Source organism: Ctenocephalides felis, unplaced genomic scaffold (genome assembly GCF_003426905.1).
Source record: "Ctenocephalides felis isolate EL2017-DRISC unplaced genomic scaffold, ASM342690v1 CF-g0.4_SCAFFOLD_03571, whole genome shotgun sequence".
In the NCBI taxonomy this organism is placed as follows: Eukaryota; Metazoa; Arthropoda; class Insecta; order Siphonaptera; family Pulicidae; genus Ctenocephalides; species Ctenocephalides felis.
In genome coordinates, this window is record NW_020539725.1 from 18,035,562 (window position 1) to 18,107,650 (window position 72,089).

Genomic DNA, 72,089 nt, shown 5'->3' on the forward strand with positions numbered 1-72,089 from the left:
AAACAAACAATGCTACCAAAAATTTCTCATTGAATATTTTCTATTTAAAGAATTAAGAATTAGAAGAATTTTGTTTTTGAATCATGTTTTTTTAAAAATAGCCATATAGACTATTATTGAAAAAAATAATACCATGGCTTGAATTATTATTTATTGTGGGCTAATTATTCGCAACATTTGAAGAAATATAAAGTTTTTAGAATTCGCAGACAAAATAGTGTTGACTAAATGAATTTTCAGACATAATATACGCTGAATAAGTTTAATGCTCAATAACCATTAGAATATAATAGATTTAATAATTCTTCTAAATTGATTGATTATTATAAACTTATTTAATAATCGTTTACTAAAAAAAAATAATGGCCAGAATACAGCCGCCAAAAATAGTAATACATATGAAAATAAAAATCATTATTTCATATGGTAGAAAAATGTATTCATAAACTACATAAGTTATTACAAATATATTACACACATAAATTGTTAAAGATTAAAAAATATTGTGCCAGCTGTATGAACAATGCAGTCATTTCATTAAATACTTTTAGTATCATTTAGTACTAAAAATTATTTTATAAAATGATGTAATGCCTAATAAATTCGTATACGAATGATAAATGATTTCTGAGAAGCAAATAACGGTTTTTGTTTACTTGAGTATGAATAATTATTCGCATTGTTCTGTCATAACGTTTGCCAAGTAAATTCCTCTTTTTGTTTTAAAATAACTCGAGTCAAGATAGAACGTGACATACCGTCGTAAATATTCTCGTCGATAACCTAATTTAAACAAAATCATGATTTTCCCCAAATGGTAGGAAAATATATTAATAACATAACACAAATTATTATAAACTATATTTTATTTGCATTGTATCAGGCATGGTATGAAGAGTACATAATCCATTTATTATAATATAATAAATAGATTGAATTCTTTTTTTAAAGAAAAACGTATTTATGTATAAAAATAAAATTATAGGTAGTGATGACCAACCAGAAAAATAAAAACTATATATAGTTTATATATATATATATAGTTCAATCAAAGTTTGTATGGAAAGAGCATGGAAAAAATGTTGAAAATTTAAAAAAAATGTTTTAGGTATAACTTAGCGATAAATGAATGATTTTTATTCATTCATTTGTTCGCTAAATTACATCTAAACAACATTTTTAAAATTTGCGAAAATTTTTCATACAAAACTTTGATTGAATTGCGCTCTATCTAAACGTTAATATTAAGAGCTAAAACTTTCAGAGAATTCTTTTTTATCAATTTGGAACCACTTGAGCCCGTGGGAGCAAGGAAATTCGAAAATGACCATTTTAAGGACCATCCTAATATGTAATATATATATTTTGAAGTATGTGAGTTTGGTGATGATATATATTTTGATGAGTTATGTTGATTCGGGTAGTAACACCAAGTAAATAAAACTAAAGTACTTTTAAAATACATTATTTAGCCATACGTTTCGGTCTTCGTCGAGACCATCATTCAGTGGAACAACTAAAAGATTTTATATAATATAGGATGAAAATGATATAAAGTTAAAAAACTTATAGCATTTATCCTTTCTTTTATTTATGGCTGTCTCATGGTGAAATGCTGTTAGGCATCCTTCGCTTCTTTTAAATAAATTATTTTCGAAATGTAGGATCGTGGAATTGGAAAAAGCTATGTTATGTTTGAGCTGATTAATGTGATCTGTTAGCTGTGTTTTATATTGGTTTTTATTTTTGGAATTGTTTTTATGTTGTGATGTTCTTTTGTGCAAGTTTTGACTGGTTTCACCTATGCAAACGCAATTACAATTTACACAATTAAGCTTATAAACTAAATTACTTAAAATTCTTGGGTTAAACTTGGATTTTAATTTTTAAAAAGAGTTGAAAAAGTGTGAAACACACTTGCTTTCTTTTCAGTCGTCTTGTAAAGCTTGTAAATTGCCGGTCTTTACCAAGTTGATTAGAATGTTTTTTAGTAGGTACTCACAATTGGACGAAAACCATCTGAATTCCTGTGGTTCAATTCAGTATATTTGGAACATATTTGGGCGCATCTCGTAGATTAGTTATATATTGTCATATTACATTCAAACGTTATGTTATAATTATGTTGTGATGACACATATTTCTGATAATAAATGTTATTATAAACTATTTTCGTGTCTATAATATTGTTTTTTAACCACAATTTATGAGTATTTGATTTTATGACTAATCCACCGTATATATTATATACTATATAAAGACACTTTTTCCACGTAGTTTCCATTTAGTTCACTTTTCTCCCATTGATAGATCAACAACTTCAAAATTAATCAAACTAGTTGAAAATTAACATTGTTAATCATGCTAGTAGTATATGGCATCGTGCCTTAAGGCACATTGCTGGAACTTTCCATACCAAAAATTAATTTTTTAAAAAAATATTACATTTTGACAAAAATAGATTTTCGAGAAATTATACGTTTTTATTTTATTTTTTTATTATCTCATTTATTTAGAACTGTCCAGTTCTAAGTAAAATTTACAATATTTTATTCATAATTATATAATTTTGACTATTTACTCATAAAATAATTTCTTATAGATAATGATTGAATAATTTCAATTTTTTATCAAAAGAGTTCATGACTTAAATCCAGTGGTGCGTTTCTTTTCAATCTTCTTGGATAATTCTTTGTTATCAAGGAGTTTGCCAATGAATTTGGGTGACTGATGAGCTTGTTTCTATACTTATAAAGATGAAATATCGAAAATCTCCATAAAATATCTGATAATATGATGTGCATATGTCTAATGATCATTTTTGACCGCTAAATGTCATTTTTTTACCCTTTTTACTAGATCTCCGAAACTGCTAGACCTGCCTTTCAAAAATTTAATTAACTCTTCATGTTGTCAATATAAGTAAAATGTTTTTTGAATTATTAAAGTCGGACGCTCCGTTCTCTTAAAAAATGAATTACTGTTTTTGGCACTTTTTGTCCCGTATCTTCAGAATTTTTAAACCAGTCTTTGCGAACAAATCAACACGTTTCCTTATCAATACGAATCGAATGTTTTTTGAATTATTCAAATCGATTGATCGGTGTTCCCGAAATCGTCGACGAAAACTTGTGTCCGCACACACACACACATACATACCTCACACACACACACACAAACATCAATTTTTTCTAAGGCATACAAAAATGTTTAACAACATTTTAAACGTAAAGATATACAAAAATTTTCTTTTTCCATTTTTTGCGATTATTATAATTTACCCTACAGAAAGTTAAAAATAGTGGCCCAATCGTAACCAGTATTCGGTACTACTGTTCGATTTTGTTTTCAATTTCAAATGAAGTTCATTATGAACTCTAAGCATATAAAATTTGCCACTATCCTCTTTAATTTTTCATTTTGCAAACAAAGAATGCTTTACCGATAAAAATCTGCACGGCACACGTCCACATTATGCATACATTCTAAAATATCTCACATAAATATATGATATCAGCCAAATATTATGCGATTCCCATTACTTTCGCAATTTACACGCATCAGCGGTCACAAGTTTGGAGAAAGCCCTCGTTTCGATATCCCGCCGGGTTTAAATTTGAACCATGTATATGTGTTCTCTATAAATCCTAATTTTAAAACATTTGATATTCAAACGCGAGTAGGGAAGCGCACACTTCGCGGGAGCTTTGTGCTTTCGAGCTTTAAAGCACGCACGGCTACGTCGCTCCATCGTTCATTTTTAATTAAATATGCGTTATGTTTATTGCGAATGGGCCATAAATTTTAAATAATTTATTTGTTCTAGCGGTATATATCACTGGGTTACTCGGGTAGACAATAATACTAATGGATTTAGTGGAAGAGATGGGCCAACGGGGCGCTTGTGCTTAAGAGAGTGTTGAAATGGATTTATCATGAGCGTTTTCACATTGAAAATATATCTCTAATGGATTCTGTACAGTTTTCGCGGGTGATGAATATAGGTCATTCGTTAGAAAGGTTCTCTATTCTGTATGGGATTATTTTATATTTTCATAGAAATATGTTTTAAGAGTTTCTTCTCGTATTTTTAATACAAAGCTTTTATAATGAAATATTGATGTCATGTATATTTATTTATTTATTTATTTTATTACATAGCCTATAGAATAGTTTCAAGAGGACAAGTTTCAAAAATATAATTATGAGATGAAAAAAACAACATAGTATAATATATAACAAAACTATGTCATAAAATAAAGTAAAATGCTAAAATATATTTGAACAGAAATATAAAGATAAAGTTGAGCAGATGAAGGTTATTAGATTTAGTATTGTGAATATCGAAACTTTCATCAATTTAGTAAAAATTATGAAATATTAGTATAATATGCGAATTTAACAGAGCATTAGACTTAGGAATAGGATAATTGAAAAATATTTGTGTTCGTGAAGAAACGTGAAAAGATAGTATACGAGTCTCAGCCACAGCAAAGATTTCGTTCTGAAATTAAAACTTGTTCTATTTTACAGCTTTTCTAATAATGAATTTAAAGAATAATTATTCCTTTTATTACTATTACAATTTTGATATAAATAAATACCCGTGTTAAAATTTAGAATTTTTTCAAGTACATACTTTAATATCTGTTCAAATACTTACTTTAATATCTGACTGAGAACGACCTTAATGATTCTCGAAGGAATCTATGTAATTTGCAATATGATTTTGAAGCTTTTCTAGAACTTATAGAATTCAGAATTAAAAACATAATGACCTAGTAAAATTCAAGATTATAAAGGTTTGAAGAGCTGTAAACTATTAAAGAGTCTCAGCTATTATAAATTCGTCATTTCACGGAATAAAATATTTATTTAAATATTTGTCAATATAATGAAAATAGTGGAATAGTGCATCAACAACTACAGAATTAATTATGATTTGATGATTATCATCTTAGAGATTATAAATAATTAGGAAACAAGGCAATTGATTATGTCATATATCTATTTGTAAGTATAGTTTTCAAGTCACCATTATAAGAAAAATACTGTAATGTTACCTTTGTCTTTTTACTAGCATTGACGTCTTAAAACCAGGAACAAGAAAAGGCCTACAATTTTTCATAAGCATCATCAAACTATTGAAAATTTAGCTTAAGGCTAAAAATTTATATTTTTGATAAGCTACATAAAGTTCCCCATTATTATGTACCCCATAAAAACACGGTATTTCTGTATCCGTATAACTATGAAATGCTTTTAATTTTTTATAATTTTTAGAGCTTTAATTGCGCAATTAATTTTAAATTTAACTTATTGCTAAATCGAAATTGCATATTTAAGTATATGTAATGTTGACTTTTTCACAAAATTGACCACCTTTGGGGCGATACATGTAATCGCCTTAATTTTTACCATTTTTTGAGGACTTTTTAAACTGGGAAGGAATAACTGAATCTTTTTGAATTTTTTTATGGTTATTTATTATATATTAAAATACACAAAAACATTTTTTTTTTATTTTTTTTTTTTTAAATGGCTGCCGTAAAAATAGATCTGCCGAGACCCTCTCGGAAAACGCCATCAATCTGCGGGCGTTCTCACTTTTCGTACGGTGATCTGAATTCAAAAAAAATAGTTTGTACGTATTCATAAAACATATATCTTCTAGTTAAACCAAAAAAAAATTAAAAAAGTCACAAAATCGTAAATTGGCAGACCTCAGAAAAAAAAAGTTCGATTTTTCACCATTTTTTCACTGTTTTTTTTGGTAAAAAGGTTAATTTTTGAAATTTTTTTTGGAATGTTTGAGGTTTAACTAGAAGCTATTACTGTAAAGTAGATGTGTGCAAAATTTCATTGGAATCGGTTGAGAACTTTTTGAGTTATCACGCCCGCAGTATTCAAAAATGTCGTTTTGAGAAAAACGCGTTTAAAGTTTTGACACATAGAACAGATAAGAGTGTAGGCGTGGCACTTAAATGAGTTTTTAATGTATAAATAATGATAATTTTGTTTTGAATTTTTGCAGGCATATTTTTGAGATGTTATTGTAACGATTTATGAAAAAAAAAAAAAATCTTTTTTTTTTTTCTTGTTACATGTATCGCCCCCCTTAATCTTCTGAGAGTTTTCTAAATGAGGTTTCTGGAAATTTGACATGCTTTCTAAAGATATAGCCAACTGATACCACTTAAAAAAGTGCAAGTCGATAATTATTCTGACCTACATTAACTCAACCTTGTATAGATTAAACTGAAGTGAATTTAATTAATATGATTCGTTTATACCTTTAAATCTGGGCGTACATTATTGATTCATCAAATCAATCCATATGGAAAACCTCGCCAAATCAGCACTTCTTCCCATCAATAGGAATTGAATGGTTTTTGAATCATTCAAATTGGTTGATCCGTGTTTCCGAAGTCGTAGACGAATAATTGTATCCAAATATACATATAAACACACATATATACATACATTTTTTCTAAGGTATGCTAGAATGTTCAGAAACTTTTCAAGCGTAAAGATATGCAAAAAATTTCATTTTCGATTTTTTGGCGATTACTATACCCTACGGGAAGGTAGAACTTTCTTCAAAATCGAACTCATGATGCATTAAGTTTTGATTTCTGATTCTTATGCCAAACTGTTTAGAACGAACTGGATGTTTGATGAAAACACCAATTTATCATTCAGTAAGTTGAAAATATTATATACAAACATACAGCGCAGAAAACATTAAACAATACAACCAAAATAAACATTTAGCCCATTAATTATTCCAAACGATTCATTATTATGGCTATTTTTACTTGTTACCGCCAGTTGTCACCAATAACCTCCAAAAGCTCGGAGCGGCTAGCAAGGTTTCAGTTTGTCCAGTGAGTCATTTCCATTTGCGAAACATGTGCACTGTGCCATCAATTATAAAAAACGCGTGCATGTGAAGTGTTGATTAAATAATATCACAAAGCTTTGCACAATGCCATCATATATATGTGTTTGCGCATTTAGCATTTAGCGCAGCGGTTGCTGTTCACATCGTTTTTCGAACCCTTTAAGCACGTGTCGCGGATCGCGAAAAATTGCGAGTGCGAGGTGCTGATGACAAATTTATGATATTGCTTCCGGGAATTTTATAATCATATTTTACAGTTGATCAAAGATGTATTTTTAAATTTAACTGACTAGGTAGCGTTAATTATGTCAATAAACTACGTTGTTCCTATTTAATGATGCGTTTTCCATTATGTTAACTTCTAAAACCTAACCTCCAAATGGCACAAACGTCTGATCATCACCATTAGTTCGACTCGACGCATGTGGTATCATAAGAAACAACAAAAAGTTGCATTTATAATAACATTGTTGTTTAGCATTTGTGCCATTTGGAAGTTAGGTTTCAGAAATTAGATATAGGTTAAAATTTTCGATCAAACTCTCTTTTTGACAATATATTTGTATAGTACTATACACCACCTATAAATTACTTTTGAATTTGATGATTGCTTCACACCGTATATATATAATAGCGTTGTTAGTTCCGAATTTTTGGTGGCATCCGAATGGAAAGGGTTAAAATCTATATAATGATACTGCATTTTAAATTGAAAAAAAAAATATATGGACAAAATTACTATGTAAAATTTCGAATTCTCTTGAGAGGAACTGTTCAGATATAAAATTCAGGTTCTATTTATTGTATGTTCTTCATGTTAGTTTTGCACTTCTTTATTTTGTTTCATAAGACTGTTTCAGTTTTGATTGGTAGAATTAAATAATTTTTTTATATAATTATCCACTTTTATATTAATATTTAATTTTGACTTCTTTAGGATATTTGATATATTTCTTCGGCTAAATTTGAAAACTTTGTAATGGATCTAACATTAGTCTGAAGAAAAGTTTTTCCATATTAGTAAATAAAACAAAACAATTTAAATATTTGAATTGGATTATGAGTTCATACTTGAATTGCTACAATAATTTATATTTATAAAACTTTATAAATTTATTTATACTGTGATACAAAGTTTTGAATTCGCTTGATGATTTGTTATACAAAGTTTCAATACTTATCTTCTATTGAATTCAAGTTTTTGTTTTTTACAGTATTGGTACTTCATTCATTCAAAAAAATTCTATAGAGTTTGAAGCCAATATTTTTTTCATCATAATATAGTTCTAGGGTTTCAAAAACCGTTTTTTTGACGAGAAATATGGATTTCGAAAACCGGTTTTTTAGTTTAAAAGTCGGTTTTCACTGTATAAATGGAAAATGACAAATATAGCCAAATATAAAAGATAGATGAAAGCGTTTTGATTCATGAAATCATATCGTTTCAATTACATTTGATATCTTATCAGTATATAGATTTTTATACCAGTGTATATATTAATTTAAATCAGTGTGACTTTTTCTTGAAGAAGTAATTTCCTCTACTCAAATTAAAAAAAAAAGAGTTTTAAACCCTAGAAACCACAAATTAAAGAACAAAAAACTTAGAATTATTATATCAGGCTTTAAAAACAATTAAGCATAATTTGGTCGCAAGTATGAGAGTATTTTCTATTTCAGGAAATTTTGAGAGTAAACGAAGGACACATCTAAGTAACAAATCGATAGACGTTCTCAGTTTTTATAAATCATATTTTATTAAAAAACAATTAGAATGTTTAAAATTAATTAATTAAAATTGCTGGGAACAGAAATAAAAGTTTAGCTTAATCGTTTTTAAAACTAAACAATATTAACAAGTATGTGTCAACAAGCATCTAATATTTTTTTTTATTTAATGATTTTTTGTTTATTTATAAATGTATTATTTTTATTTATTCGAAAGCTTTACTTTTACTATCTTAAAAATATTTTCATTCTTATATGTAAAAATGATCGTGTGTTCAAACTCCGCTTTGAACTACTTGACATCATGCAATAGCGATGCCCATTTTTACTTTAAAACATACATCAAAAAAATATGTTTCCAATTGAAAATAGTCCATTATTCACTGCGGTGTGAAATGGCAATGGGAAATTTCTCACACTATTCTTCTCTAAATCGAGTTAAAGTTTAACGTAGTACGGATCTGTCCTAGGGCAGTACTACCCATTACTATTATTATCATCATGCAAAATCTTATTAATGACAAACCAAACTTGTGAACATCAATTATAATATCAGATTTTGCTTAAAAATATAGACTCAAATACGTTTTTAAGTTACTATAGTTTATAGGGTATTTGCTGTATATACTACTAGAAGTGTCTAATAGTTTCATCTAAAAAAACACATTCATTGGTTGGTCTTCTACTAAAGCTAGGGGATCGTTCCAGTATTACGTAAGCAGATTTAGTACAATTATTTACCCTCACCCCCCTTTGTCAGCAAAAGTAAGCAAAGCTGTCTCCAAAATGTCTTCCAAAATAAGAAATCAATAACCCCCCCGCCCCCTTATAGTAATACTTGAACGGTCCCTAAGAAGTATAAAATACATTACAAAACAGCTCGCTTAACACTGATAATAGTACATATTATTGCTGTTAAATTAACAAAAAGAAAGAAAAAATCACTGGACCTGTTATACTCCAACAGCCAGTTGCGGATGTCTGATATAATTTCATGAATCTGCAAATGCAATTTATTTATCCTGAAAAAGTAGTTAAGTTCTCGTATTACACGTGTATATACTATCAAACGACTTTGTTTTATCAGATTCCATTATTATGATTTAGTGATATCTGTTCTGCTCATCTATTATCGCGCAATGAACCAACCTGTTTCATTTTATTTTATTGCGAATGCTTCCTATTCAAGCGATTCTTTTGGCGATTATTTCCGCTGACCGGCCGCTCTTGCTGAACATGACATTTGCACCTGTCTTATTTTTGCTCAGGAGGGGAATTCACGCATCGTGCTTTCGGCTTGCAAATTATACCCGGAAGTCCAAGTATTTATTTTTTTATTTTGCCAGTTTCAAGAAAATTTCAAGTTACTCGAGGAATAAGGAGGATTGGTTTTGAATATTAATGAGCTTAGAGGCTGTGTAATGAATGTTTTGTTTATGTGGATTTATTCGAGACACATTGCACATGCTGATGGTAAATGATAAATGAAATATATCTATTATGCCCTCAATCGGTACTTGATATAGCAATTATGAATCAATATGTTTGTACTTTGTCATGCATGCTTAAATTTTTTATACTGACATTTATATAACCTGCGGTAGATATAAGAACAAACAAATGGCTATCAACGATTAGCCTTTGCGCCTTCTAACTAATATTATATAATATATCTAACATTTTCTACTAGAGGCAATGAAATGATTTGACACCTAAGTACAAAGCTAGTTTTAAAAATATCCATTCTTTAAGCATCCTTTGAACCATTTACATCTTACAAAAAAAAAAGAGTGCGCGAAGGATCACACGCGATCGAAGTAAAACATATTTGCTACTGTACAAGATGTCAAAAAGTAAGTAAAAATAAATACATCATATAACAATTTTGAATAATGTTTATTAGTAATATGGTAACACTCGTGATGCGCATATTTATTAGTGTCAACCATTATACACTCATTATTTATATATCGATAAATTATAAATTAAATATATTAAAACAATAATGTAATTAAAGTCATACTTCAAATATGACATGATCGGTTTGTCATTGTAATTAGCATTTAGAAATGAACCTTCATTAGAGAAATGAAGTAATTGCTGATTAATAAATTCAATAATATTTGTTCTCACAGTGGATTATGTTTAACAACGCCTAAACAAATATTGTTTTCACAATTTCACTCATCATGTAATAATTGTGTTTGAAGAACTTCATGTAATTAAAATTAACATACATTCATTGACTGCTTGTATCTTTTTCACTTTTTAGCTGGCGATATAATCTCATTCTTTGAACAGCTGTAATATCTGTCTCGCCTAAAAAATATTTTCCATTTTAATAACTTCAAAGATTTATAGAAACTACGAATAATATAGAAATTATTTCAATAAACTTATATTTCGTACACGGCGGAAATGTTGCATTTGCTTTATTATTTTCATTATAATTATTTACGGGCGACAGGAAAAAATATTCTTCTGATTTAGGCGTTTTTTATTAAATCAAGATTTGTACTATAATGTAACTTTAAAATATCTATTTATCTATTCCTTGTTGATATCGGCACGCATACAACGATAGATCTCTATTCACATACACGGCGACTAATCACAATCGACCCGTATAGAAATGATCTTATCGAGAGCGAATGACGAACAGTTTGGGCGTAACGGACTTCCGTTGCATTTGTACGGATTTACACCCTAGTTGCGCTTAAAGAAGTTTTACTTCATTATTATATAATATACCTAACATTTTCTACCTAAAAGCAATGAAATGATTTAACACCATTGGTACAAAGCTGGTTTTAAAAAATCTATTATGTACACATCCTTTGACCCGTTTACATCTTATAAATAAATAAATACAAATTATGTACTCAACATCATTTTTAAATCAATAATTTTAAAGATCTGAAATAAGCTATATTTAATAATAAAGTATACCTGGTTTTTTGAGATAATTAGTGTCTCTGTTTAGTGTCATTAATAACTTTTAATAAACGTTGTGTAGTGTCACTATAAAATTGATCCCATATATTTAATAATATTTTTCTACAAAATAATTCGTAATTTGAAATATACGTTTGCTAAGTACTAGACTATCTAATATTTTGAAAGATTGAACATTTTTCAGGATTGTAAAATGAAATGGAGTGTGAACGAAATGCACAACTACATTTTGTGTTATTTTACCATTTCCCAGTTTTAATTAAATGATCCAACTTTTATAGAACTTGCTAATACACCTTATTACATTTTTTGTAAAGGAGAGGCTCTCAAAGCTGTCTAGTTTGGAAGACTTTTAATTCATAGTTAAACAAAAAGACCTAATTATTGAAAACTTGAAGCAGTTATTCGTGACTATTATCATATTTGACTGTGATTATTGAATTATTATTTGCAGTTACGGTTCCAAAGTTTAAATGAACAAAATTAATAAATTTAACCACAATAACGAAAAAATGGTCACAGTTTGACCTGATCTGGGTAACACTTAAGGGCTCATAATTTTCAAACTACGAGAGATATTTTCTTAAGTTTTTTTTCAAGATACTTACATCTATCACGGCTTGGTGTTGGCATTGTATACACACATAAATTTGTGCTAAATTGAAATAATTTAATAAATTTCCCAAAAATAATTAAAAAATTGTGAACTATGCATTTTTTCACAAAACATTTATACTTGAATTTACTAACTGCGTAAAATTAAGGTTTAAGGTAAAATAAGGTTTTTTAATATCTTAGCCAAAAATTTTAAAAAATATTTTGCTAATAACCGAAATTAATTATTGATTTGATTGATTTCGAAATCAATAATTTGGAAATTTTAACTGTATGTATAATTATTTTGTAGGTAGAATTATAACATGTTATGTTGTGGTATGATTACATTGCCTAAAATGAATTCTACTGTGATATATATAATCTCTAAAAATCAAGTTAGGCAACGAATAATTAATTATATAATAAATTAAATATGCATATTCAATCAACTCAATCTACTTGTGCATATGAGAGAGTGGGTTTGCTTCTTCTTCAGGCGCTAAGAGTTGAGATAACAAGACAGTAAAAAGCTATATCAAATATTTTAGATTAACAACAACTGAATATTGTATACTGATTCGTTATAACAACAAGAAATTTACAATGAAAGCAAACTTTACATAGGTTTTACTATTTGCTGAGCATTATAATTGATTCCCCTATTAACGTATTATTTATACCTTTTGAATCAAACTCCATTTTGTGCATAATTTATCCATTGATATTTAAATTATATCAATTTCCTCTTCTATCTAATACACGATCTTTTAATATTTAAAACAATTTTTTTTTTGTTTTTTTTTTCAATAGCGATCAGAATACAGTACAATCCTATGAGCTATTTGGGTTATATCATTCACTCACACACATACACACACCCTTTCAAACACACATAAATTATTGTGATAAATTTTATTATATCAATAGTTGGAGAATCACTCCAATGAGTGATTTACCAATTCTATTCATTTCTACTAGATTTAATGTCGGTTTTGTTATGTCTGACAAATTTTCTCCGAATATCTAACTGTCATTGGTGCCTGTCCTTGTACATAATCCATGTCCATGTCCTTTTAGTAGTTTTCGTAGTATATCATTTTCACTTTTATGACATTTTATACGAACAGGCGTTGTTATAACAACTGCGCCCTGATTGTCCCTTCCAATATAGAACGGCTCGTTTATTGACGACATCAAATTCGACAATAAATTCACCACTGGCGTCTCAACTTTATTAAGCAATAACTTTACACGGTAGTCCAGAGAATATGAAAATGCTATAGATAAAATATACTGTATATAGTACGTTTTGTAGCCCAAAATTTCGAACTATATTTGTGAAAATCGAGTTATTTTCCTAACTAATAAGAATTTTCCTTCAAAACAGATAGTTTTGGAATATGGGAGAAGATTATAAGAAAAAAAAGAGTGCACGTAAGGTTCACACGCAATTGAAGTAAAACTTATTTGCTACTGTACAAGATGACATTTAAGCAAAAATAAATACATCATATAACAATTTTGAATAATGTTTATTAGTAATATGGTAACATACGTGATGCACATATTTATTAGTGTTAACCATTATACACTTATAATGGTTATATATTATATATTTATAATAGCATTAAAAATATGTATGATATTTAAAAACAATAATGTAATTAAAGTCTTACTTCAAATACGACATGATCGGTTTGTCATTGTAATTAGCATTTAGAAATGAACCTTCATTAGAGAAATGAAGTAATTACTGATTAATAATTTCTATAATATTCGTTCACACAGTGGATTATGTTAAACAACGTCTAAACAAATATTGTTTTTTTTTTTTTTTTTTTTTTATTTGGCTTTGCTTACTCTGAGCATTTAGCCACCTACAACATTTATTTACATTCTATACTAATTTTACATCATATTCAATCTATATTCTATTCTTCTTATACTATATACTTTCTTTCAACTTATCTTCTTCACATAAATCCTATTCCTTTTACGTAGTTCAACTTAACTTCATTCTTCCTTATTTTATCTTCTTACTTCTTTCTACTATTTCATTTTTTTATTTTCAATTCTAATTCAATTTTTATACATTCTAATATCTTATACATTCTAATCATTTTTAACATACATCTTACAATTGAAATTCTATACATTCTGATATTTTTTTTACAATTGGAAGCGCCAGGGATCGAACCAACGATCTTCGGCATGTGAGTCGGACATGCTACCTCTGAGCTATGTCCGCCACAAATATTGTTAAAATTGGCAACATACATTCATTGACTGATGGTATTTGTTTACTTTTTTGCTGGCAATATAATCTCATTCTTTGAACAGCTGTAATATCTGTTTTGTCTAAAACATACTTTCCATTTCAATAACTTCAAAGATTTATAGAAACTACGAATAACATAGAAATTATTTCAATAAACTTATGTTTCATGCACGGCGCAAATGCTGCATTTGTTTTATTATTTTCATTATAATTATTTACGGGGGCCAGGGTAAAATATTTATTCATTTTTCATTAAATCAAGATTTGTACTACGATGTAACTTTAAAATGTTTATTTATCAATGCCGATTTATTTGTTGATATCGGTCCGCATACAACGATGATGCCGGTACGCAAACAACGACAGATCTTTATTCACATACGCGGTGACCAATCACAATCGACCCGTATAGAAATGATATCATCGAAAGAGAATAACGAATCATTGGCACTTGACTCTTATCTTATCTCATCTGCCGTAACGCACTTCCGTTGTATTTGTACAGATTTACACCCTAAAGTTTTACTTCAAAAATGAAAATATGTATTAATAGTCTTTCTTCTATTATTATGAAAATTTACTGCTACATGACGAACAATAGTCATATAATGGGTAATAACTGCTCAAGGGCAAGTTTATTAAACTCCAACTTAGGGAAAAATATTATCCCATTGCCATTTCACATCGCAGTGTCCTACAATTGACTATTTTTAATTGGAAACATATTTTTGATCTAAAATATAGATTATGATATAATGCAATACTGATTATTGATATCACTACTGCATGATATCATTATCCAGAGCGATGGTTCGAACTCGCGGCCCTGCCGACACGAGACACTACACTTAACCATTACGCTATGAAGTACGCTAGAGTTATTTAATAGTAAATTAAATTTTAACAAAATATTTTATTTCTTAATCACTTAACTATGATTGAGGAATATATTCGTCATGAAAAATTTGTAAGATTTTGTATATTGACGAGTATTTTCGTCATGCTTTTAAAACAGTAATCATTTGCTGTTTAAATTAAAAATTTGAAAAAAAAAACAAAATATATATTCTGAAATATCAAAATGTTTAGGATGTTTTGAGGTTATGATCGTACAAGTTGTAAGTCTTTATTTACTACTACTTAATTTTACTTTAAGACAAGTTGCTTAAACTTCCTGAAATGTGGAAATAATGTACTTAGTCAATAAGAATTAAGATTTAGCTATTTAAATAACATTTCCTACTGAAAGCAATATGCTTCATAAATCAATTAATTTTCTAGTGTTTATTTTGCAAATAAATTTTTGCTTTTCGTCAAAAACTATGCTTACTTTCTTACATTTACATGTATAAATTCATTCTACTTCTTACATTTCTTTGAATTCAATTTTTTTTAGTTTAATACGCATGGATATGTATATGATTATGTTTGCAATGAAGTAAAATGTAGATAATAATATTTTCCGATTTTATAAAATAAACTCATATTTTTATACGATGACTGACTAGCGCAACTTACTCTGTGATTGACGCATATACACGTCATGAGCTCGATTTGGATGACACAAAACTGTGCGTACTATTTAATAAGTGCACCACAGCTAACTGGTTAGTATAAGTTTTGTTATGCCTGTGGAACAACATATTGAATTCGTATTTTGATAACTGAAGTAATAAAAAAAGAATATAGTATAAATTAATTTTTATCCAAAGTTTGAGAAGCTTGAGATTAGATTATAAACGTAGTTTTGTATTGGACAAAGGTGGTAGAGTATTTTTTCAGTATGTTTTATGAGCTTTCTGTACAGTACCTGCACGGTCGATTAATCTTGGATTGTCGTTTTATAAGTTTTATATCCTTTGGGCTGGGCAGGACCTACTTAAAAAGGAATTCTCTGGGCACCACGTTTATGTCAGCTTTTTCGATCTACGCTTTCTGTTTTGAATCAGCCCTTCGAATAATAAAATTTAGTAACAGTAAAGAATTTTTTCGTCTATTTGAGTAATTTCAATAAAACGTAATTGTTTGTAATGAAAAAGTCATGAATTTAAAAAAAAAAAATATTTTTGAAATTGCATTTTGTTGTTTTCAAGCTAAAACAAAGGATTTCTCAGTGCTAATAATTAGTACAGCAAAAATATGAAAAAATGCAAAAAGTTTTATTTCATTTTTTTGCAATTACAATAGATCACAAATTTTGCTTTACAAACGTTTTGCATCATGAGAGAATATACATAAAAAAATTTAAATTATTTATTATCACTCCTAATTAGCACTTCATAAAGTATTATTTCACAATTTATATAATAATATACTGCAATATTTTCAACCATAAATAACAGGCCTAACTAAATTTTTATATTTCATTTTCAAATCGTCCCAGAATTTCATGCAGACTTCTCCAGGATCAACTTCCAAGGATAATTCTTTATCGATATGTAAATAGTTTAGAGTAGTTTTTGTTACAGGTGGCCAATCCACTGGTAGCAAATCTGACATTTCGGATGTAGGATTTCTAAAATGATTATAAAACTAATTAATTTTATATATAACTATATATAACAAATGTATTCTGAGTGGATAAATAGATATTAATTTGGAAATATGAACAAACAACACTTTTTTCTGCACTAATTTATTAAATAATATATTTCACAAACATTTCGAGACTATGTATCATTGGTGGGGCAGAACGCAGAAGACAGTATATTGAACGACTTGTAACGGATAACACATAATGCTAATTTAGGTTTCCATATTTTAAATTTTAAATTATAACACCCTGAAGATGAGACAAACCTAGTCTAGAAACGTTTGTGAAAATTATTATTTATAAAATTAGTGCAAAAAGAGTGTTGTTTGTTCATATTTCCAAATTAATAACTATATATATTTTTCATTCTGCAGATAAATAATTTTTATCGAGCTATTTTAATCTTAGAATCTGTTCTTTGTATGTACATATAGTGTTTTTCTTACCCTGTTTCAATGAAGTTCTGCAAAATTTTCAACATTCTCTGACGAGTTTTTTCAGCAATCGGATTTGATTTTGGGAAATTAGGTTGATAGAATATATACTCATTATTGTTAGCATGCGCTGACTGATCCAAAAACGTGAAATTGTTTTTAATTTTAAAATCGCTGAACTCATCCAATGTGAACAAATGGTAATATATGGCGTCAGCATTATTCTTTGCCATTAATTTAACTTGGTCTTGAACACCTTTCTTTATCCAAGTGTCACCTTTAATATCTACATATTTTTGGAAGTTCTTTTGAGAATCCGTAGTATTAGCATAATAATAGTCTTTTATCTCTTGTGCGGCTTGCAAAGATAGTTCAGAACTTGTAGGCAAATTATAATCCTTTGGAACATATCTTTCAAAATTGATGTCAATCAGTCCATAAACTCGAGGTTGGGCCACAGCATCCAGCAAACCAACTAATCCTTCTCCATCCGTAATGGAGATCAAGAGTGGTAGATTTTGGAATCTTCCACTCTCGAGTCTCTCCTGAGGTGATTCTGTCAAGAATGCCTCTTGACCTGTGAAATTCTTCTCGGACACAGGTAAGAATACGATGTCACGCATTTGCATATTGAAATCCGCGACGGAAGAATACGGCGGTCTTCCTAGTGCCAAGAGGAGGTCTTGGGCAGAGGCCATTAGGAGGTATTCCAATGCTCTATCGGATGATTGAGTATTTTGACCGAGGATCGAGCATAATTTGAATGCATTCTGAAACCAAGGAGATTATTAATTAAATAGTTACGCAATTATGTTAATTAAAATTAAAGATGATACATGGAACTAATTTAATAAAAATAAAGTCAAGCATGAAACGTTTTACTGCACGAAGATATCCATTAATTTTATAGTGAAGCAATGGAACTACCTCATTTTGAAATGGTTTATTGTGGTGCAAAGAATTTCTTGCATTATTCTCATTTCTCATATAATGTTTAATATCTCATCATGAAACAAAGATAATAACTAAATTTTTCTAATTCTTGTATAGATTTTAACAAAATAATTAATGAATAGATAACATCATTATCGTATATGCATGTATACATATATACATGTATAGTATACATATAGACCATATATCTATTAACCTGATATAATTGTTTCCATATGTATGATAATAGAATTTGTAGTCATCAAGAACATTCTAAAATATTATAGGCCCACAAAATATAAATATTCCTTAAAATTTAGAAAAATAGGCTACGTGAAAGTTTTAAATTTCTATTATAATAATTTTAAAAGTTGTTAAGTCTTAATTCTCATTGACTAAGTTGATTATAAACGCATTTCGAAAAACTTGCCCAAAGACAAAATGCAACCTACACCTGGTTATCAATGTTATTTTTTGTGACATACACACATATATATATATATATATATATATATATATATTTATATTAAAAAATTAAATCTATTTAAAGCAATATTTCATATAGGGTAGAGCGGGGTTTAAGGTAAAAGATCCACCACCAACATCTCAAATATAAGTACATCGAGAAACATTTTAGCAACAACATTTAAATTTTCTTAATCGTTTTTTTGGTTGTAAGTAAAACTGTTTAGTTTACAAGACTTTAATATAATTTTTGAGTATACGTTATTTTCCTAATTTATAACATCCTTACTCTCATTTTGAGTTAGATTCAACAGTTCTTTTATATAATCCTTATAAAACCTTACCTGGGTGTGGAAAGGGCATCAACTTTACTTTTACCATGTCAAAGTTGTAAACAATAAAAAAATTAGATAAAAAATTAAATTAAGTTGAGAAAAGCAATTTTCCAGGAGATAAATATTTATTCTAACTCTGCTGATGAATATTTCTGACGAAATACCTGATGTTATCTCTGTAAAAAAATGTATCCATGAAAATTATATTTTGCGTTGGTCGAATAATGTAGCTATTATTTTACAAAATCCCTTTGAAATTAAAAATAAGATATTGGACCTATTTGCTCCTTGGTCGTCCCATTTTACTTCGTCTATGGTGTAAAAAGGGACAGATTTTGGAAAACAGCAAAAAACAGTGATGAATTTGCTGGTAGTTCTTCTGAACATAGTCAGATAGTTGTTTGTTTGATATGTGTTATTAACTTCCCGTAGAGTAAGTTATAGTAATCGCGAAAAAATCCAAAATGAAATTTTTTATATATCTTTACGTTTCAAAGGTTTCTGAGTATTTTAGCATACTTTAGAAAAAATAGATGTATGTGTGTGCGCGTGTGTGTGTGCGGATACAAATTTTCGACGACGATTTCGACAACACGGATCAACCGATTTGAATAATTTAAAAAAACATTCGATTTGTATTGATAAGGAGACGTGCTGATGCAAAGGCCTAGCCGTTCCGAAGATACGGCTATGTCAGAACGGAGTGTCCGATTTTAATAATTCAAAAAAGATTCTACTTGTATTGACAAGATGAAAAACTCATTAAATTTTTGGAAAAGCAGGTCTATCTCTAAAAACATTTAGTAAAAACTAAATCTATTTTGAGCGAATTGCGCTCTATCTAAAAGATAATATTAAGTGCTGAAACTTTTAGAGAATCGTTTTTTTATCAATTTGGAACCGTTTGAGCCCTTAGGAGCAAGAAAATTCGAAAATGCCCATATTAAGGAGCACCCTAATGTACATAGGCAAGATAGAACTTATATAGCAAAAAGTCGACTCGGAGATTTCTATAAAGCCCTACATCTTATTTTGAAGGTCCTTCCACATTATATATTTGAGATCTGTATGAGATAACAGTCTAAGATATTTAACGGTAAATATCATCTGTTATGTCAAAAATTGGATATTTAAAATCATTATAAAGTTAAAATTGAATTTGATTGTTATTAATTATTGGTTTGCATCACCTTGCCAAATATACAAAAAATAACTTTTTTGACGACACAACGGTTTAAAATAATTTACCAATTAGCAACTTTTGCATTTTTGATGACTCGTTGCCTTGCAGATCATTCCTACCTTTTTAGGGTCCTCGACATATGCCCAAGGTGCCAGTGCACTGCCACTTATTTGATAGCTCCTCTGGAACAGTCCCTTGGTGGTGTCGGTTATTTGTAAATAATTAACGCTCGCGGCGCCAGCTGACATGCCGATCAGTGTGATGTTATCGGGATCACCGCCGAATTTTGCGATGTTTTGTTTAACCCACCGGAGAGCGGCAACCTGCCGATTGAAAAGATATTATGAAAATATTTATTGGCCCAATTTATCTATATCTATAATACTTTTCCTAGCTTATTATAATACTATATTTACCGTCATTCGTAATCTACACTTGAGCAAATTACTAGTGTGACTGACATGTACAAATATAAAAAAAACTAAACTAAATAACAAATAAGAATAAGAAATTAAATCCTAGAAATAAAAGATAAAACTTGTACAACAAATATATTATATACACAGCTAAAAAATAAAACATGTAATATTACAAATAAAAATAATAAAATTTTATCCAACTTAACATCAATATTATGGGATTAATATTTTTTGTGCTAATTATAAAATGATTTGTCTAACCTCGATCTGTAACAAGAAAAATATTAGTATAGTACCATAATTGTTGAGTATTTTCATTTAGAACAATATATGGTGCTACACTATTTTTAAAATGCGATACCTTTTACGTAAAAAATAATATTCTGCAATTGTTGAGTTTATATAATTCCAAGAATAAATTTCAATCCGATTTATAGTTACAAAAATATTTATTAATTATATAAAATAATTAGTTAGAACTAAAATGAAGATTACCCAGTGATGAAGTTTTATTTTTGCTGATTTTATTTTTTAGTTCAGTTTCTATATTTTAAATATTTATGGTACAGAATATTTTGGCGCCGATCTCACTTAAAAACGCTGTTACGTTTTTACATAAGAGGAAATAAACATCACTATCTATCAGTCAGATTCTATTTATTAAGAAATGATATGAAGTCTTCTGGATAACAATAAATATTCAGTTTAATAACGAATCGAGATAATAATATTTGGACACTTGATTATACAATAGAACGATCTAAAGACACATTTGTTTTAAGGGATTATGAGATTAAAAGTTTGTATGGTTTCCAGAAACCTGAATTTGAGTATAAAATGTATGATCTAGCGCTTTTGTTTCAATACCAAAAATACTGGAGTTTTTAAGGTAAATATCGGTATTAATATCCCCGAAAATTTAGACCGTATACAATGACATATAAATGTTATTAATAGCAACTATGAAATTGCTTTTTACATCCACCAAAAACAAACGTTTATAATCTTACAATCAAATGTTATTACAGGGTGATCGGATTTTAACTATATGATAATTTGTGTAAAATAGAATGAAAATATTGAGCTTAATGGCTTAATATAACACGATATTCCTCTGAAAATTTTATTTAAAAAAATGTATGTGTAAAAAAATATTTATATTAAATTATATATCTTTGCAAATTTGTATCTGATATCTGATTTGCAAATGTTGTTTTAAATGATTTTTTTCTGCTGATGTAAATCATCAGCTTTTTATATTGGCTATTGTAATAATATAATTCTACACATTTCGTAATTTTCATCTGAAATTATGTGTTCTTAATTACTTTTTTTTCTTTATTTTGAAAAAATGATTTATGCAAATGAATAACATATTCATATTAACTTCCCGAAGGAGAAGTTTATGTTTTCATCAAAAAATCCGAATCGCTAATTTTATGTTTTCTCGACGTTTCGAGCCATTCTGAATCGAATGAGACCAAATTTGGAAAAAGTATGTGTGTGTGTGTGTGTGTGTGTATGTGTGTGTGTGTGTGTGTGTGAACAGATTTTTTGCCGTAAATCGACGTTTTCTCCAAAACGGTTGGACCGATTTCAAAAATTTAAAAGCCATTTGATGTATCTCGATGAGGACAATCGTCTCTGAGTTTTGTGCGGCGATCGGCCAAGCCGTTTCTTTGTAAATTGCAGAAAAGTGAAAAATTTTTCGTCCACGTTTTAGCCCGCAATTCTGAATCGATTCTGAAAATTCAAAAACCGTTCGATAGATATTGGTTGGGAATCGTGCTGATTAGTTTTTGGTTAAGATCGGCCGGGCCGTTTTCTTGTAATAAAGTTTTTAAAAAAAAAATTTTGACGATTTTTATGATTATTTTTTTGACGAAAGATACCATAGTTTTCTAGGTCATACTAAAATATTACGGCCCTACGACAACTGGTTCAGCTTTAAAAATTAGTCAAAGTTTGCAAAAATCAGTATGGTCTTTTTGGCATTTGTCAAAATTAGACTTTTGATCGACGTTTTCTCAAAAACGCCTGAACCGATTTTAGAAATTTAAAAGCCATTTGATGTATTTCGGTGAGGACTATCGTTTGTCAGTTTTGTGCAACGATCTGCCAAGCCGTTTCTTTGTAATTCGAAAAAACTTTTCGTCCACATTTAAGCTCATCCTACCGAACCGATTTTGAAAAATCAAAAACTGTTCGAAAGATATCATTTGGGAATGATACTGATTAATTTTAGGTGAAAATCTACCGAGCCGTTTTCTTGTAATTAACTGTTGAAAAAAAGTGTTAAATTTTCGTCCACATTTAAGCTCATCCTACCGAACCGATTTTGAAAAATCAAAAACTGTTCGAAAGATATCATTTGGGAATGATACTGATTAATTTTAGGTGAAAATCTACCGAGCCGTTTTCTTGTAATTAACTGTTGAAAAAAAGTGTTAAATTTTCGTCCACATTTAAGCTCATCCTACCGAACCGATTTTGAAAAATCAAAAACTGTTCGAAAGATATCATTTGGGAATGATACTGATTAATTTTAGGTGAAAATCTACCGAGCCGTTTTCTTGTAATTAACTGTTGAAAAAAAGTGTTAAATTTTCGTCCACATTTAAGCTCATCCTACCGAACCGATTTTAAAAAATCAAAAACTGTTCGAAAGATATTAGTTGGGAATGATGCTGATTAATTTTAGGTGAAAATCTACCGAGCCGTTTTCTTGTAATTAACTGTTGAAAAAAAGTGTTAAACTTTCGTCCACATTTAAGCTCATCCTACCGAACCGATTTTAAAAAATCAAAAACTGTTCGAAAGATATTAGTTGGGAATGATGCTGATTAATTTTATGTGAAAATCTACCGAGCCGTTTTCTTGTAATTAACTGTTGAAAAAAAGTGTTAAATTTTCGTCCACATTTAAGCTCATCCTACCGAACCGATTTTGAAAAATCAAAAACTGTTCGAAAGATATCATTTGGGAATGATACTGATTAATTTTAGGTGAAAATCTACCGAGCCGTTTTCTTGTAATTAACTGTTGAAAAAAAAAATTTAATCCTTCTTTCATGGAACTTTTTTTGGCGATATACATCATGGTGTTATAGAACTTACTGTAATATTACGGCCTTACAACAAGTAGTTTAATTTTAAAAATTCGTCAAACTTTGCTAAAATTATTATCGTTTTTTTTAAAGTAGGATTGATGAAGTATATTATTTACACATTTTTTTGATCAAGTCGATTATTTACACATATCGGGAAGTTCATGTAATTTGCCTCAAGGCTAAATACCAAACCAACTAGTTTAATTAATTAATTTTTATGAATATTTGTATGATATTTTTGATATCTCCAAATCAGTAATTGTTAGGCAATATTTAAGTTGTCAGTGAAGCTTACTCTAACGATTAAATATTTGCTATTTTTTTAATGCCTACAAAAGTGTTTTAATTATAGATACTCTTCAAGGATTAGAATAATGAGCCAAATTCAAAATTCTATCGTCATAATTTTAAAAGTTGCAAAATCTTAATTCCTATTGATAAAGTTGATTATAGACGCACATCTAGGAACTTGCCTAAATGCAAAATGCAACTTACTCTTAGTTATCAATGATATTTTATGTGTCATTTATATTTATATTAGTTCTCAAGTACCGTTAAGTTGCCTGTAACATGTACACTAACGAGTAAATGTTTGCTAATTTTCTGTGTAGTGGATAATGGATGTAACAAATTAATTTTTCCTCCGATGTCATATTATTCAGGATAATGCTTAAAAATTGGAATTTATCGATAGCAACTTGCCTGTAGTTGCTAATGGGATAAAACAAAGAATTTTAAGATCTTTCTAACGATGTATAATACTTTATATGTTGTCTTGACAGAAATATCTAAATCGTAAGATTACTAGATCACTAGGACCACTAGATGAACCATCCGTTAGAATAAAAACAAATTAAATTACTAAATTTACCTGATCTTTTAATCCAGCATTTCCCGGTGCATCGGGTATGTCGAGACACAGGAATCCGAAAGGACCTAGCCGGTAATTGAATGTCACTACAACAATATCCTTTTCGACCAACCAATCGGGCCTCATTGTGTCCTTATCGTTTCCGGAACCGGAGTAGAATCCTCCGCCGTGCACGACGAAAACGACCGGCAACTTGTTCGATTGACTTTTTGTAATCTTGGGTGTGTACACGTTCAGGTACAGACAATCTTCACTTCCTGAAATAATAAAAGTTCGAATAAGTTATTTGTGGAGAAATCGATTTTCGGAAATAAAGTAATTTAATTCTGTAAATGACTATAAGAACTGCACACAAATATGCTAAAGAGAAGTTCATGATTTTTTTTAAATTAAATTACTTATATTAATAATATCGTAACTTTTTTAATAATAATTTAAAAAACATCTAAAAGCAAACGTATGCTAATAATCCTATTATCGTCTAGATCTAACTATATCGTTATTATCATCATTATAGAGAAATTATCAGAAATACTCAAATTATAAAGATAATTAAGGGCTATGAAGTAACAAACGCATTTCTATTTTGCAATTTTGTGAACTCATATAGCCAAAGTGCATTTTCAAAGGTTTATTTGCATTTACTAGTAATAGAGATGCAATTGAAATAATAATGGTAAATTTGTAATTTCGATTAAATTTAATAATTAAATATTGTATAATTAAATAATTGATCACGGCTAGAAAATTCTTGATTTATGAATAAACATTTGAATCGGAAATATGAAAAGTATTTTTTTATACCAATAATAATATTTGAAACACAATATTTGGGTCTAATTTCTTCAAATGATTTGAGATACATATACTATATATTATATAGTATAGTGTAAATATTTTCACTGTTTACATTTTTTATATAACGACTACATTTTTTAATAAATTTGTTGATTTACAATTGTCAGCAGTAATAGGGACATTGTATATTATAATGAAATGTTGTGGTTATAAATAATATTAAGAGTTGAAATCGAAAATGCTTAATGATTTCTTAATTGGCATTAGATCTTTTTATTTTTATCATTCATTCTCTTTTGCCATGTCACTATCCTGAAATTTTGTATTTGTATTTCTAATAATTACCATTACAAACAATATTACGTGATATTTGCAAATTCTAATTTTCTACCGCGTTATTAGTCTTTCTTAAATATGTGGGACTTAATTTTTTTTTTATTGACACAAAAAATTAATTTGACCCACTAGATTACAGTGAGTTTTATGCAGTATTACCATAACGTTATTTTGTCGCAGAAGGTATTTTTGGTCAGTTCAATTCATAGTATAGGAGCCAGCATAAATCAATGGATTTTTATTTTTCACTCATAATTCACCTTCGATGATGTATTTATAAAGGCTGCATATTATGAGAAATATGAATTTTTTAACTTTCCAGATGGCAATTTGTAAGAAACGGTGATTCTAAAGAAAAATGGTATAAACACAATTTTGCAGAAAAGTTTATAACAAACACATCTGTCTAATATAGTTACTTGATTTTTCTTATAGTTTTCTGCCTAGTAAACGTATTGCGCTCTTACGAGTTTAATAGATTTTTGTTTCATTCGTGCCAATGTATTTGGCGATTGTCTCACTCTGCCTACTAGTATCATATTGCCAAACTTTTTTCGTTGCCAGACATGCTTAACAACCACAGAAACGTCTGGCAAATTAATTTTATGTTTCTTGACCCTTAATGAACATAATATTAAAATTACAGACGGACTAAAATGATTTGAAATTTAAAAAAAATTAATGAATAAATTGGCGTCTGGCACATATTTGGCAGCGCCCAAAATGTCTGGCAACAAAAATGTGAATCTGGATAACTTCTTCAAGTTATCATATCAAATATCAAGTCAAAAAATGGAAATTGGACTGACTAAAATGCTATAAACTAGTATCATATTGCCAGACATTTTTGCTTGCCAGACATGGTTAACAACCGCAGAAACGTCTGGCAAATTAATTTTACGTGTTTTTACCATTAACGAACATAATACTAAAATTTCAGACGGACTAAAATGATTTGAATTTTTAAAAAAATTAATAAATAAATTGGCGTCTGGCACATATTTAGCAGCGCCCAAAATGTCTGGCAACAAAAAATTTGAGTCTGCTGAACCTATTCGAAGTCAAAAAAACGAAAATTGGGCTGACTAAAATGCTTTCAAAATTTTGAAATCGAGCTGTACAAATTGGCTGCGCACTAATTAACGCAACCACTTCCAGCTGCCAGACGGCCCTTACCCTAACCGAGAGAGCACCAAGGACCACATACCAAAAAACCAGCCTGACTAAAATGCTTGTTTTGAAAACGTTGCTGGCTCCCGTACTATCACCTATTAATTTGTTAGTAGACTAGTAATAGTTGATCGAAATATTTTATTTAAAAAAATATTATCCTTATTCAAAAATAATAATTACCGTAAAAATTGAGAGAAGCATCCATCGTAGGACAATTATTTCCAAACTTTCTTGCATCGCGGACTCCATTCCAGCAAAAATCTAATGGCTCAGGATTCTAAAGATAAAAGTAAAAATATTAATAAAACTGAATAGAGAAATTATTACTTCTTTTAACTAAAAAAGAATTAATAAATGTTAATAAATATATTACGAAATGTTTATTAAATTATGATTTATGTTAGATAACAAAGTTAGAAATCTACCTAAATTAACAAAAACCTTTGCTAAAAATAATTAATACTCTCAATCAAACTTTGGTAACAAGAAATATGATTTTACAAAGAGGCACCTAGTACCGGACATTTCAAAATAACCAGTATTGAACACATAGGTAGCCATCTTCATACTCTGGAGTGTCTGCACATGTGTGTTTGACGAATATTCTTAGATATTGCAAAAAAAATCACTATTCATCCACCCTTTTGGTTGGGCCACACCTATGCTCTCAGCTGGAGCATTCATCATAAGATTTTTATTATTTGACTAGGAAATACAAAATATGGGGGTATGTAGTGACCGTTAGCACTCACACAGAACAAAATTAAATAATTAAAATAAATTACGTCAATTCTCACAAGAAATATCAATATGTTTACTGTCCGGTGCTAAGGGACGACTTAGTGTCCGGTGCTAATGGACAGGCATGTTCGTTCATTTGGTGCCTACTAAAATTGTTTAAAATATCTAATAACATTCTAACATTTTACGGATAACAAGCAAGTACTACTTTTATCATTGAATGCCACCCAAGTATAAATGCATAAATACAGTAGAATTACTTCAATTGATATTTAGGTGACGCCGTGATTTTGCGCCTAAAACAGCAAAGGGTTGATCCCACCGTGGCTGTGTGCGTCACAGGTGAGTCTTGGCGGGTGATTCTGCACCTGAGTGCCCCCCGCGCCCCGTTCAGTTGTATTTTGATATAAAAAGTTTTATACTCGCTTAAATAATACGTGTTAAATAGTGTGTCCGGTATTAGGTGCTGTCCGGCGTTGCGGGACTTTTCCCTACGTATATTATTATGAGGAGATAATGGGCTCTTGGTGCATAAAATTCGTATCATTCAAAATAATTTATTTTCCTAATTTTAAAATTCCATTTTTTTTATTTAATCTTATATATTACAACTTTTAAGCTATTTGCAGTTGTTCAAAGCAGTCAATTTTTTTAAACAAATATCTACAAAATTTAATAACTAACTAAATATTTCTAATTTTTTATAATCCATTTCTCTAATATGCTCATATAAAATTAATATTGTTTTAAAATTATATTAAATCAGTACCTTAAATCGTAAATTTCCAACTGGTGGTTTTGCATATGGGATACCAAGAAAACAATTATATTTTTTCCCGGTGGCTGTAGTTTTCGATTTTCCTTCGAGTTGCCCTTGTTCCACTCTTACCCTTGGACCAGCATTTGCAGACGCAAAAAGCAGTGCACATATTACTAATATAAAATAATTCAAAATCATTTTACACTAAACACTATTTTACACTAAAGACTAACGGAGCCGAATGTTGACGCTTCTTATATAAGTTACCATTAATAATATTATTTTTAATTTGTCATAACATAAACAATCAATTAGTTGTTTTAGCTCTTGCGTATATAAATATATTGTGAAATAGATGATTATTTTTAAACTTTTACTATTTACTTGGCTCGTGAATAGGAAGAAGATACAGATATCACTTACCTTAGTTTCAATTTTTTTCCGAACATACGAAAATTTTAGAACTCTCTTTCGTCAAATTAAATAAAAGCTGACAATATAATTAGGGAAATAAATTTATATAACCATATGTATTGAATTCAAATTTTATTTTGTTTGCGATGTACCATAAAGAAATTGTTATTGAATATTGGCAGGGATATTCCATATTCATTAGGTTTTTGATAAAAATTTGTGAGTGATTTATATATCTAAATTATGATTTATACTAATTTTTGTACAAATGAGTTTCTGCAAGTACTTTTTTGCAAAAAAATGACTAATTTTAGGGCATTTCTGAATTTTTCAAGAAAAAACTACTATTGTGCCAAGTGCAATTCTTTAGAACCAACATGGGAATCATTGGCTTTGTGTTCTAAATATAAGTTAAATTGCTGAAAGCAATATATTATATGAATAAGATTAATATTATTATTATGAATTTAAAAAATATTAGCCTTTCGCAAAATAAACAAATTTATGTAAAATATCATTGAAAATAAAATGGAAATAAATTGGTGTTGCGATTGATTTAATAGCTAATTCCAGAGTTTGAAAAGGAATAAAAGGGCATTAAATGCTAAAGATTTAGAAGCATGACTGAAATGAATACATATTTTAAATAATAAGTTTTTTTTTAACGAATCTATCATTATTATTGATGAAACGATACAAAAATAATTCAGTTTCTAGCAAACTATTCTAATTTACTATACTAACGGGCTGTAAATGAGCGGTCAAAACTCTTTTCTTTTCATTATTTCAATAACGTAAATTAGTTTTTTGTATACAATTGCAAGAAATGATAAATAAAATTAAAAAAAAATGTTTCCATGTATTGAAATTTTATATTGGTCCTCCATTTATTCATTAAAAAACTTCTTTTAAAATATCCATAAAATTACCAATATCAAAATGTCTATTAATCTATCGAAAAATACGAAAAATTCATTGTTTTGAATTTTTTGTAAATTTTTATAATATGCGTAACAATATAAGCTAACACAGCAAATTTTTACATTGTGGTGTTTGTTTATTGTAGCAAAATTATTTTTGCAAATAAAGCAACTATATAAAGTTATATTTCCGTGTGACACATATATAGGAAAAAAATCAATCTTCTTGGAAATGTTTTACTGAATAATTGTAATAATAATTAGCTAACATTAAATCTATTATTACAGACACTATCAATAATTAGAATGTATAGTAGTTATACATTTATTTAATAATTATTTTATTTTATATTCGCAGAATTACATTACATGCATTGATATATTGATGTATATTAAAATTAAACAACTATTTTTACTGATAAATTATTCTAAATCTAAAAAAAATATTATCTTCAAAGTTAAGTCACAACTTAACAATTAGGATCAATTTGTTATAAAATAATAATGCTTTCAATGATAGAAATATTTTCCCTTTATTTTCTATTAATTTACACCATTTTTTTTCAATTTTTTTCTCATATGGTATTAAGAAAACAGCTATTTCTGTATGAGAGATATTTCAAAAGAATCTATTCAGAAGGATAAAGAAACTGATGATGATCAGAAAATTTATAAAAATATTTACAATATGTGTAAAAATGAGAATTGTTTTAAAATGAAAACGAATTTTAAAATGAATCAAAATAAATTATTTACATATTCATTTTATATATCAAAACAAATATTCACTTTTATGAAATCGTAGTATATTTAGGGCATTTAGTTGTGAGCCATATAGTTATAATTTATTAATTACTAACAACTAGTTTAACAATTTGAATATGTTTTCTCTAAATTATTCCAAAACTGCATATGGTCATGTTCAGGATTTAATTGCAAATTTAGACTACTGCTGATATTCATATATATTAGATTTTCACTATCCGTTACTGATAACCATTTAACAGGAATTAATTCAGATGTCTGAGGAGTAGGATTCCTGAAAAAAATACAAAAATAAAATATAAATAGACAACAAATAAATTCATAGTCTCATGAAAATTTTTAAAATCCGAAACCAATTTGCAAATGATACTAAAATCAAGCAAGGTTTCAGTACTATAACTCACCCAGATTTGATAAAATTTTCAACCATACTCAAAACCCTAAGATGAACTAATTTACAATCCACATCTTCTTTAGGAAAATTTTTGCTATAGAAAATGTAGTTTTCATCATTGGCGTGCATTGCCTTTTTAAAATGAGTTGTATTAAGTATTATTTTGAAGTCACTATAACCATCAAAGGTGAAAACGTAATAGTAGACTTCAGCATCTGAATTAGTTGTAAGTAATTGCACAGCTTTATTAACTCCCCTTTTGAACCATGTATCACCTTTTATGTTAATATAATTCATAAAATTACCATCGGTTGACGGTACATTTGGATAATAAAACTGCTTTATCTTATTGGCCACTTGAAGAGATTCATTCGAATTCTTTTTTAAACACAACTCTTTTGGAACATATCTTTCAAAATCTATATTCATCAATCCAAATCCTATGGGATCATTTCTTGCATCTGGCACTCCCAATATACCTTCACCATCACAATAGCCTATATATAAAGGAATTTGTTGGAAATCTCCTGATTGGAATACTTCAAGTGGAGATTTTGTTAAAAACGACTCTTGATTTGGGAATACTTTTTCTTTTGTTGGTAGAAATATCATATTTCTGAGTTGCAAATTTTCATCGGAGGATATTGTAGATATTGGTGGTATACCAGTTGCTAATATTAGATCGGCTGCAGGAATCGTTATTAGAAAATTATAGGCGTCTTTATCATCAGCTGGTTCATGACCTAGTGCTCTACATAACTTATAAGCATTCTGTAAAAGGACAAATAAAAATATTATATTAGAATCTAGGGAATTATAAACGCAATGATCAAAGTAATCCAAAGTATATACAGAACAGAGATATTTAAATTAAAATGCCACTTTTGCATATAATATTTTAATGTATTTTTATTTATTTATAGGTCACTGGAAATGCTTGGACTGGATTGTACCAAACTTTGAGGAGAAAAATGTAATATACCGCAATGAAAAAATTACACAGAAAAGGTAAGAAAACGTCTTAATATTATATAACTCAAACTAAACATATTATTCAAAATATCACTCAAAAGTAAAAAAAATATTTTATTTGCAATTAAAATAATCACACAATTAGTTAGATTCAAGAAAACAAAAATGAACTTGAAAAATCTTGATTATTTTCATCATTGCTTTTATCAGTTTCTGATTTTCTTTAATAATATATTTGATAAACAAAATACCTCTTTTGGATCTTCATGATAAGCCCAAGGGTTCAGTGCGCTTCCACTCATTTGGATAGCTCTATGAAATAATCCTTTGGCGTTATTTGTCAAATATAAATAATTGACACTGACTGCACCAGCAGAAACTCCACTTATCGTCACATTATTTGGATCTCCTCCAAATGATGCTATATTTTCATTCACCCATCGCAAAGCAGCAACCTTAATTGAATTGAGCATTAGAATTGAAAATTAGAAACACTAGGGCCGGTCCTACCTTGAATGCAATGCATGCGAAAAATGCGGGCGCACGTCTTAGGGGGCGCCAAAACGAGATTCGGAAATAAAATTTATTATATATTTTTTTAATTTATTATGTTTGAAGCTACCGTGGAATCGAAAAAGAAATCATCTAGTGTTCAATCCCATAAGCTCAAACCTGCGAAAGATTAAATTAATTGTTGGGCATTCTACGAAAAATAGCGAGCTGATTAAGTTGAACCGGAAATTGTTAAAAAAAGTATGTACAAATTACAACAGAGCAAAATGGAAAATGGGTTGTCAGTGCTTAGAAAATGGCCTAATTATTCCGAGAAATTGAACAGTATTTATTGAATTGAATTTTGAATTTTGAAAGCAGATGTGCTTATAGATTCATGGAAGTGGAGCAAATATGAAAAATGGAAACAAAATTCACTTTGGAACAAAAATCGTTGAGCTTTTTTTATATATAGTGGGGCTCATACTCTAAAATTGATTAATAACTATGCAGAAATAATACAGATACTAATCTTTAAACAATAAAATTTATCTTCAAAACAACAATCTGATGGGAAAGTAAAGATTAATTCACTTCGGCCCTTACGATATGAATAGGGAGAAGTTTACGATGCAATTTTGGATGTTGTAAATATAAAAAATAAATTAAACTAAAATTTAAAAAATCCAACATTTTTTAAAATATAAGGCTAGTCTTTTTACTCTCTTGGCATAATTTTCTCAATAGAATAAATCGCATAGTAAATAAGTAAAATTTTTCAAAACCCCAATACTAGTATTAGACATGCGTTAGGAATACTTGAAAATATAAAAATATTTGATTATGATCAACCCGCGAATCGCCTCATTTTTCTATATAATTTTTTTTTTTTGATTTATTATTCATAGCAAGCTATACAAAGTACATTTGTTACAGTTATATATTAATTGACGGCGTGAGAAGGATCAATATATTTCAATCGCTTTTACATTATATCTAATTTTTGATGTACCTACTAAATCTAAAATGATTAAAAATAATTAAAAAATTTACGTAAATATTTTTATAATTTTAATTATGGGGGGTCTAGAAAAAAAATTGCATGGGGTTGTTGAGAACCCTGTTATTAATTATTATACACTTACGTATATATGGTTAATTCTATTAGTACAGGTTACATTTATGCTATTACGGTTTATTGTATGCAAAAATCTACCAAGATCAACTTTTTCAAGTCACAATTTACTTTGAATTTTCACGGAAAATAGATTTTGGCCTATATTATACATTCCTGTAGATATAAATATTATATTAAAATTTTGAATAAATTTAACCAAAGTATTATTGTTAAGTATTAAGTATATTATTTAATACTTATTATACTCTACTTAGCGATGGCCAGCATCACTTTTAATTTAATATAATTGATATATGACTCTTGCAAACTAAAGAAAACACATTGATAAGTCTCTACCGTCTACGCTCAATATTATTGTTTTCCAACGCTAATGGAACTTTTAATGTAGCTAGTAGAACTTGATCGTTATTTTCTCGTTATTTTCTCGGGTACCTGATCTTTAAGCCCAGCATTTCCAGGTGCTTCTTCAATATCCAAACTCAAAAATCCAAATAAACCTAATCGATAGTTTATGGTCACAACGACGATGTCTCGTTCGACGATCCAATCGGGCGCATTTCTCACAGTATCGCCTGAACCTGCGATTAAGCCGCCACCATGTATGTGAAAGAGAACTGGCAGTTTAGGCTCACAAACATCCGAGGTGCATGGCGTGTAAACATTTAAATATAAACAATCTTCATCACCTATAAAAAAAACCTTTTTTTTTATCTCCCGCAGAAGTTTGTTTTTATATAAAAATTCAATTTGCTAGTTTTATATTTTCTCGACGTTTCGAGCCATTCTGAATCGAATGAGACCAAATTTGAAAAAAAGTATGTCTAAAATCGACGTTTTCTCAAAAACGCCAGAAATCGATGAGAACTATCGTTGTTAGCCGTTTCTCTTTGTAAACAGCAGGAAAGTGAAATTATTTTGTCCACGGTTTAGCTCACAATCGTATATCGATTGTGGTCGGGTATCAATATGATTAGTTTTCGATAAAGATTTGCTGACACAATTTCTTGTAATTAACTGTTGAAAATTTTCGTCGATTTTTATGAGTGTTGGAGATTTGATTTAAAAATATTTGCTTAATTTTTTATTTATTTTCTTTCTTGCTATGCTTTAATGTAATAAAATTAATTAATTAAAGTATATAAGGTAAAATTTAACACATTACTATAGTTTACCTATAACTTTTAAATCGCTTGATTCGACAGATACACATGCGTTTCCGACTTTCGTTGCAATTCGAGTTCTATTCCAACTTTCTGGTGGCAAAGGGCCCTAGAGGAAAAAAAATATGGATTGCTCATCTGTCCAAAGTTAATCTAATTATTGTCCATAATATCTAAATTATAAGAAAAGTTACTACGTTTAATTATTATCATTCAGATACTTTTATCATAAGCAACCAATTATAAATACAATATTTTGACATTACGAACAAATATTTGACACACACTCAGAAGTAAAATTAATATCAATCGAGTCTAAGATAGAAATATATATCCAGGACAATCTCGGATATAAAAGGTGTTTTGGGTACTGGTGACTTCTGAACTCAAAATAAAGTATGATGTTAAGATGTTTTAAAAAAATATGCAGTAAAACCCGAAGAACTATTCAATAAATAAGTAAATTCGATTGACATGTTGAGGCTATTGATTTGAGTGATAAGGGCAAAAGTACATATTACTCTGAAATTTATTTTATAATTACCTGAAAACGAAAACTTCCTACTGGTGGTTTTGCGTAAGGTATACCATGGTAACTATTATACACAAATCCGTTCTCGGTAATAGACTGTTTTCCTTCTAGAAGTCCTTGATTTATTTTCACTTTAGGTCCACATATAACTTCACTCACAATTACTATTGTATATAGAAAAAAATGAACTAATTTGCTCATTTTAAATCAGAATCAACTTATTAAGGAGATCACATCGATACTATTGTGAAATATTTCAAATTAATGAGATATGGGTTTGGTCTCATATTTACTGGTTTACCTTGCTATGGATAAAGGCATATTGAATTATTCAATCACGTGAGAAGACAGAGAGGAATGTATATATATATATATATATATATATATATATATATATATATATATATATATATATATCTGATCTAAAAAATCCTCCAATATTTCCAAGAAAATATTTATTTAATTTTTTACTTATAAATACTGTTTTCATTTCGTCAATACAAGACGTATTCAGAATCTTCAGAATCTTTATTTATATTCTTTATTTATTTGAAAATTTATAGAAATTTACTCTGACCTTTGAATCATTGCAAATATTTTTTTTTTAAATTTAAACAGTATTTATTTTTTTTTTTTTGATCAAACTAATATAAAATGCCATCAAACTTCTTAATATCTTTATATATTTAAACCATATAATACTAATATTTGATTGAATTTAAAATCATTTTATATTTAATTTGAATTCTATATTTAATTATTAAATTATATTATAATAAATTTTATTATTATATTATAATACATATTGATTTTAATATATTTATTAACTGATCAAACTACATTCCTATTTTCTTGGTCAACGCTATTATCGCACAGCCAATCATTATATTTTTCCTTTAAATTATTCCAGAATTCCATATTTTTCTTATAAGGATTTTCAAGAATTTGTAAATCTGAATTGATGTCTAGATAATGCAGTCTACGATTGGTAACAGGTTTCCATGTGATAGGAAGCAATTTTGTCTTTTCTGGTATCGGATTCCTATAAAAGAATTTATAAAAAATTGAACTTCTTGAAATTAATTTATCAAAATTCTAAAATTAGTTTTTTTTTATAATAGTTAGGACTAAATATGTTAAGCTTGTAGGTGGTGGTCTGATTTAAATTCTACATAAAAGCTATTGAAAGTAATAGATGATAATAGTAAGTAGTAGGAAGTAGTTGACCAGAAAAGTAAAAAGAGTGCGTTTTCTGTACTAAACGGAAACACAGATTTTTATGAAACAAAACATCACTTCAAATGAAAAAATATTTAGTCTAAAATTTCTTTAAATATTGTTAAAATTGTGGATTGACCAGAGGCTTCATCAGTATTTAAAAATGATTTTGTGGTTTGATTCTCACCCAGTTTTTGCAAAATCTGTATAAATTTTTACCATCCGTTTCCGCATATTTTCCACACTAGTTATATTCCTAGGCAAATCGACCTCTTGATGTTTGAAAAGATAAAAAAGATCTTGACAATGTGTAGCACCTTCATATTCTGTCTGGGAATTTATTTGCTTAGGAACGCTAAATTCATCAAACGAAAACACATAATAGTAAACAGGTTCCATAGATTTTTGAGCTACTAGTTGTATTGTATCTTTTATTCCAGTATTGAACCAAGTATCACCTTTAATACTAATAAAATCTTCTGTATTATTTATGCTTACTGGACGGTTTGCATAATAAAAATCTCTAATTTCTGAGGCTACAATATCAACAGTTTTATTGTCAAGGCATAGGTCTTCAGGAATATATCTTTCAAAGTTATTATCTGTCAACCCAAATAAAAATGGATCGAGCAGACCATCTATTAAAGCAAATATTCCTTCTTTATTTGTGTAACCAGCCATATAAGGAATATTATGAAATTGACCATTCTTCAATAACGTCATTGGTGATTCATCAAGAAACGGTTCATCTGAGTCGTGAAACCTTTTTTCAATAGTTGGTAAAAATACCAAATCCCTGAAAAACTTATTGTAATCTGCCACTACTGTAGTTGCTGGTGTTTGACCAATGACTTCATAAAGTTTTTTTGGTGGGATTGTTCGCAGAAATTTCAATATTTTTACTTTATCAGTTTCTGTGGAACCAAAGGATCTACTGAGCTTAATTGCATTCTAAAAAAATTGATAAAATTTATTGTTACATAAATTTTCATCAACTTATTAAGGATGTAAATATGTTTCACAAAAATCAACAATAAAATATACAAAATCTTACTTTTTCTCCGTTTAAGATATGAGCCCAAGGATTTAGAGCTGAACCGCTCATTGAAATACCTTTATGGAACAGACCTTTAGACAATTTTGATAAAAGTAAATAATTGACACTAGCACCACCAGCTGATTGCCCGAATACTGTCACATTATCAGGATCTCCTCCAAATGATCTGATATTTTTCTGAACCCATTTTAGAGCAGCGACCTAAAAAAATAATTACAAATATCCTAATAATGTCTCAAAGAAACAAAGTTAGCAAGCATAGTGATATTAGCTAAATTAGATTTTTATATTAGGAAGCAGAAAGTGACTAACCTGATCTTTCAATCCAACATTTCCTGGAGCCTCAGGGATGTTTAAACTAAGAAAACCCATGACTCCGCAGCGGTAATTAATTGTAACCAGGACGACATCTTGTTCGATAAGCCAATCTGGTTCATAACTTACCGATGAACCAGAACCTGATTGAAAGCCTCCGCCGTGAATAAATACCATTACTGGCAATTTAGATTCATCAGCAATATTAGATAGCTTGGGTGTATAAACATTTAAGAAAAGGCAGTCCTCATCACCTGAAATAAAATTCAATTAGTTAATTTATCTGTATACCAGTTTTTTTTTTAAACGTGATCAATATTAACGAATCATCTGAAGTTTTTGCAAAGTCAAATGGTCAACCAAATAACTTTTAAAAAAAATTATAATGAAATGTAAAATTTTTTTTGTAAATAAAATTTGATTTGGGTTCGGTTAAGAGGGCTAATTTGCATTTTACTTAAGTGTTCAATTTGCACTAATATGCAATTATTAATTTTTGCATGTTATGGGCAATTATAAATTCAAGTAAAGATAGTCATTGTTTATTGTTGTGCAATTTAGGTTGATGTTTGCTTGATTTAGTTAAGCTCCACGTCAACTCATTAAATTTGCTTACAAGATTATTTGTGTTCTAAAATTATAAGTGCAAATATTGTAATACTTTGATGAGATAATAGTAATGGTTTGATCGGCCACAATTTCTTACACAAACTATTAATAATGATTAATCATAAGGGTTATAAAGGACAAATTTTCATATTTTCAAATATAGAAAGAATTAATTATATTATTTTAGTTCCTTCATTATTTTTTTATTGTCAATTTACCTGTAAGTTTTCTGCTGTGTATACCGTACTGCATACATATATTTCGTGCTACAGTTGCATTTAGTACACCTTGCCAAGGATCAGGTGGCTGAGGATTCTATGACAATTATATATATATATATATATATATATATATATATACCAGCTGACCCGGCAATCGTTGTTATGCAATAAAAATATTTCTAGTATAAAATTTTTAGTACGAAAATAACTAATGACTGATTCAAATGTGGTGCATAAGTGAAAGGAGTAGCTAACAAAAAATGTATGAATAGTTTACCCACTGCAAAGCACACCACATATGAATTCCCTTATTAGTCTATGCAAGTGCCAACCTAATTTATAATTGATTATATTTAAATTAAATTGCTACATTTAAAGTTTAAAGATTTTTATATATCAATATCGCTTTTTATTCAGTAATTTTGAATTACGAAGCAAAATTCGATCATTGACTTTTAAATAATATTGTTAAGGGGCATGGTCAGCGAATTGATCGAGATTGAAAAAAAAGAGATAGTGGAATAGATTTGTATGATACCAATAGTTTCCTATCGAAAACTCAAATTTTAATGTTTACTCTCCTTATTTTTTTGCAAAAAATTCTCTTCATGCAAACCATTTATCAACTATGTACTGTTTGTGCGCATCGGGTAATATTTGTACACTGGGAAAATGGGAAGAATGGGACAACCTTTGATAAAATTGTTACATATATATATATATATATATATATATATATATATGTATATATATATATATATTTGTATATACATATATTTGTATATATTTCTCGTGTTATCATGTTAGTTACTTCTTTAAAACGGCTTGACTGATTTTTATGTAATTTTATATTCACGTTAAAAAGGACTGAGAATCGGCTAACACTACTTTCCATACCGCTAAATGAGGGTTGGCGATTTCTAAAATTTTAAGTTTTTGTGCCAAATTATTTTATTTTATCATTATGCGTAGTTGAAAAAATACATATGACTCTAAATTTTCACCCCACCACAAATCCTATCATCTAATACTCTTTTTTTATCTTCATGATCTACATTTTTAAATATTTTCTACATATTTTAAATATTTGTATCTGCTTGTGAAATGAATATATTTATATAATATGATTAACTTGTTATTTTGTAAGATTAGTTTTTTTAAAAGCGCTAATTTCAATATTATTCATTTATAATTGTGAACAAACGTTGATAATTGTTATAAGGCCATAAAAGTGAAACAACATAATGATATAATTTTGTTTTTGAATATGTATATATATATTTTTTCAAACCAATTATGCCATATATGTACTAAGTATTAGTTAATATGCAATTAATTGCAATTAGTTACTGTTCAAAATTAAAATGTTTACCACTCGGTAACCTTATAAAATTTTCATCTGTAACTACAATTTAATTTCTGATCTAATTACTGAATCTCCCTTGGAGACTGGTTGTTATTTATATGGTTAAAAAAAACTGGTCAGAAAAATGAAAGAAATTAATAGATCTAAAATATTGAGAAGTAGTAAGAGGACTTCCTATTCAATATATTAAACATACCCGAAATCTTAAATTTCCAATCGGTGGTTTTGCATATGGTATTCCACGAAATGCATAATACGATATATCGTCATCAGTCACTGAAATTTTTCCTTCAAGTACTCCTTGGTCAATTTTAACTAGAGGAGCAGGCAATGCCGACGTTGATTTGAGAAGAATCAATACAGTAAAAATAAATTTAATAATGGTCATTTTAGATATTTATTGTTACACGTATAAATAAAATTGATTTCAAAATTTTTTGTCATTCAAATTTCCCGACAGATGTTAGAGATTTGAAATTCAGTTATAGTTTGGAAGATGTTTACTAATTTGTGCACTAATATGTTTTATGTGATAACGTTTAGAAATAAAACTTTATCTCTCATTATGTACACATTGTGTATCCTGATTTTCCAATGAGATGCAGTTTTGAACTAAAACGCATTTATTTTCATATAGAATGAGACGTTAGCTATTTTGCTAGGCAAAAACAAGGGCTTTATCGGTTAAAAGTAACCAAAGTGAAACCAATGGCTCTCAACCAATGGCATTAATCGTGAAGAAAAAAATTTAAAATTTTAACGCAAACCAATATTGAAAATTTTAATGAAGTTTTATAATTTAATCACTTTTCGTAGATCCATAATATTTTAATATGTTAATTGAGACCATCAAGTTTAGCATAAAAAGTGTCGACAAATTCGTCAAAGAACATATTTGAACTACTCTAAAATTTTGAAAAAAAAGCTTGGCTGATTGTCCCGCAAAAATAAACAACTCACAATCTTATAGAGCTTCATAAAATGGCTTTTAAGTTGTTGAAATATTAAATTTTGATTCACATACATTCACATACTTTTTTCAATTTTAGTGCCAAACAATTCAGAACGACTTTAAATTTCGATAAAATATAAAGATTGCAGATTAGATTTTCTGTCAAGAATATAAATTTCTCCTTCGATAAATTAAAAATAAAACATTTTTTATATAGTTTTAATTCAACTATAAATATATATATATATATATAATTTATATGCATTTCTAAATTTCCGTCATAAATTATTTTTGATATTTCTTTATCTTTATGATAAAGCAAATTTTCTGCATTTAATTATTCAATAAATCAATGCTGAAGGTAACTCATGTCATATTAATTTTAACTAATAGTGTAGATATTGCATTGCGACTAAAAAAATGTATATACAATTTTGTTTGAAATCAAAAAAAAGATATTAGAATCCAACATCGTATTTAATTTAAAAAGAGGTTTAGAAATATTAAACTCCATTTGACAATGATAAACACACATTATATTGAATGTTTTTCTTTAAAAATTAATTGTGTTTATTGAAATTATCAAGTTTTAATTTTTAGCATAGATAAGAAGCATTTGAATAACTATCATAAATTAAATAAAAAAATAACAAATAGATTACCAATTGTATTACTCGATATATAGCGAACTTACTAAATCGAATCGACGTTAAAAATCATCGATCAATAGATCATATTATTTTATACAATTTTTTATTTATTTTTTTTATTTTTTATATGCAAAAATAATATAATTTGCATTAAATTAATAATATAATTTACGAATATAACTAAAGACCCCCAAATTATAAAATGGATTAGTGGTATTTATATCTATTGAAGTACACATGTATAATAAATGCACCATTATAAATAAATAATTATTATATTAATTGTATACAAGTTAAAATGAGATAATATTATTATTTGTACTGGTCTATTAACTCCCTCCAAAAATGCATTGCTTCTTTCTTAGGATTTTCAAGCAGTTTTAATTCTTTGTCTATCTCAAGGTAATATAAATTTTTATCCGTTACTGGTTTCCAAATTACTGACAACGTATTATCAGGGGTAGGATTGCTGCAAAATATATCAATAAGTTATAAATTAATTAAAAAATTATAAATAATAAAATGAAAAGTAAAAAAGTGATATATACTGACCCAGTTTTAGCAAAGTTGACATATAATTTTAATAAAGATTTCCTAGTTTTCTCAATTGATTCCTCATCTCGAGGCAACTCAACTAATTTATGTTTGAATAAATATCCCAAATCCTCTCCATGAGTAGCTCCAGGGTATTCCATATCATGATTAACCAGTTTTGTAACACTGAATTCGTCAAAATTGAACTCATAATAGTACACTGGTTGTTTGGAATTTTTTGAAATTTCTCGAACCATGGTATCGACACCTCGGTTGAACCAAAGATCACTTTTGATATTGACAAAATCATCGATATTGGTCTCATCTGTTTGGCGATTGGAGTAATAAAATTGTTTAATTTTTGCAGCTACTTCAAGGTGGTTATTAAAATCAGGTTTAGAGCTCAATTCCCTAGGAACGTATCTGGTAAAATCTATATCCTTTAAACCAAACAAGACAGGCTCATCTGAAGCATCTCTGAAAACAAATAGTCCTTCTTTACTGGTATATCCAGTCATTAAAGGAACATTTTGAAATTTTCCATTAGCCATTCTGTCTAATGCAGGTTCATCTAAAAGTGATTCTTGTTGGGAAAACTTCTGTTCAACTGATGGTAGAAAAATGATATCTCTGAAAGCAAAACTGTCTTCTTGTGTGACAGTGGTGTTAGGATGTTTTCCAATGGTATTATATAATTTATCTTCGGGCACAAGTCGAAGAAATTCCAATGCTGTTTTGTTATTCTCGGGATTGAATCCTAACGCTCTGCAAAGTTTTAAAGCATTCTGAAAATAGAAGTAAAAATTACTAAACTTGTGATGCAGATCTAGAGTAAATACTTATTTTCGATAAATACAATAGTTCAATACTGATTTTATATAATGCGTAATTTGGGTAAACAATTTGCTAATGAATAAATGATTTTTTTGAATTTCATTTCCTGATCACATAATTTTTTTGTCATCTGTTTTACCTCTTCTGGATTCAATTGATACGCCCAAGGATTTAGAGCCGATCCACTCATTGCTATAGCTTTATGGAACAATCCTTTAGTTGAATCCGATAACATCAAATAATTTACACTTGCTCCACCTGCTGATTGTCCAAATATTGTTACATTGCTTGGATCACCTCCAAATTGACTGATGTTCTGTTGGATCCATTTCAGAGCTGCCACCTATTTTATATAAATATTTATATATTTTGAACTATTAAAAGAATTTCATAGGAAACAAGTTTCAAGATAAATATTGGTCATCAGTCATTGTGGATTTTTTAGATTTATGCATAGGCAACACTATGTTGATGTTTGAGTGAAGCAAAATCAAATCTTTATCCTATAACAAGAGCTGGAGAAGTAACTAGAAAAGCAATGTACACCATCAACAGTATTCTATGAACACATGCTTCCTATTTCAATCTCTTTAAAATAAACTAAAGGAGTGTATTTCTCTCAGAACTTATTTGAAACTTTGGATGTGTTATTGAAAATATAGCATTTCATTCTCACTTGATCTTTCAAGCCAGCATTTCCTGGAGCTTCAGGTAAATTCAAATTTAGGAACCCCATAACTCCACAACGGTAATTGATTGTAACCAAAACAACATTTTGATCAACAAACCAATCAGGACCGTAAATCACAGTATTTCCAGAACCAGCTTGAAAACCTCCTCCATGAATCCACATCATTACTGGCAACTTTTCATCAGCATCCAGTTGGTTATTAGGAAGTTTTGGAGTGTAAACATTCAAAAAGAGACAATCTTCACTGCCTAGAAAATTTTATAGTTGACTTCAAATTTTATTATGACAATCTTGCATTCTTGATACCACTATAAAATGCTAACCTTACTATAGCTCACCAATTAAATTTTTTACACGATTCTATAAATCATTCTTAGAAACCTAACTTTGACATTGATGACAAATTAATCTCATTATCTTTAATTTAATTTTAATTATAATTATTGGCTTTTAAATTATAACTACCCACTTACAGCCCAATGAAAATCATTTTCACTCAAAATTATATATATATATATATATATATATATATATATAAATATATTCTTGTATAATTATTTAAGTACATTAGTACACCTTAACTTTTCTACACATAATTCTCATAAATTAATTTTACACTCTGATATGAAATTAATTAAATACTTATATAAAATAGAGGTATGAAAATGTTAAATATCTTTGTCGATAAGTTGGTATAGGTTCTTTGATAGATTTGTAGATTAAGTTGCAAATTTTAATTGAAGAATCATGCTAAAATCTATAATCATACATTAAATAATAAAGACACGTTTCCGCAAATCCAATTATAATATTTTTTTGATATCAACACAATGCAATAATATTTATTACCTTGATTCTAATTATAATAATTTAAAAATGCTTGAACTTCCAAATTTTCTACTACAAATTTTGAATCAAAATGGACAAGATTTTTAGTAATTTCTTTTACCAATTAATTCATTTTAATTTAGAAACCTTTTCTAAGGTATTAATTTTCTGTTAATCTATAAAAAAATTTCATGAATTTAAAATAAATTATATTACCTGTTAGTTCCCTTGTTAGCAGGTGAAACTGTTTGCACACATTTCCTTCTTCTTTTGCTTCAAATACTCCTTCCCATGGTATTGGTGGTAATGGATTCTTAGAAAATTAAAATAAATGGTAAAAATTTCAGATAAAATGAAAATAAATCTGTCTGAATTATTATATAAATCAATGTTTTCAGTTCACCAATGCTTTAAAGTAAATTCACATGATATAAATTTGGGGTTCTGACCAAAAAAAAAAAAAACAGTCGTATTCAAAAATTATGAAGTATTATATAGTTTCTATAAAAACTGTTATTGGCAATTTATGCAGTAACTTCACTCTCTACTATTTTAGTTTAAGTTTATTTATTTCACATTGTATAAACAATTTTATTAGTTATACATCTTTTATGTAAAGTTTTAAAAGAATACCAACTTGAAATCTTAAGTTTCCAACAGGCGGTGTGGCGTATGGTATTCCTTGAAAGGAATAAAATGTTGTTCCATCTTCTGTAACTGAAGAATATCCTTCCAGCACTCCTTGACATATTTGAACTCGAGGATTTGCTAGGAATAATAACAAATTTATTGAAAAAAAATAAAAAACGTTAAATAAAACTCATCCTTATAATTTTATTAAATCAAAGCAATTATTAACCTTTCTAGTACACACCTCATGCAAGTAACGAGACATATATAAGGGGTCCAGTAGACCCAAGCGATTAAAAAAAACTAATTTTTTGCAATGCGACAGCATACATTTAAGAAAAATAATTAAAAGTCTGAAAAATGAACGGAAACTAGCGACCTTGTAAAAAATGGTGGCATTGGGGTCCAGCAGACCTCAGGCGTAGGAGAATATTATTGATAAACTGTTTACAAGGCCAGATACATATAAAAATATTTAAAAAATTATTTACATATTTATGTTTTTTGACGTACTTTATTTTATTCTGAATTGTTTATTTGTAATATGGGGTGCATATTTTGCATATTTTGACGTTTTTCTTTTCTATAAAAGATAGAAATGATCGATCTGTGATTCTATTAAAATCAACATTCACGTTTTGAAAATTCATTTTCTGAAAATATTTTGAATAAACACTTTGATACAACATTTATAATGATTTTGAATGGTAACGATTGGGCTAGTCATATCTTTTTTTTATCATTTTCAAATGATAGTTAATAACAGTTTTGGATACATTTTTGAAAATTTAAGAATTACTCGTGCTATCTGATTGATTATAGTTTTCAAAAATTATTGACCTTTATCTACAATTATAATACTAAATGCAAACCGATTTCAAAAATGCAAAGCAATACGTCAGCTGTTTCTTTCAAATTAAATGTTGATTTTTGTCAGAATCATGAAATTTAATCCTAAATTAGGAGAAAAACTCGATCACTATTTCTTTTGATGAAATCGATTAATTTTAGGTAACAGTGGTTAAGTATATTCATGCAATTTGACAAAATTCAAAATATCACTTACTCATTTTGTTCTTTTTTTAACGTTATTCAATTACATATATTCACGTTTTTTAACTTTCAAAACCTGACTTTAAATAAATATTTTTTATATTATCACTTTGAATGAACCTTGTACTACAATTAACTAAATACTATAAAAAATCACTCTGAAAAGTATCAGGTAATTATTGCATATGCATGCTTTTTCATACTGATTTCATGAAACAATTATACTTTTAACGACAAAACTTCACTAATATAATAAAATAATTAAATTTCAATGGAAGTCACGTACCTACCAATATTTAAACTAGAAAAACACAGATATGTTCTCATAACGTCCTAATTATTCTAAAAACCAAATAAAATAATCTCTTAAATTACACAGAAACAATTGTTTCTTGACTAAGACTGATAACACAGTTTTGAAAACAAGAGATTTAGTTGTAGATTAATAATGCTTAATAAATGATATGTTTTGTACTTGTGAATGATCTTGTAGATTTAAATTTTTGATATCAAATACTAATTTATTTAATCGCACTGATAGTTCCAAATAATTATATTATATGGCAATCATATGAAATGATACAATTTTAAATTTACCTGCAAACCCGCTAAGCCAAAATACGTAATATTTATGTAATTTTTACGCAAAAAAATGACATACTTATGTCATTTTTACGTAAGATTAATGTAAGATATGTGTCATAATTTCGCCTATTTTAAGTAATGTGAATTACGTAATATGGATTACGAAAATATTTCATAATAATTACGTAATTTTTGAAAAAAAAAATGACGTGGAGGGGTTCTTTTTTACACACATACATAAATATACACAGCATATCTGTATATATGAACACACACATACACACATATGTGTATATATGAACACACGCATACACATATGTGTATATATGAACACACACATTCATGAACATAGAAATGAGTATACACACACAGAATGTACATACATATATAATATATATGTATGTACACACACGCATACATATACACACACACACACACATATATATATATATATATATATATATATATATATATATATATATACACTATCTGAAAAATGAAAGAAAAAGCACATTTATATGGCATGTTTATTTTTTTGGCATATATACACAATTTTAACATTAGAAAATCTATAAAGTAATAAATAATAATTCACAATTTTTATGAAATAATGTAATTACATATGACATATTGATCAACATTTTTTAATGGCAAATGGAAAAATATACAATATGATAAATGATAAGTAAGAGAAATGCTAATTTTAAATTAAACTCGAAATAAAAATCATCGAAGTATCCTTTACAAAGTCTTCATAAGTTCTTTCATTAACTATTTCATGGAAAATATTACGTAATTAGGAACTGTATCTTCTGTTAAAACTAAATGTGGTATAAGTCTATGATGTCTTCTCTACAAAAGCATTCTCGATATCTATTTCATGGCCCATTTGTGATGAAAAAATGCATCTCGGATATAAATTATTAGCTTTCGATTTTTACCTGAAATAAAAAACATGGTAATAATTTCTATTTAACTTTTGATACATATATTTTTTACATACTTACACAAAGCAAATGGTTTTCAAAAGGCCAAGTAATTCTGTTATATATAATTTGTCACTGAATTTATATTAACAATAAAATAGTATTTAGAATATGAATACCGTTACATTTGAAACAAAGTTCTTTATATATCTAATTATTATTAGAAAAAAAATTAATAACACACACGATTAATTTTTAGGTTAATGGAGCGTTTTAGAGTAAAGATTTAAGTAATTCATGTAATTTAAGAGGCTTTAGAATACATTTATAACAAACATATATCTTCACATATTTAACATTTAATTAGCAAATTAAAAATATTGATAAGACACTACAAAACACAAAACTTAATTTAAAACGCATGGCGAATCGTACTCCCATAATCTTTGCCTAGTAGTAGCCGCAGCCAGCGGCCTCGGCACGGCAGTCTCCTTGCAGACATAACGGTATTTATGTCACTTAGCGCCGTTCATTGGTTGACAGCTTCGTTCATGAAACGAAATGTTCCGAAAATTCGCGAGCCATTTTTATTTCGTCTCTATGCAGTTAATGCAGTACGATTACTTTGAAAAAAAGTTTAGAATTTTCAAAATATTTTTTTTTTAAAAAGTCTTTTTTTTCAAAAAAGGTAATTTTTTGTCAAAATTTTATAGTTTCTCAAAAATCTAATTTTTTGAAAATTCGCGAGCCATTTTTATTTCGTCTCTATGCAGTTAATGCAGTACGATTACTTTGAAAAAAAGTTTAGAATTTTCAAAAAAATTTTTTTTTCAAAAGTCTTTTTTTCAAAAAAGGTAATTTTTTGTCAAAATTTTATAGTCTCAAAAATCTAATTTTTTCAAAGTAATTTTATTTCAAAAATGTTAATCTTTTTAAAACAAAATAATTATTAGTACGGGAAGTTCCAACAATTTGCCTAGTTTATGTAATATATATGAAATAAAATCTTCATTTATCTTACGTAATATTTTTTTCAGGAAAATTACGTAATATTTATGTAATTCTTTCGTAATATCTAATTACGTAATGTAGATTACATATTTCTTACATAAAAATTACGTAATATTACGTAACTGGTTTAGTGGGAATATATTTGAGCATTATTTACAACCCAAGTTGCCTCAGTTGAGCATAAAAATATTTGACTTTTTCACAAGCAAATAATTAAAATCAAAATAAATCCTGGAAGATCAGATAAAATATTAAATAATTATTTTGAATAAATTAAATGCTACCATTTTTTATCTTGAAGGATGATAAGATATTATGTTATGTCTATGTTTAAATTATGTGTAAATAGTGATTTTAATATAATAATCTCTTATGTTTACGTCACAAATGCAGCATTGAAATAATTTTTATCAGAGAAACTTACTTTTTTGAGATTAGAAAAAAAAGTCAATTTATACGGACTTGTGTTCCATCTATAACAACCTGACAGTTGAAAAAAATTATAAAACTTTGAATAAAAATACAGAAAATGAGAAATATGTGAAAATGCACCCACAAAAAAAATTTACTATTAGAAAATGTTTGTTATTTTTATTTTTTCTAATAATTTGATGATTTTTTATGGTGTCTTCTCGTTTTATCTTTCATTCAATGTATTCTTTGAATTAATAATTAAATATGTGACAAAAACAAAAATTTCAATTTATAATATATTCAGACATTGGTAATTATATTTATTTCGAAATCTTTTTATTAATAATATATGTATGCCATTTTATAATTTGATTGGAAAAATCAATTTCTAAAAAAGCTTTTTTAGAAACCTTATTTTAAAGATTTTAACGTATACTATGAATTTTTCCGTTCTAATGAATTTAATGAATGAATTGATTTAATGCCATCAATATTAGTTATTTTAACAAAGATTTTACATATCTGATTTATTTTTCCTACTTAATATTCATAAAAAGAGTTGATTGGAATTAATTTATTTAATGATATAATAAACTAACATATTTAAAATCTTTTCAATTAAAAAAATATAGTAATAATTATTCCCTATGGTTCATACCTTTACTCTTTTTTAAAATTAAATAATAATAGCATTTTTGCATCAGTTTGAATTTTTTAAAGTTTATTTCATTGTTTGAAAATTCAAGTCATGTGGATGCTTATAAATAGTAATAAATTATTAACTATTCTTATATAACTATAATTATAAACTAATAGTATTATTATCATAATATTACTCAATTTAAATATTTACAATTATTAATTTGTATTCAACTTTGGAAGACCTACATAGTCTTCATTTTTGAATCATTTCTTAGACCTGCAGCTGAAGATTCCAATCCGTTGGATGTTTTGCCTACATAAACCAACTTAGGCGCAAAATTTTGAATTTTATTTATAATATTATAAGATCTTTTTTAAACTTCTTTTTCTGTATTACAATCTGTCTCATTCACAATCAAGTTCCTCCAGAATGTTAATGATTCAGCTTTTGGATTTGTTTTTAATTCCAGATCTTTTCCTATAGATAAATAATTCGTGGTGTCTTTGGTGACAGGTTGCCAATCAATAGGTAATACTTCTGTTTTATGATATGTGGGATTCCTGAAAAAAAGTATAATATTAATCTTCAGCTTTTCTATATTTTTTTTCAGAAAAAACTTTAGATACTGCTATATTAGTTCTAAGACATATTATTTCTTTAATTTTCCATAAAGGTAATTGCTTTAATATTTTATCATTTACATATCTGATTATTCAATAATGTAATAATAATTTGGTAGAATTCGAAGTTGTGCTATTAATTATTATTTCAAATTTTATTTCTGCCTTTTTGTATCATATGAATGTGGATATCGAAGTTTTATAACCACTGCCTTTAAAACATATTGCTAAAATTTTGTGAAAATCAAAACCTAAACTATTTAAACTTAAAACTATATATCATTTATATATATTAAATGTTAATTTTATGGCTCAATCTAGTTTTGTTGATATTAAATCTACATATGATAGATTCAATTCTATGATCTCTTTAAGAAAAACTTTTCTCCTCTGTTACAAAATACGAGTATACCATTTAAATTGATCATATCTTAAGTATTATTAATTATAATTTATAACTTACCCTGTGTTCACGAAATTAGATATTATTTCCATAAATCTTTGGTGAGTTTTGTTCACATTTTCGTTAACATCTTTGGGAAGAGCAACATTTTTATTCTTGAAGAAAAAGCTGCGATCATCTGCATGGCATGCTCCTTTTATATTTGTATCTCCATAAAAGTCTCTCAATAATCCAAATTCATCAAATGCAAACTCATAATAGTAAATTGGTTGCGATGAATGTTGTGCCAAAAGATTCACCATATTATCAATTCCCCTGATAATCCACGTGTCACCTTTAATTTTCATGAATGTGTTTATGTCGAAATCAGTGCAAACATCTTCTCCGCAATAAAATTTCTTTATCATTTCAGCCACATCATGAAATTTCTCGGTATTTTCTGTCAAGCAAAGTTCTTTTGGCACATACCAACCGAAATCTACGTCTTTGAGTCCATAAGTTACTGGATCTAATTTGGCGTCTTTGTATGCTAAAATTCCTTCGCCATCAGCAAATCCAAATAACATTGGGACGTGTTGGAAGTTTCCTGATTTTATAATATCCTTAACTGGTGATGTAATTATTGATTTTTCACCTGCCAATTCTTTTTCGATACTCGGAACAAATGTAATGTTGCCAATCAAATGATTTTCATCAGCAACAATAGTTGACCAAGGTGGACTTCCTACTGATTGAATGATGTCATCAGCAGAAGCTGATTTTAGGAAGTCCAAAGCATCGTTTGCAGAAGAGGCAATGTGGCCCAAAGCTTCAGAAAGTTTATAGGCATTCTAAAAAATGTATGGAAATGAATGAATAATATGCACATACAATCGAAAGCTTCAGAAAGATTCTTGGCTAGAGTTCGAATTAATATTTTCTAACTTTGATTACGGTTATTTTATCAATTGAATATGTAAATAAATTAGTTTCATATTTACTAAAGTATAAACAAGTTTTTGTTAATCTGGATTTTTCCTGAAAGTAGATACGCTTACAAGTATAGGTACATTATCGATGTTGAAATACTGAAATGTAACTATTTAATATTAGGTTGAAACATCCAATTTTCTTTATTATTCCAGAATTTGAAGTAATAGGTTTTTAAATTGCTTTCAAAGAACATTAATAAACCAAAGTTGTCCAAATCATTTTAACGTTTCCAAAATGATTGTTTATATTTTTTCATGCATAATTTGATCCAGTTCGAAGTTCAATAATATTTTTCTATAGTATGATAATTTGCTATTGTTTAGTATACTGAGAGTTAAATTTTTCTTTTTTTATATACATACACACTATATATATATATATATATATATATATATATATATATATATATATATATACGAGGTCTGTTCAAAAAGTACCCGGAATTACTAATAATTAAATTTCGCGGGTCTGGAGTGTCTGATTGTCAAAATTTTTTTTTATTGTGTTGGTATACATGCCCCTAAAGTATGATAAAATTTTCAGCTATATTCACTGTTTACTTTGTCTGTGGTAGTCGCTAAGGTTCGACGTGTTTTTCTGAGCTCGGCGATTTTTACAATGGAAGAATTGAAAAGTCAAAGAATTTGTATTAAATTTTGCGTAAAAAATGAAATAAAGTGTTGCAAAGTGCAAAAATTCACCAGATATGGCTCCGTGTGACTTTTTCTTATTCCCAAAGTTGAAGAGACCCATGAAAGGACGGCGGTTTTCCTCGATTGAAGAAAATCGCTGAGAGTGCTCAAGGACATATCAAAAAGTGAATATCAAGGGTGCTTCGAAAATTGGAAAAAACGCTGGCATAAGTGTATTATATCTGGGGGGGACTACTTTGAAGGGGACCACATTAATGTAGACGAATAAATAAATATTTTTTTGAAAAAACGAAAATTCCGGGTACTTTTTGAACAGACCTCGTATATATATATATATGTATGTATGTATGTATGTATGTATATATTACCTCTTTAAGTTTTGCCATTCATTGTTTGTCAATTTTAGTGTAATGACATTGTAATAGGTTTTCATTCTATCAAGATCTTGTAGATTTTGGAAAATTTCAAAAATACAATTTAGTTGAATAATATACATCGTTTTTTTAATTTTATTGCTAATCAAAATATACATTATTTTTTAAGACAACATTCTGTTTTTATGCTTTTAAACAGTTTCTCTCCAATATCTCCTTTTTTTTGGCATTTTAGTTAAGATCGTATGGCAATTTTTTTAAATTCTTCGAAGTCTTCGAAATCTTCGAGTAGGAAAATTTTCAATCAATTACTTTAAATATTTGTTTGGGTTTCGGATTTGTTTGGTAATTTTGAAATTATAAAACAAATTAATTTTTCTTTACCTCTTTGGGATTATGGTCAACTGCCCACGGATTGAGAGCGCTTCCTCCTAATATAGCAGCCTTTTGGAATAAATCTTTGGTATTTTCTGACAAAACTAAGTAATTTACACTTGCTGCTCCTGCACTAGATCCAGCTAGAGTTACATTTTTAGGATCACCTCCAAAACCATCTATATTGTCTTGGACCCATTGGAGAGCTGCAACCTAGAGACGAAGGAAAAAAACTTAAGCATCGATCAACTATATAATTTAATATCTATAAGATAATATGACCAATAGGACAAGTTAAAATTGAATTGATTTTGAGACTTCTCAATTTATCTTTTAACAAATATTGGGGTCAATGCTTCAATAAAATAGACCGTAACATAGTATTATTATACCCATTTTGCCAAAAAAATGGCCCCATGATTTATTGATAAGTTAATAATTATATCTATGATTCACTTTAATTGCTTTTTGTTTTGCTCATTATTAAACTTTTCTTTCTCGTTATTAGATATATCATGTATGCTTAGCACATAAACCTTTTTTGAATAAAAATTCTTAATTTTTCACATTTTTGCATATATTATATTAATGCCTATTTTATTTTGTTGGGTACTTTTTCCATAAAATTGATATATTACTAAAACCATAATATAATAATAAAAATTTGATTACTCTTTTAGATCAGATATATAACAAGACTAGTTAGATTTTATCATTGACCCACAATTTTATATTTCAAATCGCAACTGAAAACAATACTATTGAGATATTCGCATGATGTTTAATTTTTACATCTTACATATTCGAAAGTATAAATGGCGTGTTCATTAATCTGGTATTCAATTTATAATTTTAATGCAATTTCTGAGTAGTACCATTTACCATGAAACTAAATACGTTATATAGCAATAATAATGTAATTGGTAAAACCGCCAATTTGAAATAAAATGTTATGAATAGAATTATATACAACAGACAATTCATAGTTTTATTTGAATATATTAGGAGCTTTTACTATCTTTTTTTAAATAAATAGGACAATTTTCTTAAAACCCCTATATTTAACTTGAATTTAAAATATATATATATATATATATATATATATATAATTCGAAGGAAAGACATTTTTTATAACTATTAATTACTTTCAATTTTGAAATGAATTATTAGTTTATTACTAACTTGGTCTTTCAATCCCATATTTCCAGGAGCATCTGCAATTCCCAAGTTGAGGAATCCAAAAGGCCCCAGTCGATAATTTAGGGTCACCACAACCATATTACGAGCAACTAACCAGTCAGGGCCGAAAGTGTCTGAATTTCCAGATCCGCTTAAAAATCCTCCTCCATGAAGCCAAACCATCACTGGTAAGTCAGCCTGAGTTTTCTTGTAAGTTTTAGGCGTGTATACGTTTAAATATAGACAGTCTTCATCGCCTGAAATAAAACTTAATTGTTAGTTTTTACATGTGTTATATTTAACTAGTAATTAATAATTTTCTCCACCTGCAATTTTTTTTTCGCCGGTAGATAGGTCATATTGCTTGCAAATATTGCCCTCGGTAAAGGCTTTACGTACACCAAACCACGATTCTGGTTCTTGAGGTGCCTATAAATATTATTATTATTATTAGAAAAGTTTGTGAATTTTATACACATTTTTATTTTTCGAGACCAGCGGTGTCAAAATTGTTTCAGACGTAGCTAGCATAAACTAGTTCGCTGGCCCGATGAGGTTTCAGTTTTTTTTTCTTTTATTATCTCTTTTATTTACAACTGTCTCGTATTTACAATCGCCTCTGCACATAATCATAAAAATGTGAACAAATACTTCGAATATAGTTAATTAGTCACGACTGGATTGGGCATCTACTGGGTTGCCAACCATTTATAAAAAATACATATAACAACGTCAAATTGTTAATTACTGAATGTCCTAATATGTACAGATTCTAATTCAACCAAAAAAAATATTATGACATCAATTAGATGTTACAATTGTTTAGATGAATTTGGAAAAGAAACAATTGGAATTTTATAATTGCTCTAATAGCTTTGAGTGCTTTTGCGACACATTTTACCTCAAATAAATCATCAAATAATTTTATGTTTTTCAATTTATTTTCCAAAATTAAAATCTAAACCTAAAACATTTTTATTTGATAATCACTTGGATTAATTATTTTGCAAATTAAACTCATATTCAGATGGAAATCCATATACATACATATATTCAAAGATATCATTTACTCTTTACATCATGTGTATTAGGTTTATCCATTTAGCGAACAATACTTTCCATATTTAATGCTGACTGTTATATTAATAATTTACATTAATTAAAGACAATTATCATAATAAATACTTGCATAACACTAGTTAATTAAATTCAAACTGCAATTTTGGAGTCATTAACATTTATTATATAAACGTAATCACCAATGTTAAATAACGTGTGCGTTACGTGAATGAGAAAAAAATTATTTATTTGCTGGTCAAATGTTTGAAATACTCTTAATAGTTATTTTCAGAAAAGTAGTTCAATTTAAGTAATCAATCGTTTAGTCAACACAAGCTCATTGACTCATTCAAATCAGATGCTTATTTTTCTCAAAAACCGCCATGTTTTGCACATTTAGCTCCGTATCTCAGAAACGGCTGGACCTGCCTTTGCCAACAACCAATCACCACTTCTCCCTATCATCAGGAATTAAATGCGTTTTGGATCATTCAAATCAGATGCTACGTTTTCTCAAAAATTCGATTACTATTTTCTGCACTCTGTATCTTCGAAATGGCTAGACTTGTCTTTGCCAAAAACTAATCAGCACATCTTCCTATCAATAGGAATCGAATGTTTTTTGAACCATTTAAATCGGTTGAACCGTGCGCTCGAAAGCGTGGACGAAAAATTGTATCCATACATACACAAACATCCATTTTTTCTGAGGTATGCCAAAATGTTCAGAAACCTTCAGAATATGAAGAAATGTAAAAAATTTTAATTTAGATTTTTGGACGATTACAATAACTTGCCCTACGGAAAGTTAATAATTTAACTTTTTATTAATTTTGAAAAATTTGAATCGAAATTGGGTGAAAAACGTCCACAAAAAGACGATAATGAACCAGTTATTGATCAAGTTACAAATGATTAACAAAATTGTAAAGTGAAAATTGAGGATTGTGTGCATGTATTGTAAAAATAAAAATGAAGTAATTTTATTAAAATTTATATGAACAACAGGCAAGATCTTTTTAAATAGTTCTCTATAAGCTGTTATTTTGATATTTAATAAACTATGTCGTTTCTTCATAGATGGCAACCCAAACATTTGACCCATCTCTATGTGATGAATTTTGATACATATTACAATTTATGTGATACTGATTAGTTTTTTATTGGTGAAGCAATGCCGGGTAAGGGCTTTTCTCGTTTGGAAACATATTGCTATCTAAATTTATAAGTGAAAACTGACGCTACTGCTGCTTGACATCAGGCTACTCCAAGCGTATATCAGAGCCGGGAGCCATTCAAATCCCGTCTTATAAAAATAATTCAAACTATTCATCAAACTTTCATCAAATACTTTCATATATTTACCTTGAACCTCAAATGTCCTAACGGTGCTTTTGCATACGGTATCCCTTTGTAAGCATGGTAACATTGACCATCATCGGTGACGTACTCTTTGCCTCTCAGCATTCCTTGGGTCACTTTTACTAAAGGTTCACATAATACACATTGCAGAATTGCAAAAAATAACACAACTACATATAACTTGTTCATATTGAATACGTTTATCATCATCTCATTACAACTATTACTAATTAATTTATTGAAGTCCTAGACGGATCCGTATTGCTCGATGCATTTACTTCTATGGATTTACTTCGATTCAAACAGATGAGAATGTAAGCGAGGCTTATATATGATAATGTATGGCAGCCATGAATATTTATACGATGGCACGAGCATAGTTCAACGCGATTTGATCATTTGACCAATGCAATAATAATAGTTCCAATTATATACATGAATAAGGAATTATTTCGGTACATATTAGTGATAGTTAATAACCTAAATGCATTAATAATTTAAGTGAAACATAGGGTACGCGGAGCATGGTTCGTGCAAATGTCGATTTATGTAATATCGGAACACAATATATGATTTGGAAATTTTCAATCAGCCAATGGTTTTAGTTCAGCCAAGATAAAAATAAGTTAAATTTTCATTATAATTTTTTATATATCTATTTGTTTGTGTGTGTTTATGCCCTATAAATTTAAAAACCATAATCCAATTCCCGTTAAAGTTTGGAAATCTTTTAGGTATATCTCCGGACAGGTTTTTGTACAATTTTGATTGAAACCACGATTGAAACCACGTGATGTTGACTATTCCAATTTTATTTTTAATTGTTTTGGTCATTTTTTCGTGTATAAAAGCACATAACCCTAAGTTTTCACTCTCGTACCACAAACTCTTATTTCGTATGAATTATTACAGTAATTACATCGTTTTTCATCTCAATTTCTGCCAGTGAAAGTTTGTGACTGAATTTGAGATTTTTTGAGCCTATAGAAAGCTCAATTTTACAAAAAAAAAAATAATTTCAGCAAGAGTTTTCCAACTTTAACTTATTCTTACTGCATTGAATCAATTTTCTTTTTTTTTGAGTGCATTTTGAAAAATGCATGGATGCAACCCTCAATTTTCACCTTCCTGCCACACTTTCCAATTTCATTAAACTTTGTGTTTATATTCTTTATTATTTCTAGAGTAGCATTTTAACTTGTTTCATAAATGGCAAAAATTTAGAACTTAGTTCATGATGTTTTTTATAAGTATTTTAAACTATTATATTACTGAATATCAAGGAACAAGTAAATCAAGAAAATTACATTTAACAAATTTACTAATAGTTTCATCTCTTTATTAAAAGTAGTCATTTGATTTGATAATTAATTTATATATTTTATAATTATATCCCCCGGCATTTTATATTTTCATCTAATTTAATAGATCACTAAATTAAATATGCCAATATTAAAAAAGCTCCCATTCAATGGAGAAAATAATTTCATGTAATAGTGTTCACAAATTATGTGATATAAGAACATGTTTATCGAAAACTTTTATATATTATTTACGAATTTATATCATATGAATTTTTAACTTAATTTATGAATTATCAAAATTCGAAATATTGATTGTTAAAATATTCAAGAAATTTAAAATTGTAATTATAACAACGTAATTATAGCAATTCATTTAAAACTTAATTATGTGAAAGTGAATACATTCTGTTTAGAGAGACTTTAGATGATATTTATTTAAATGATATTAATTAGTTTGGTTTGCTTTAAAAATATAAAATATTCAGTTTTTTTAAATATTTTTGATGTGCTAATAATATGCTAATGTAACGCATCCCATCGAATATAAATATCATCAATTGTACTATAAATAATTTATGAATATATATTTACATATTTGTATTTCTGTATAGAAAACATTTAAATTTGGTTTCAGTTTTTGAATTGAAATAATATAATTAACTATTAAATAAAATTCTTGTCTAGCCTCCTGTTTGTTTAGAAAAATTATTATGCATATCGTTATTATTTGTTTAAAAAAAATAATTTATTTTCTCATTTGACAAATATCATTTTAAACAAAGATACTTGAAAACGAAGATATGCTAAATTGTTATCCTAGTTTTGAGAACTTGAATTTCGTTATAAACATTTAAATTTTAATGATATATTAAAAAGTGGCATACAAAGTAATCACAAAGTATTCCAAAATACAAAAAGGTAATGAAGTGAAATAAAAAATATATTTGACAAAGTATAATGCAGTTTTTTGCATATGATGGGACAATGCAATCTATTGTATGTGTGGTTTAATTTATTTATTATTGCAAGTGGAACGGTATTTTCTGTTCGTTTATATTTAGAATATAAATATTAATGTAATTGTAAAGCAACGCACTTCTAAAATATAAAAGTTTACTATTGAATAATTGTTTTCATAGAGCTGTCTGGACTAATTAAAATTTTTCCATTAGAAGAAAATAGTAGTAGTATAGTAGTTGACTATAATGTCTACTAATATTGCCGCTGGAATTTATATCAATAATTATCTCATAATTATTAAAATATGATTGATTTTTCTTAAATTTATATTTAACTAGAAATTTTTCTATTCGACTGAATCCTATTTTATTGTTTCTTGACGGATCAACTCATTCTGAATCATTTGACATCACAATTATAAATAGTGAGTAAGTAAGTGTTCCATATTTAACCTATCGTCGACGTCCTTTCATAAATGGCTGCACCGATTTTAAAAATTTCAAAAAATTCGATAAAACTAGATAAAAACTCGCATTTATTAGTTTTGTGCTATATCATTCACAGCTTCTTAATAATTACCAGATAAATGATATTAGTAGAAAACGTTGCTGATTAGCTTTTAGTGAAGATCGGCCTGCCATTTACTTTGTAATTAATTGTTCAAAATAAATGAAGATTGATAATTAGGTTTAAAAATAAGGTGCATACTATATTTTTTTCTCGCTGCAGTCACATACATTATTTTATTGTACATACTATTTTATTTAATATTCTACATCATATAAATTTTCATATAGAATAAGGCGGGGTACAAAGGTCCACTTTGACTTTGAAGGTCCACTTTCACTTCATAATTATATTATGAAAACCAAACCAATTACATCACAATAAATATCACATATCAAAGAAACAGCTATCTGACAATGCTCAGTAAAACTCCCAACTAATTCATCATTGTAGAAATGCATTATTTTGCTGTTTTTCAAAAGTTTATAACCTGGTCTTTTTTACCCCATAAGCAAGGTAAAATGGGACGGCTATCTGCCAAACAGATCCAATATCTTATTTTCAATTTCAAAGAGATTTTACTAAATAATTATTTAATTGTTCATACGTCATATAACCTCACATAAAGCTTACATCTGGGCGGGGTAAAAAGAGTCAATTAACATTTACTTTGGCAAAGGTGTAAAAAAAGAAAATAAGTAAAATAAGTTGGATAAAGCAATTTTACAATATATAAATTGAATAAATTTTATCCACTTCTGCCGATAAATGTTTCTGACGAATTACCAGATCAAGGTTAGATACAGTATTATGTACTGATAAAACTTATATTTGCATTAGTGGAATTATGTAGCTATTATAATAGCTACATAATTCCACTAATGCAAAATATAAGTTTTATCAGTACATAATACTGTATCTAACCTTGATCTGGTAATTCGTCAGAAACATTTATCGGCAAGAAGTGGATAAATATTTATTCAATTTATATATTGTAAAATTGCTTTATCCAACTTATTTACTTATTTTCTTTTTTTACACCTTTGCCAAAGTAAATGTTAATTGACTCTTTTTACCCCGCCCAGATGTAAGCTTTATGTGAGGTTATATATGACGTATGAACAATTAAATGACGTATATTTTAAAATAATATTAAGGTTTCGGAAACTAAACAACAGTGCTCACAACCAAAAAACCTAACGACGAAAGAAAATACACATTTCTATTGTTTATCTTCGGATAGCATCGTCGTAAGAATCAAGGTGTTGGTGATTATACATATTTTTCCCTCTACTTGCAAATAGTGTTGTTAAAAATTTTAACTATACTGATTTTTGACCTTTAAGACACGCTCTACCCTATTTCTTATTTACTATAGGTTTTTTATGCACTTTTGTTCAATATTCTCACTACTGCTAGATATCAGGTTGCCTGTAACATATTATTGCTACTAAATAACTCTGCAAACGATTGTATTATAAAATTAAAATTGATATTATATTTTATATTATTATGTACACAATAATTCAACACAATTTCTATACAATTATTTTATACTAAATAAAACAGAAATGAAGTCAATACTCAATATCATTGCACATGCTAAAGACATCATATGGTAAAATATAATTTCTATTTTATTTATATTCTATTCTTTGACACGGTACCTTAATTCTTAATGATTTTCTTTTGATATCAAAGGGGTATACAATTTATTTAAAGATATTTAAGAAGATTAATAAATAAAAGCCTCTTAAGTTGTTTTAATTCGAAATACAATTTCATCACTTTTCAATGAACATAAAGAATGGGTAATAGATGATGAAAGAAACAAGGTTTTTGTAATCCGAAAGGGTGCATTGTCGTGGTATAATTAAAATTTTATGAAATTATTTTGATCATAACCTTGGAAATAATAAGATCATCGCTTAGAAATAAATCTCCTCTTGTATTTTCTGTTTGTTTCTAAACTGATGTATGCATAAAAACACACCCACACACACACACACACACACACACACACACACACACACATGTATATATATAATTGATATTTCCTGGATTTTTAATAAATGATAGGGGTTTCTTTTCCGAACAATTAATCCAATAATAAGTTTTTTTTCTAGATGTTTAATTACGACTTTTCGGAACTAGGTACGTTCCATCATCAGGTTCTCCTGTCAAAAATCATTGTTTCAAATATAGAATAAAAATTGCTTTATCCAACTTATTTTACTTATTTTCTTTTTTTACACCTTTGCCAAAGTAAATGTTATTGACTCTTTTTACCCCGCCCAGATGTAAGCTTTATGTGAGGTTATATATGACGTATGAACAATTAAATGACGTATATTTTAAAATAATATTAAGGTTTCGGAAACTAAACAACAGTGCTCACACAAAAAAACCTAACGACGAAAGAAAATACACATTTCTATTGTTTATCTTCGGATAGCATCGTCGTAAGAATCAAGGTGTTGGCTGATTATACATATTTTTCCCTCTACTTGCAAATAGTGTTGTTAAAAATTGTTTAACTATACTGATTTTGACCTTTAGTGTTGTTAAAAATTGTTTAAACTATACTGATTTTTGACCTTTAAGACACGCTCTACCCTATTTCTTTATTTACTATAGGTTTTTTATGCACTTTTGTTCAATATTCTCACTACTGCTAGATATCAGGTTGCCTGTAACATATTATTTGCTACTAAATAACTCTGCAACGATTTGTATTATAAAATTAAAATTGATATTATATTTTATATTATTATGTACACAATAATTCAACACAATTTCTATACAATTATTTTATACTAAATAAAACAGAAATGAAGTCAATACTCAATATCATTGCACATGCTAAAGACATCATATGGTAAAATATAATTTCTATTTTATTTATATTCTATTCTTTGACACGGTACCTTAATTTCTTAATGATTTTCTTTTTTGATATCAAAGGGTATACAATTTATTTAAAGATATTTAAGAAGATTAATAAATAAAAGCCTCTTAAGTTGTTTTAATTCGAAATACAATTTCATCACTTTTCAATGAACATAAAGAATGGTGTAATATGATGAAAGAAACAAGGTTTTTTGTAATCCGAAAGGGTTGCATTGTCGTGGTATAATTAAAATTTTATGAAATTATTTTGATCATAACCTTGGAAATAATAAGATCATCGCTTAAGAAATAAATCTCCTCTTGTATTTTCTGTTTGTTTCTAAACTGATGTATGCATAAAAACACACCCACACACACACACACACCACACACACACACCCACATGTATATATATAATTGATATTTCCTGGATTTTTTAATAAATTGATAGGAGTTTCTTTTCCGAACAATTAATCCAATAATAAGTTTTTTTTCTAGATGTTTAATTACGACTTTTCGGAACTAGGTACGTTCCATCATCAGGTTCTCCTGTCAAAAACTCATTGTTTCAAATATAGAATAACAATATTAATGATGATGATTACAGAATAATACAAAATGTTTATAAAGGATAATTCATTATGGACTTTTTCTCAAAAAATGAAGCATGAAAAAGAAACATAAACAAATAAATTGAGAAGCAAAAGTTATTTACCTGCAATATTGATTTATATATGAATATCACTATTTTTTATGTGTAGGAAGCACTAATGAAAAAGTTATTCAACTTAAAATATTATTTTAAGTTGAGTAACTTTTGTTTGAAATATGTGTTTTTGTCACAGGACCAGATGTGGGATCCATCGGCCGGGCAGTAATATTATTTTATGGTTTGCACATTCGTGAATTACAAAAAAGGATATATTTTTTGTAAAAAAAAATTTTTGTATATGTAAAAGTGTAAAGATTTTGTTGCATTGGACAATACAAAATATCTCCTTTCTCGTAATTCACGAATGTGCAAACCATAAAATAATATTACCGCCCGGCCGATGGATCTCACATCTGGTCCTGTGAAAACATTCATTACAGATTTTGTTACTGATAAAACATATTATCAAACAAAAATTACTTAACTTAAAATAATATTTTAAGTTGAGTAACTTTTTCATTTTTGCTTCATAAATATAAAAAATAGTGATTTGGATATATAAAAAAATATGGCAGGTAAATAATTTTTGCTTCTAAATTTATTTGTTTATGTTTATCTTTTTTCATGCTTTATTTTTTCAGAAGAAGTGTATAATCCATCACTTTATAACACGAATCCGTGCGCTTAACCATCACACCAGAGAAAATTAATATAATCATAGTAATTAGTTAGTAATTATTACTAATAAGTTTTATACTGAATAACAATTAATTGATGATTTATTGATTTATTATAAACCAACATTTATAATAATAACTGTCTTTATTGAATTCTTGTTTACTGTATTTAATTTGCAATGCAAATATTACATGCATTTAATTTACGCTTACATAACGGCAAAACCATTTTATATTTTTCATCACAGAAATACTAATTTGTAAAATATACTTTGAACAAATTCAGCTACATACTCGTACAATGGTGTCAAAATACTGTTCATAAAGTGCATAATTTCATATTAGTTTGTTGATGATTATAATAAAATTGTATCGATATATCTTTCGTAAAATTTTATTTGAATTATTATTAACTATTATGCAATAGTATGATCTGATCTGTATTGATATAGTATTTTTTTTAAATAATAGGAACGGTTATAATTAAAAAAAAATTGGAGATTGTTCAACAAATTGATGTGCGACTGCTATAATTAAACAATACATTACTATTATTCACATATTAATTTATATTAATATTACATATTAATATGAAACGCTGTACTCATCCCGTAGCGTAAGTTATAGTAATCTGAGTAATCTCCAGAAAATTGAAAATGAAAATTTTTATATATCTTTACGTTTCAAAGGTTTTTGAACATTTTGGCATACTTTAGAAAAAATAGATGTAGTGTGTGTGTGCGTGTATGTGTGTGTGTGTGCTTGCGGATACAAATTTTTGTCGACGATTTCGGGAACACCGATCAACCGATTTGAATAATTCTAGAAACATTCGATTCGTATTGATAAAGAGACGTACTGATTAGTTTTTGGCGAAGGCAGGTCCTAGCACTTCCGAAGACACTGAGCAAAAAGTGCCAAAAACGGTAACTCAATTTTTAAGAGAACGGTGCGTCCGATTTTAATCATTCAAAAAACATTTTACTTTTATTGACAAGATGAAGAACTGGTTAAATTTTTGGGAAGGCAGGACTAGCAGTTATAGACTCTCAATAAAAATAATTTAAAACTAGTGGGGTGGGTGGCATCGTGCCTTAAGGCAAATTGCTGGAACTTCCCGTACCGTAACGAAACGTTCGAGGAATATTGAATGTTTTCAAATAGATTATTATAAATATTGTATTATTGTCTAATATTTATAATAATTATATAAACTGAATTGCAGAGTTGAAATTATTTGTTTAAAGTATATTAGAACTATAGTCAGAATTAAAAATAAAATCTGAATTATTTTCGATATACAAAAAATTAAAAAAAAAAAAAAAAAAAAAAAAAAAAAAAAAAAAAAAAAATGGTACAAAATTTTTTTTTCCAAATTAATTATTTTGTTAAGACAAGCAGAAAGTTCTTTGAATCAATTGAATCGGACGCTTAGTTCTCTCAAAAACTGCCATTTTTTGTACATTTAGCTCTGTATCTCCGAAATGGCTGGGCCTGCCTTTGCGAAAAACTAATAACCCTTTCTCCCAATCATTACTAATGGATTGTTTTTTAGATCATTCAAATCGGATGCTCCGTTCTCTCAAAAACTCGATTTCTATTTTCTGCACTCTTTGCTCCTTATCTCCGTAACTGCTGGACCTGTCTTTGCCAAAAACTAATCAGCTCTTCTCCTTATTAATAGGAATCGAATGTTTTTTAAACCATTCAAATCGGTTGATCCGTACGCCCGAAAACGTGGACGAAAATTTGTATCCATACATACATACACACACACACAAACACACACACACACACACACACACACACACACACACACACACATCCATTTTTTCTGAGGTATGCCAAAACGTTCAGAAACCTTCAAAACGTCGAGAAATGTAAAAATTTTCAATTCCGATTTTCGGCCCATTACAATAACTTACCCTACGGGAAGTTAAAAATGTCATTTGGCGGTCAAAAATGTTTATTGGATATATATACATCAAATTATCAGATATTTTATAAAGATTTCAATAATGTGTACACATTTTGTACAATTTTTTTTTTGGGTTCCGTACTAAGATTTTTGATTACGGTGCGGGAAGTTCGAATGCAAAGTTTCATCAAAATCTTAGATGGTGAATTAATAAGGAAAACCCGAGGTTCTATAAATTTTATTATTTTTGAGAACGCTATTAGAAGGTAATCCAATGATTGTCTATACTGAGATTTAGTTTTATTATACTGAGAACAAGTTATTCATTGTTTATATTAAGAAATAGTTATCCTAACTTTGCTGATAAATATTTTTGAAAAAATACCAGATCAAGGTTATATACAGTGTTATTTCTGTAAAAATGTTCCCATAAAATTTATATTTTGCGTTGGTTGAATAATGTAGTTATTATTTCGTAAAATCCCTTCAAAATTAAAAATAAGATATTGGACTAGTTTGCCACCTGGCTGTTCCATTTTACCCCGCCTATGGGTAAAAAGGACTAGGTGACAAGTTTCTGAAAAAAAGCAAAAACACATTTCTACAATGATGAATTAGCTGTGAATTTAACTGTAGATATGATCTGATAGTTGTTTGTTTTATATTTTAGTTTGTTTGTTATAGTAACATATGAAACATATTAGAAAGCAACCCCAACGGTTATTTATAAAAACAAATATGTCATTACATTTCTATAGTTTTGTAATGAATAAATTTTAATATATTTTCATACAGAAATTTTCTTATATAAATTTATCCATTTCCATATAGGAAACAAATTTGGGTCCTCGAACATTTTTAAGTTAAAACTGTGTAACGTTATATTTATTGGTGATTTTCTTTGTTTTAATATGTTTTTTTTTTATGATCTTAAACTGATTTATATTTTACATTATCGTAATATGATTTCATTCTGTTTGCCTGTTTTTCGCTTTAAGCAAATTAGAAATTATGATAGCGAAGATATTGAACAGAATTTTAGGGAACTTTATGCGTCGCGCCGCTTAAACGAAACGATATAGACTTATTAAAAGTTATTGCACGTTTAATTCACATGATGTAGTTGTTTGAAACGTGTTTTATAATGGGAAATAATAAATTTTATATTTAATTTTACTTTTTACTTCAGTATATTATTTAGAACTTTTTTTAAATTAGAGAGACATGGATTATTTTTTACAGACCAATTTCAACTTTGGTAAAAACGAAATATTCCCAATGATCTCATAAATAGCCATTTGTAAACGCTAACATTGATATTATTATTATTATTATTATTATTATTATTACTGTTATTATATTAGTATTATCTTATTATTTCTAATATTGATATTTATTATTATCTTTTACTTATTGTTTTTATTCTACTTTATTGTTTTTCTAGTATTATGTTTATTATTCAGAAATTTTATTTATTTTACTTATTAATTTTATTATTACTATTATTTGCTTTTATTTTATATTAAATCAATATACTACGGATATCATTTTATTGAAAATTCAATCCTTTATTCTGTGCTCTTTTTATTAATTTTATATAATTGTTCATTTATATACTGTTACTAAATGTTAATTATTTAGCAGTTGCAACAAATATAGTAATTAAAAAAAATATATATCAATTGGAATTTGAAATTAGCAATTTTAACAGTTTTTTTTCTCGTTATAGGTTTCTCTCAATTTGTTCATTATACTTATATCTGTATTTTACTTCAAAGTTATAATTATTTAACTTTATTTGATAGGATATAGAAAGGGACTTAAAGGTCTACGGATAAAATCGGGTATAAGAATCTGTTATTTAATTGTTTTATAAGATGTATTGTTAATTTTAAGTTATATTTTAAGTTATATTAAAAGTTTTCCATATAACCTCTATAAAAGCTTTCACGTGGGTGAGATAAATATGACCAACTGAACCTTTATCCTAGCTAAGGTATAAATATTGAAAAAAAGTAAATAAAAAAATATTTATTAAGTTAAGAAAAGCAATTTTACAAGATATAAAGAAACAAATAGTTATTCTAACTCTGCTGATAAATATTTTTAGCTAAATACCAGATCAAGGTTATATACAGTGTTATCTTTGTTAAAAAAAACCATAAAATATTTATTTTGCGTTGGTTGAATAATGTAGCTATTATTTTGTTAAAAATAATTAAAAACATGGTATTAGGCATATTTGCTCTCTTGCCTTCCCTTTTTACCCCTTCTATGGGGTTAAAAGGACTAGATGACCAAATTTTGAAGGAAAGCAAAAAAACAAATTTCTCGAATGATGAATTAGCTGGGACTTATACTGAACATAGTCAAATATCTTGTTTGTTTAATAAGTGTTATTTGTTGTGATATAACTGTTATGGTTTTGACAATATAATTTCTCAAAGTCAAATTAGACCTTTTTGCTACGCGCTAAGTTTTTAATGATGTCATCTGTATAATGTGGAAATCCATTATTATTGCTTTCATTTCAAAACTTAATTGAGATGGTTTATATGAATTTTTGTAGAAATGCTAATTTTTCAGTAGGGCAAATTTTACTTGAAAACATATTGTATTGCAAGATTAAATAAAAATACTATATTTGCTTAAATAAAAATGAGTATCACTACTGCCAAAGTAAAATCCAATGAGCGGATCGAAAACGTTAGATAATTTAAAGACAACGAATATAAAGTAACAATGATTTAGATTCTGCAATCAACATAATTTTTATATTTATTATAACTATTTTCTATAACTATTATTAACTTCTAGTAGGGTCATTTGTAGTAATTGCAAAAAATCGATAAATAGCTTTTTTTCAATAATTTTGACGTTGCAAAGGCTTTTGAACATATTGGCATACCTTAAAAATGGATCTGTTTACATAGTATGCGCGTATGTATGTATGTATTTTCGGATACATGTTTTTATTCACGGTTATGAGAGCATGGATCATCCGAAGTCACTCCATTCCTATTACTAGTTACTTTTGTAATCACAGTTAACATAAAAATAATGTATTATGAATAACTGGTGATGTAAATACATTTCTACCAAAAATGCAACTTAAAATTAACAATACGTTTTTCAAAACAATTAAATAACTTATATTTAAAAATTATTTCAACGTCTTGTAAACTAAGCCATAGTGCTCACAACGGAAAAAACTAACGACGAAAAGAAATACTTTTGTTATGGATTTTCAAACATTGTCGTTTATTTACCGATAGCAACGTCGTAAGAATCAAGGCGATGGTTGGTAGTACATCTTTTTCCCTCTTCTTGCAAATATTGTTGTTAAGGGGCGTCCATTAATCACGTGATCGATTTTTTAAAGATTTTTGAACCCCCCTTCTCCTTGATGATACGTCGTGATATACAAAATTACCCCCTGCCTCCTCCCTTCCAAGCATTATGTGTATTTTTAGCAACGAAAAAAAGTAAAAAAAAATATATTTTTGAAAAGGTTTCGATTTTTTTTTAAAAAATTCAAGTAAAAATAAATACACTTGATATCTTACTATATACCTCCCCCCCTCGTGATGTTTTGTGTTTTTTTGTCAAACCCCTTCTCACTCTAAATAACTCACGTGATTAATGTACGCCCCCTAAAGAATTCTTAAGTTTACTTTTTTTTAAGATATTGGTGGTGGTCCTTTTTATCAAGGTACATTTTTAAGCTATACTGTATTTATTTATTTATTTACTATAGGTTTTTTATGCATTTTTGTTCAATATTCTTTCTTACTATTGCTGGATATGAGGTTGCTTGTTAGTAGTTAATATAGAAAAACACACAGTTAATATATAAAAATAAATATAAATAACTAGTGATGTAAGTAAACATCTGCCAAAAATGCAACTCTGACTGTATAACTCATTACTATGACCGGAATTTAATTGACTTGGTTTGAATCGGCTTGTTAAAAAGTAAATTATCACATTGATTTCTAAGAACTGCAAACATTATTTGGAACTCTTGAGGAAAGTACATATAAAATAAGGCAACGTCTGCAATTCACTGAAAGCTGTTGTATTCTATTTTAATTTTAAACCTGTTCATAATTATGTTCATCTCGTTCACAACAATATCATAATAATTCACCGCCGTATTATATGATATAGAAACCTTCGTTTGCAATACGAACCCTTTCATTTCGTGCGAATCGTTGGAGCGTGAACACGGATTTTGCATTTATGAGTAAAAATTAATTTTGAGGCACGCGTTCCCGTTGATTACTATAAAACATGAAATGGACCATAGGCTTTTGCTCGCTCCACTGATTTTTAGCAAAATGTTATTTTCGAATTCCAAATTCGTTCAAAGAACAAATTGCCTAACTGATTTGATTTCGTTTGTATTTTGTTGGGATTTGGTTTTGATCAAAAACCGGGGAAACCATCAAAGTGGTCACTGGCGGTGGCGGCGACGGTTGGATTCACGGAATTGCGGCTGTGAGATCATGGATAGTTTATTCCCTGGTTTTTGGTCTTTTGATAAAATAATATAATGTTATCGCCAAGTAGTCTAGTTCATCCGCCGGTCATCTAGCTTAAGAGGATGGTTTTTACTGTGTTTGGGTGTTTTGCAGTGGTTTTGTATTTTACATCTGCATTTCTAATTTCTATAGAAAAGAGGAAATGACTTAAAATTTATTTGACACGGAGCATAAAAGTCCAATATGTTTTTAGTAATTATACTTTGAAAACCTGCATTACAGCATAGATGACTTATCAAACCAACAACTATCAAATTATGTTGAATGACTTTTACGAAATAACAGTTACATTATTTAACTAAAGCAAAATAAAAATTTTATAGACACATTTTTGCAAAGACCTCACTGTTTCTTCGACAGAAATAATCACCACTATAATTGGAATATTTAATAACTTCTTTTTATATCTTTTGTCGCTTTTTTAAACTTTATATGCTTCTTATATACTATTTTTTATTGTTTACACATTGGCATGTACAAAAGGATAATCAGTAAGTGATGATACCAAACATCATATTAAAGTCATATAAAAAATAATAAATCAAATATAAAAATAGCTAAAAATTAAAAAAAAAAATAGAAAAATAAAAAATAAAATTATAAATCAAACAATTAAATAACGTAAGGTAGAGTAGAGCACAAAGGTCGAATTTGATTTTTGAGCAATTATATTGTGAAAACCAAATCAATAATATCATAACAAGTAATGCATATAAAAAAGTATCTGACTATATTCAGTTAAACTCGTAGCAAAAACATTATTGTAGAAATGTGTTTTTCGCTGTTCAAAGAATTTTTTTTTTAATTTGTTACCTGGTAATGTTTACCCAAAATGCAGAGTGAAATGAAACGGACAGGGGGCAAATAGGTCTAATGTCTTATTTTCAATTTTAAGGAAATTTTACAAAATAATAGCTACATTATTCAACCAAAGCAAATTATAAATTTCATAGATATGAAAATTTCTTTGATCAGGTATTTTGTCAGAAATATACATCAATAGAGTTGGTTAATTTAACTCTTGTAAAATTACTTTTTTACTTTGATTTACTTTTCTGTTTAATATTCTCTATTGTTTGCCAGAATAAAGCTTCAGTTTGTTGTTTTTACTTTAATTCATTTTTGCAAAATCTTTAGTATAAACGGAATTAGTAGGTTTGAATCTAATGATTGGTTGTAGTAATTTTCCCTATACACATTGTACTATCCAGTAAATGTATTTAACGTAAATCGAATTATAATAAACAGAAAAACAAATTTTTTAATAATAATTAACGCTTTTTCAGCAAAATTTATATTTGGAAAATTTATCAGAAATGCTTGACACTATAAAGTCATCGATTTAAGCAAAAATATCGAAAATGAAAATTTTTACGTTTTAGAGGTTTTGAACATTTTGGAATACTTCAGAAAAAAAATGGATGTATGTCTGTGTGTAAGGGGTGTTCGGAGAAAAAATTTTGACCATGATTTTGGGAATACAGTTTAACCGATTTCAATTATTTAAAAAACATTTGATTCCTATTGATAAGGAGACGAGCTGGTTAGTTTTTGGCAAAGGCAGGTCTAGCCATTTCGAAGACAGGGGGCAAAAAGTGCTGAAGACGATAACTCAGTTTTTAAGAGAACCGAGCGTCTGATTTTAATAATTCAAAAAACATTTTACTTGTATTGACAAGACGAATAACTGATTATTTGGGAAAGGCAGGTCTAGCGGTTTCGGAAATCTAGGGATAAAAGTAAAAAAAAGCCATTTGGCGGTAAA

The 72,089-nt window shown here is 28.0% G+C and overlaps 5 protein-coding genes across 5 annotated transcripts; all 5 read right to left on the reverse strand.

The window, feature by feature from the left end:
• Nucleotides 1-16,787: 16,787 nt before the first annotated feature.
• LOC113385708 (esterase FE4-like) lies at nt 16,788-28,750 on the reverse strand. The gene is made up of 6 exons (XM_026623547.1): nt 28,562-28,750; nt 27,232-27,328; nt 24,745-25,007; nt 20,465-20,668; nt 17,442-18,199; nt 16,788-16,977 (listed from the first exon to the last, which is right to left on the reverse strand). Exons 1-6 carry the CDS (start codon nt 28,748-28,750, stop codon nt 16,788-16,790), a joined length of 1,701 nt encoding a protein of 566 aa, XP_026479332.1.
• Nucleotides 28,751-29,310: 560 nt separating this feature from the next.
• On the reverse strand, nt 29,311-35,540 carry LOC113385709 (esterase FE4-like). The gene is made up of 7 exons (XM_026623548.1): nt 35,352-35,540; nt 34,820-34,916; nt 34,080-34,333; nt 32,269-32,472; nt 31,056-31,816; nt 30,867-30,925; nt 29,311-29,366 (listed from the first exon to the last, which is right to left on the reverse strand). The coding sequence occupies exons 1-7, from the start codon at nt 35,538-35,540 to the stop codon at nt 29,311-29,313; spliced, it is 1,620 nt and encodes a 539-aa protein (XP_026479333.1).
• Nucleotides 35,541-36,170: 630 nt separating this feature from the next.
• Nucleotides 36,171-40,584, reverse strand: LOC113385710 (venom carboxylesterase-6-like). The gene is made up of 6 exons (XM_026623549.1): nt 40,322-40,584; nt 38,757-38,853; nt 37,927-38,183; nt 37,612-37,815; nt 36,745-37,508; nt 36,171-36,381 (listed from the first exon to the last, which is right to left on the reverse strand). Exons 1-6 carry the CDS (start codon nt 40,511-40,513, stop codon nt 36,171-36,173), a joined length of 1,725 nt encoding a protein of 574 aa, XP_026479334.1. The 5' UTR covers nt 40,514-40,584.
• A 1,455-nt stretch (nt 40,585-42,039) lies between these two features.
• Nucleotides 42,040-46,314, reverse strand: LOC113385711 (esterase FE4-like). Its single transcript, XM_026623550.1, has 7 exons — nt 46,311-46,314; nt 45,252-45,382; nt 44,831-44,927; nt 43,772-44,034; nt 43,235-43,438; nt 42,280-43,046; nt 42,040-42,196 (listed from the first exon to the last, which is right to left on the reverse strand). Exons 1-7 carry the CDS (start codon nt 46,312-46,314, stop codon nt 42,040-42,042), a joined length of 1,623 nt encoding a protein of 540 aa, XP_026479335.1.
• Nucleotides 46,315-50,249: 3,935 nt separating this feature from the next.
• Nucleotides 50,250-57,080, reverse strand: LOC113385712 (esterase B1-like). The gene is made up of 6 exons (XM_026623551.1): nt 56,877-57,080; nt 54,779-54,881; nt 54,456-54,709; nt 53,283-53,486; nt 50,960-51,729; nt 50,250-50,436 (listed from the first exon to the last, which is right to left on the reverse strand). The coding sequence occupies exons 1-6, from the start codon at nt 57,078-57,080 to the stop codon at nt 50,250-50,252; spliced, it is 1,722 nt and encodes a 573-aa protein (XP_026479336.1).
• Nucleotides 57,081-72,089: the final 15,009 nt, after the last annotated feature.

Excerpts from the sequence above, each read along its gene's own strand:
- LOC113385708 (XM_026623547.1), bottom strand. The coding sequence starts at position 28,750 with ATGATTTTGAATTATTTTATATTAGTAATATGTGCACTGCTTTTTGCG. Across the intron at positions 27,329-28,561 it reads TTGGAAATTTACGATTTAAG|AATCCTGAGCCATTAGATTT; the intron begins GTACTGATTTAA and ends TTTTATCTTTAG. Across the intron at positions 25,008-27,231 it reads TGCTTCTCTCAATTTTTACG|TTTCAGGAAGTGAAGATTGT; the intron begins GTAATTATTATT and ends GAACTTTTATTA.
- LOC113385709 (XM_026623548.1), bottom strand. The coding sequence starts at position 35,540 with ATGAGCAAATTAGTTCATTTTTTTCTATATACAATAGTAATTGTGAGT. Across the intron at positions 34,917-35,351 it reads TAGGAAGTTTTCGTTTTCAG|GGCCCTTTGCCACCAGAAAG; the intron begins GTAATTATAAAA and ends TTTTTCCTCTAG. Across the intron at positions 31,817-32,268 it reads ATCATGAAGATCCAAAAGAG|AATGCTTATAAGTTATGTAG; the intron begins GTATTTTGTTTA and ends GTCCTTTTACAG.
- LOC113385710 (XM_026623549.1), bottom strand. The coding sequence starts at position 40,513 with ATGACCATTATTAAATTTATTTTTACTGTATTGATTCTTCTCAAATCA. Across the intron at positions 37,816-37,926 it reads ATGTTGGATTGAAAGATCAG|GTCGCTGCTCTAAAATGGGT; the intron begins GTTAGTCACTTT and ends TTATTTTTTTAG. Across the intron at positions 37,509-37,611 it reads ATATCTTAAACGGAGAAAAA|AATGCAATTAAGCTCAGTAG; the intron begins GTAAGATTTTGT and ends CAATTTTTTTAG.
- LOC113385711 (XM_026623550.1), bottom strand. Across the intron at positions 44,928-45,251 it reads TTGGAAACTTAAGATTTCAA|AATCCATTACCACCAATACC; the intron begins GTTGGTATTCTT and ends TAATTTTCTAAG. Across the intron at positions 44,035-44,830 it reads GCTAACAAGGGAACTAACAG|GCAGTGAAGATTGTCTCTTT; the intron begins GTAATATAATTT and ends AAAATTTTCTAG.
- LOC113385712 (XM_026623551.1), bottom strand. The coding sequence starts at position 57,080 with ATGATAAACGTATTCAATATGAACAAGTTATATGTAGTTGTGTTATTT. Across the intron at positions 53,487-54,455 it reads ATATGGGATTGAAAGACCAA|GTTGCAGCTCTCCAATGGGT; the intron begins GTTAGTAATAAA and ends CTTCGTCTCTAG. Across the intron at positions 50,437-50,959 it reads TCTAATTTCGTGAACACAGG|GAATCCCACATATCATAAAA; the intron begins GTAAGTTATAAA and ends ACTTTTTTTCAG.